Source organism: Martes martes (genome assembly GCF_963455335.1).
Source record: "Martes martes genome assembly, chromosome: 2".
In the NCBI taxonomy this organism is placed as follows: Eukaryota; Metazoa; Chordata; class Mammalia; order Carnivora; family Mustelidae; genus Martes; species Martes martes.
Genome location: NC_137889.1, coordinates 141,722,123 through 141,792,378, shown reverse-complemented (window position 1 = coordinate 141,792,378; position 70,256 = coordinate 141,722,123). Strand labels below are relative to the sequence as shown.

Genomic DNA, 70,256 nt, shown 5'->3' with positions numbered 1-70,256 from the left:
CTTTAGGAAAGAGGAGGCTCTCCTTTTGCCTCTTGCAGGAGGAGGGGTGGGATGGGAGAGCAGGGGCATCTGAGCAGGGAGCCCTGATTTTTGAGGGCTTCAGCGGGAAAAACCAGGCAAAGGGCTTGGTGTGGTCTGAAGGCTCTGGGGTCTCTGGACCAATGGAGGCGGCCCAGGTAGGCAGGGGAGCCAGGCCATCTCCAGGACCTCTCTGAGACTCCCCTTCCTCCAGCTCCGGGTTCCTCACTCAGGATGGGGCTCTCCTCTGCCGAGAGCTCTGGGCAGCAAGAACCCAGGCTGCACAGGCTAAGACCCCAAATGCCTCCAGGGCCACCAGACCAAAGATCCAAACAGCCCCTGCAGGGCCGGCCACAGCCCTTGGCCATTGTCCCACAGCCCTGGGGACAGACCTAGCTCACACAGTCTGCCATTGAGCTGTCCTCATACCTGTCCCCGTCACAGTCCACAGCCATGAGCTTCCCACCAACCTGTCTGTATTATCCAATTGTCTCGTAGTTGCCCCTTCTTGGCCCGAGTCTTGTCGTCCTGTCTCTGGGGAGACCCAGGCTGTGTCAGGAGCCACCTGGGGGCCCTGGGGGAGCCCTGGGCCTCCCTCTGCCACAGCTTCTGTCCACAAGGGTCATGTCTGGTTTCTGGCTTGTTCCTATCTCTGTCCTGCATGCACGGATGCCATCTCCCCAGGGCTCTGGGACCCTCTGTGCTTCACTAAGGAACTGACTGGAAAGTTTATTTATGATGATGATCGTGGTGTCAGAGGCGTGCCCATCCAGTCACCCACCACTCTGCAAGCCTGGGGAATTTTAACCCATGTTTTCCTCTGTCTGCTTCCTGCCTCCCCCTCCAGGGACAATCACGTCTACCATCGCAAAGCTGACCAACCAGTCGGTCATGGAGGGCAGAGTCTGGGCTGAGAAAGAGACAAGAGCGCGTGGAGAACAGAGGATTTCAACGGGACCTTTCTTCCTGAGTGATTTCCTATTGTCACGCAGCTCCTGTTCCTAAAGCAAATGCGGGAGTTATAGGAAAGTATGAGGAAGCAGAACAAACCCCAGGTGATCATAATCCCGCCATGTCTCTGACCGCCCTGGTGGGCGGGCACATCGCATCCTGGCTTTCCCAGGCATTGCTTAGGGCTAAGAAGGCCACGTGTTTCCCGAGGTTTCCACCAAACAGCACACACTAGTCCGAGCCCTGCAGACGCCTGTGAGCCGCTGCAGCCCGCTCTGCCCTGGGGGGACCTAGTAACGATTTGCTGGCTTCCTGCTGCGCACTGATTCCTCCACTTCTCTTTCTTTCCCGCCTTCCATTCCTCCCACTTTTCCTGATATTTTGGATTATTCCTTGGGGATGCTTGCCTGGAAGGCCGAGTACCGGAGGGACCATGCTGGTGGATCGAGGTCCATATTTGCGTTTTGCACTCCCCCCAGTCCCCAGAGCCTCAGAGCTCAGATCTCACTGCCTGGGCAGCCCCCTCCCTCTGGGTTTGAGCCCTGTGGTCTTATCAACAGAGTACCAGTTACTGCAGGAATACCCATCCCCGGGGGGCTGCGGTGGAACTGAATATGGTTAAAGGAGATAAGCGCAATCACGAAATACGCTTAAAATTAAGTAATTTAATACACTCCGTTAGTACTTATTCTTTTCTCTCCTTACACATGTTTTTCCCCCTCCCTGAGTGCACAGAACAAACTTCCAATGCACATTTGTGGAAATGAGTTGGCTCACAAGTGACAGTATTTCATTATAATCGATACAATTCATTTGTCTTAAAAAAACAAGATCAGGGGCGCCTGGGTGGCTCAGTGGGTTAAAGCCTCTGCCTTCGGCTCAGGTCATGGTCCCAGGGTCCTGGGATTGAGCCCCGCATCTGGCTCTCTGCTCAGCAGGGAGCCTGCTTCCCTTCCTCTCTCTCTCTGCCTACTTGTGATCTCTGTCAAATAAATAAATAAAATCTTAAAAAAAAACCAACCAAACAAACAAACAAAAAAACAAGATCATTGGGCACCTGGCTGGCTCAGTGGGCTAAGCACCTGACTCTTGATTTCAGCTCAGGCCATGCATGATCAGTTTGCTTGTCTCTCTCTCCCTCTGCCCTCACTGACTTTCTCTCTCAAATAAATAAGTAAAATCTTAAAAAAATAAGATCATCATTTCTCTCTCTCTCTTTTTTTTTGAAGATTTTATTTATTTATTTGACAGAGAGAGCGCACAAGTAGGCAGAGCGGCAGGCAGAGGGAGAGGGAGAAGTGGGCTCCCTGCTGAGCAGAGAGCCCAACATGGGGCTCAATCCCAGGACCTGGGATCATGACCTGAGTCAAAGGCAGACGCTTAACCGACTGAGCCACCCAGGCACCCTAAAATCGTTATTTCTTATAGGAGGTCAGTGAGCTTGTGTTTCAGATCTTATGTTGTCCAATCTCCTCTCTGCTCATCAAAGTGTGAGGATCAAATCTTATTAGTCTCCCCAGTCTGTGTCCTGTCTGACATAGTCCGTTATGCACGTGGGGCACCCAGAAATCCTTGTGGGTGAACAGATGGCTTGCCTTTATGTAACACCAATGGGCAAAGCTTTCCTGCGCTCATGTCTCGGAATGATGCTCTTGGCCCCCCAAGCGACGTGCCTGGAATCTGTCTCTCCTTGGAGATATTCAAAGGGCACAGGAGCTGCTGTCACTGGCTGGATTGAAGTCTCCCCATGGAGCGTCTGATGTCTCGATCTGACCCACCGATCTACAGATGGCCACTCAGGAGCCTTGGAGGGACTGGGGGAGCCCCTGCGGCCATGTTGTCATGGCCACCTTCACTGCCCCAGGTGACATCTGGGGTTGTAGAGCTGCCTGCTCTTCCCAGGAAAGTCAGGAGGGACGCTTTGTTGTTACAGCTCTGGTGTCAGACAAGGTCTGATCTGATGAGAATTTCTCTTGGATTTGAAAGCATTTAGTGGGAGAGAGAGTGAGAGAAGAAGCCACTGCCTTTGGAGGATGGAGACTGGGCTTGGAATTGGTGTGATGTCCTCTCTGTAGGAGGTCACGTGGAGGGGTGATGGGACGTTGGGTCAGAGCCAGAAGGACTGAGTTTGATTCTCAGAGACCCTGGTTTCTAGTTATTTGAGGTTGGAAGAGACACTTGACTCATCTAAGTTTCCCTGTTCCCAACTATAAAATGGAATCATGCTAAAGGCTGACATTTCTCTGACTACTCTCTGCATGCCGGGCACTATTTGAAGCCCTCTCTATATATTTATTAGTTGAATCCTAATTGCAACCACATAAGTCAGGTGTGATTAATAGTTATTAATATCCCTGTTATACATATTAGAAAAGGAGACCCAAGAAGTGACTTGTCCAAGGCCATGTGGCTGGGGTGAGGGGACCAGTGCAGGTTGTCCACCCTATTCCCCCAGCCAACTGTGTTCTCTCCAGCCCTTATAGCAATGGCACCAGGGAGACCCCCATGAAGGTGAGCCCCCTCCCCACTAGCCACACTCTGTCCCTGGGAGAGGAGAGGGCTAGGCTTGCAGAACCTTTGAGTGAGAGTGGGTGAGGGGGGCCAGGGAAAGACAGAGCCACTGCCTCTTGGCTCCTTTCATGTCAGGGCTGCCAAAAAGAGAAGGTGCCAAAGAGCTTCCCAGAACTTGGCAGTTTCCAAGTGTCTTCCCTCTATTCTTGTCCTGCCAACTGGCCACTGAAGGGATTGGAAGATTCCTACAGGTTCAGGAGCCCAAAGGCAGCAGCAGAGGGGGAGAGAGAGACAGACCCTCTCTCCCAGGGCCTCCAAGAGCTACCTGGAGAGGCAGAGCTCAGCTCCAGAGGGGGTTCCATACTGCACCAAGCAGGGAGTCATGCCTCCCAGGCTGTCCCGCTTTCCTTCTCTCCTCCTCTTTGCTCTTCTCTCCCTTACCTCTCCTTCCCTTTCTTCTTCCTTTCCTCTTTACTTTTCCTTCTTCATCTCCTTCCTTCCCTCATTTCTCTTCCCATGCCATTTCCATTTCTTGCTGCCCTTCTTGTTCAGCAAACAGAGATACAATCCCTGGCCCTGAACTGGGGCTGGGAAAGGGCACCACCTCCCAGGCGCACCTGGGCTTTCTTCCTGTAGCTCTGTCTGCCCATCCAGCACAGCTCCCTGCCCCTCAGCCGCTAGCTTCCCTGCTTCCCCTTGCCCAGAGACTGCTGGATCACTCCAGTTTGGTGCCAGCGCAGGGCAGGGGGAGGTGCGCTGAAAAAGGCAACACAACCAGGGAGAAGCGGACAGCTTTTTAGCATCCCAGCTGGGCCAGGACGCTCCGGATTAGGAGGAGGTGTGACCCTTGTAAGGACCATTCTGGTCTGGGACAGAAGGGCGTGGAGCTCCCTCCAGCCGCAGCATGTGGCGACTGCAGAGACCTCCGTGACCCCAGGACCCCTCCCCCTCCCCCCTAGATTCGCTGCGGGATGGTGCTGCGGGCAGCTTGGCTCTGGGCAGGGGGACGGCGAGCGCGTTCAGCACCCTGGACAGCGCCGCAGGAGGTGACCGGTGCTTTGCGCTCCGCCCGCCCGCCGGGACCCTCCCAGCTCCACAGCGCAGCCCCTTTGGCTGCGTACTTGCCCGGGACCCCGTGCTTGCCACCGCTTTTCGCGCGGCGCTCCGAACCATGATCGTGGGCTGTGGATCTCCGGGACTCCAAGAGCGCGCCCGTCCGCCGCTCAACTTTCCCCTCCTGCGCCCGGAGTGGAATCATGAGCGCAGGCACCTGCCGCCGCTGTTCCCCGGGAGCCTGGCCAGCCGCTAGCCCCAGGGGCCTGGGAAAGGCGCCGCTGACTGTGTCGCTGGGGCTGCTCCGCGGCACTTAGAGAGAGGGCTGCACGTGCGCCCGAGCGTCTTGGGCGCTTTCCTGGTGAACCTGTCCCTGGGCCACCATCTGCTGGTGGCGTCTGACAGGCCCTTCATGCTGCTGAGCACTCTGAGCTGGGGGCTGTCTTCTGGGCCCAGCGGAACCAGGCTGTGGGCTTCCTGGACACCTTCCTGGAGTCCAACTCTGTACCAAGCACAGAGGCGCTGAGTGCAGAACAGTGGCTGGTGGTGGCCTAGGTGTGCGGACAGTCATTGGCCTTCCTGTTTGCAGTGCTCTCCTGCTCATGGCTCCTCTACAGGGGAGCCTTCGTGTCCTGCTTGCTTCTCCCACTGGTGGCCTGCCAGCTCCACGCTGCCGGCTTTGCGCTGCTGCTCCCGGTGCTCGGCCTCCCCAGGCTCAGGATGCTGCCAGTGGCACAGGGCCGCTGCCGGCGCCTTGACATCGTCTCCATGCAGGTGCTTGTGCTGCTCCTGCACCTGCATCCCACCCAGCCCAGAGGGCTGCACCCGGCTCCTGCGCTCCCCACCGGCGGCCAGCTCCCAGAAGCCTGCAAGCAAGGCACCTGCCCCAGGGCTTCCGTCACTGTGTGGCTTCCCCTGCACGCTGCTACCAGGTTTCTGCACCTGCTTCTTTGGATTCTCAGTGCGTCCACACACTGGAAGGACCAGGCGCTTCTTAGTTTCTGTGTTTGCCTGTGGAGTCTGTGTCCGCAGTGAGCTTCTGTACCAGCTGTGAGGTCTGAGCCACCGGAGAAACAAGCGTTGTCCCCCTACCGTGGGAGGAGTCAGTCACTCCTCTTCTGGGGCAGGTGGGTGTGGATCTGAACACTCCTTCCAGTTTCTGCCCTGTTTACCCACTGCCCTTCCCTGCTGTGGGGTCTGCCAGTTTCTGTCTTCTCACGGCTTGCCATGCATTTGCCCATGGACTCTCCAGCTGGATTTACTGCTAGTGGTTGTCCCTTCTCCCACCTTCCCTCCCCTGACTTGCCCCCTCCCCCAGCTCCCCACCAGTCTACTGCCTTAGGGCGCAGGTCCTCTCCCTCTGCGAGGATCCAGCTGTGCTCCTCCCTCTGCAGGACTGACTTAGACCCTCTGTCCCAGGGAAAGAGAGAGCTAGTGGGGAGGGGAGGGCAACAGCTTATGGAGGAGGTGGGCATCGTCCCCTCCTTCCAGGTCTCCAGCCCTCCGTTATGTCACCTTTACGAACAAAACAGCTCTTTCCATTGTCTTTCCTCTCTCTCGTCCCTGGGCCCTTTGGCCTAGACGTCCCCCTGGAAGCTGCCCACGCTGGCTCTCGGATCTGTGCTAGCTCTAACCCCCAACCTCGGGTGCCCTAACTTCTGTCCTCTGTTCTGTGCCCCCAGCGCTGCCTCAGTGAGCACAAGCACCCCCGCACGAGGCTGCCATGCAGATAGGCTTCTTCAGCGGGTCTCTCATCATCAGCTTTGCCTCATGAGTTGTGACCCAGTGGGTCTGGGCCCTCAGGCCCCTGTCCTGGGAGCTGCTGGGAGTGGGCTCAACCTCAGGCAGGCAGGCAGGCAGGCCTCTGAGGTCTCCCCACTGGGGACCTGGAGGGAAGCTGCCCTTCCTCTGCACCTGAGGCAGCCAGGGCCTCACCTGAGCTCTTGTCAAAGGCCCCGGGATGGAGACAGCAGCAGCCCCACACCCTTGCTGTAAATGAGAAATCTGCCCCTCTCCAGGAGGCTGAGGCTGGGCCAGACAAGTGTGGGGTCTCTGAGCTAGGGCCTGACTCTTTCCGGTTGTAGGAAGCTTTTAGAGCCAGTTAGGTGGTCTGGGGTCAACCCAGGCCTCAGACTCAGCATCCCCTGGGCATGGATTCAGGAATGCTTGGGGAAGGGCCAGGCCAAGGCCACTGTCACACTGGGTCAGTGTTTTCTTTGCTCTTCCTCCCATCCCTTTCCCTGGAGATCCTGACCTAGAGCTGGTAGGAGACTGGGGGAGACCACATGTAAGGGGCCCAGTGTGATGGGTCTGTGTTCCTGCCTCTGGGGTTCGTGGCACTCTCTTTCCTTGGCCAGATCCCTGCTGCAGTCAACCTCCCTGGGCGGTCCCCACACCCCATTTTGGGCTGAAGCAGAAGGACACCCTGAGGGAAGTGGCTCCTGGGAGGAGCTGAAGGTCCTCAGCCTCTGGCCCAGGCCGCCCACCCAAGGGGCAGGGGGGCACTGGGCATGGTGCCAGGCTCCTGGGTTTGTTCCAGCAAGCATCCGCTGGCAACTCTAGGATGCCCTGGGCAGTCGACTTGTCTGTTCAGGCTGTCTGCCCCCTCGGGTCATTTGGGTTGTTAGGCATGACTGGGAGGGCACCCAGGCTTCCTACGGGTGGGGGAGGCTTCTGGATTGTCCATGCCAAGTGAGGCGGGCTCCGTCCTCCTGGTCAAGCCCCCGCTGAGAGCTCCTTGGAATCAGTGCTCAGAGTGTGGAGTCACGCGGCTCCTGGCACCCCACCCCCACCCATTTGGCCCCGGCACAGCGTGGATCTCTCACGGACCATAGACGTCATCATGCTTCATCTCATGAAGCCTAGCCAGTAGTCTCATGTTCTTTATGTTGTCTCATGTGCCGTTGTGGACAGAGCCAACAGTGCTGTTCTCCCGGGAGACGGCAAAGTGATCTGGTACAGTATCTGTGTGCACACATGCGTATACATGCACGCGCCTGTGTGTATGCACGTGCAGGGGCGGGTGCTGGAGTTTCAAGAGCTCCTTCCCATGACCCAGCTTCAGTGTTTGCTTTGAGATTGTGAATGAGTAACAAGGGAGCCCGGATTTCCCAGCCACTCTATGTCGATGGCTAGCTTTCACTTTCATGTCATATCGGTGGCAAGGCCCCTCGTGTGTATATGGGAGCGTGCGTGTGCATGGGCACACATGTGTGCAGCAAGAAGAGCTGCAGAGGCAGAGCCTCAGTGCACACACTGGAAGCCCGATTTCTGCTGTGTGCACCTGGGGGACGTGGGCAGCTCACACCCTCTTGTCTGTGATGCACGTCCCCAAGCCCTTTGTGGGAACCGTGCATAAGATAAGAGAACCTCTTTGGATTGCCAGGAGTGCTCACGAAGGGGTGCCTCTCGTTCACTCACTCAGTGTTTGCTGAGCACCTCCTGTGGGCCGGGCTTTGGGCCAGTTCGGTCCCGCCTCACTGGGCTCTTTGTTCTGATGGCAGGCGCTGCAGGTCAACAGGGACAGGCGGGTGTCTCCAGGGAGGGGGAGTAGGAAGGGACTGAGTTTGGGGGAGCAGCACCTTGGGTCTGTGTCCATCTGCATCCCCATCCCCACCCCCTACTGCGGACTCCTGGAGGTGAGTATGCTGAACACCTGGGACCTTAATCCACTCCGGCGTTTGACTCAATACATCCCAAGGGCAATGACCAAGAACCAGAAGAGGAAAGTCCCCGAGTCCCCAGCTCCTTTACCCTCCACTCCACCACGGCGGGGCTCAGGGGGACTCTGTGCTATTTCGAACCGGCTTAAATCCACCTTCAAGGTGTCCACGGAAGAATCTAAGAATGGGTCACAGTTCTGAAAACAGCTCCCGAGAGAAGATTTCGAAAACAGTTGCAGCAATTACAAAAAGACCAGAACAAAAGCACCGCCTTGCAGGGGGAGAGAGACTCTTTCAGGAGCAACAGCATAGCCCTTGTGTAGGAACGCTCGCGGGTTAAATCGCCAGCCACGCGAGGGGCCCTGAGGCTCTGATTTGGTTGTCTGACGTGGCAGGTGCCCACCAGGCAAGACTTTCCGCACGCTGACCCGGCTGTGCTGGCCCCAAGCTCCGTCCCCGACGCCCGTCACTGGAGACACGTGCCTAAGGCTCAGAGAGCGTGCACAGAGCCACTTAGCTGGTAAGGGTTGTCGTCTGTACTCTCTGCGGTTCTAGAACCTTCCAAACCTCTAGCGCCCAGGTATGTATGTGGGGGTGGTCACTGCTGCTAAAATACCTGCTCATCCGCTGGGCAGGCTAGTGGAGCACGTGCCTTTTGTCACCGTTAGCCCTTCCTGGGGGGTCCTGAGCGAGTACCCAAGTTCCAGCAGGGCCACGGCCAACCCCTGCATGGACCCCCAGCTCCACCAGCGGTTCCCGTGGGTCCTGGCTGGCATCCCAGCTGGCTGCTGAGAATGGGGCTTGCTTCCCATGGCAGCCACTCTGCTCCACCGGGGGGCGGGGGAGGAGCCGAGAGAGGCTGGGGTTTCCCTCAGGCTGGCGCTGGTGGGGGGGACATCCCAATCCCTGTCCTTAGATGGGCCCACAGGACAGCGTCCGGGACCTGCGTGTGCATCTGTTACAGTTCATGGCTCAAAACTAGAATGGCGCACAGCGTGTTGTAGGTCCTCTGTTGGGGCGTGTTGTATGAGGGGTGAATGGGCACCGTTCCCTCTCCATGGCCGTTTGCTCTCCTCGTCGGGCCCCAGCCGTCCCCTGCAGAACTGGGGCTGGGCTGCAGGATGGGGCCCAGCACATGGTAGGATGGACGCTTGGGAGGAACCCGCCCATGGGTTGCCTCAGAGCCCACAGCACTGCTCCCCCAGCCCAGGTCCTGAGTCCCTTCCTTGCAGACGCACACACAGACTCCTTGGGGCCCACCAGGGCGGCAGGGACAGTCTACAGCCTGCTGGACCCAGTTTGGCAAGTTCTTCCCACCTCCCAAAGGGGTCCTTCGGCTGCTTTGGGCCGATTCACCAATGCCTCCCTGCCAGTAGGATATATTTAAGTCCTTCAGAATTATAAAGTGCAATTCAAAGGAAACAAATTATTTTTAGGGATAATAATAACTAACTATGTGGTCAGGAAGCAGTTTAAAAAAAACCCACCCCAGGCAGTTCGAGGAAAGTCACGTTCCAGCCTTGGGCTGGCCATTGCAGGTGCAGGGGGCAGGGGGTGGCTGGGCTTCACTGACCTGGTTCACAGGAGGCACGTGGGCCTGGAGCCTGGGGTCCCCCAGGCACCCCCAAGTGCTTGCTAAGAAGAAATTTGTCTCTGTTGCCTTGCATGTAACTCAGAGTCAGGCTGTGAACCCGCAGGTTGAACCCTCTCTCCTTCTGGGAACCTCTCTTGGGGGGAGAAGCACGCCAACCAGCTGGGCTGGAGCCCACCGTCACAGACTTGTGGAGGACTATATGTACCCTGTCCCCTAGAAAATGCCACAGCTGGAACAAGACAATACTCATTGAAGGGGATGAAGGCTTCTCACCTGTTCTGCCTTCCCTGAAGCCACCAGGGAATTTTCCAGAAGACCACTCAGGCACAGGTGCCTCCTGGGCAAGGGCCACTAGTTGTGTTCATGCTGGGCATTCTAGAACATTCTCTCACTCTCCATGTTATCTTTTACCTTGAGCGTGCGGGTTTTGTTTTTTTTTTTTATATTTGAAAGTTCCTTTCCATGTGCGCGTAAATGTATTGCAAAATGGTGTCATGTCCCAAGCGCCGTGTGAATCAATAAACATTTTATTCAAAGGTCTCTCATTTCTCTGCAAAGGGAAAAGTGCTGCCTTTGCAGCAGCCTGAAGCCAGCTGTCTAACTACCAGGAAAGTGGGTCCCTGCTGGGTTTCCGAGAAGAGTGGGACTAGACTCGCCCCATGGGGGTTCAGTCCTCCTGTAAACTCTCTGCTTTCCCAGGGCATGAGCCAGTGGCTAACAGCACAGCACATGCTCTTCCGTGGGACGGGGGGTTGGGGGGTCCCTAGCTCCCATCTGATTCCCAGAGGGCCTGAGACCCCACAGGGCAGGAAGCACTCCCTACCCCGCAGAGTTGCAACTCCAGGTCCCCCTGGGGCTGCGTGATGAGAGTGTCTCCCCAGTGCCCAGCAGGTTCCAGAGAGCTCTCTGGAGGAGTTAAGACCCCTAAGTTCAGGAAGATGAGTGCTGTCCCAGAAGAAGCTTGGGGAGGGGTGGGGTCTGGGTGTTGCGCCCATGGGCCTGGACCCTTCAGCTGGGCACCAAAGGAGGGGTGCCAAGGGAACCATCTCCCAGCTGCAGAGGGACTCCCCCCATCATGAACCCTGAGATGGGCAACAGCATCTTCTCCATGGAGGTCTCCAGGCTCATGGGCTCAGGGTTGAGCCACCTGGGGAAGTGACCTATTCGGGATGGCAGAGTCCATGTTCTCTCCATGACACCCCGAGGCTTCTCCCCCAGCAACTTGTGCTGCAAGCTGACCCTGTGCATTCCACCGCCCGCCCGAGCATCCGAGCTCTTGCAGGCTCAGGCTGTGTCTGCACCTGTTGGTTCTCCTGGGTCCAGCCACGTGCTGCCCCGCCCCTCTTGGCCAATTGTCCCAGAGGCAGCTGGACAGGGCAGGGATTGGGGGCTGGGGAGGACTTGCACAGCCGTTGGCCCTGGGAAAGGGTTAACCTGCCTGGGATTTGCCCTGCCAGACCACTTGGTGGGGGCGTGACCTCATCCTCCCTGGGATAAGAAGACTTGGGTGAGAGACAGTTCCTTCCAACTTAACTGGGGAGGAGAGAGGTAGGTCCCAGAGGGGATTACTGAATTCTACCCACTGGGTCTTTAAAATAACAATAGCTAACATGACCCTTTCTGTTTTCCAAATCTCAGAAACCACTGGTTTGAAACAGTATCATTATTTTATATACCACTCAGACAGAAAAACAAACCCACATCGAGGGCTGTAATAGGAGATGCCCACACAAACCTGGCCACATATGGGCTGCAGGCTCAGCGTCTGTGAGAACCTGACCTGCCCACGGGAGGGGACAGCAAGGAAATTCACATGCCTCCCGCTGGCACGTGGGGAGGAGGGCAAAAACCTCCCTGAGAATGGGCACCCACCAGCTGGCATTCAGGAAGGGTGGGGTCTGAATTTGCCCTCCCATCTTGGAGCGGAGACCCCAGACGGGAAAGTCAAAGGAACATGCCTGGGCTGCAGTAAGCCCGGAGACTTCTGGAAGGACCAGCTGCGGTCTGGGTGGACAGAGGGCAGCATGGGACATCAGATGCCGAAAAGGGCACCTTGAGTCGATAAGTGGGAGTGAGCTGCTCGTTCTTGGGACCACGGATGGATTGAAGCCCTTGTCCAATGTTTACCCCATAGCAGGCAGTGTCAAGTCCCAGACTCCAGGTTAAGGGGCTTGTCCAAAGTCTTGGGGCTGAGTGGTATCTGGCTACAGGGTCAGGCCTCCCTGCCACCCAGGACAGTTGGTAAAGGAGTCCCATGAAGGCACATGGATGCTAACGATTGTCTGGGCCGATGGCCTAGCAGGGGAGGGACAGGCCCAGGGAACCTTGCTGGGATGTGGACCCAGGTGTCTAGTGGGCAGTGTTCCCAGGGCCCAGGGTGCGAGCACACCAGGGGCTGGACTGCAGCTGTGCGTTGTGACAAGTGGCTGGCAGGCAGATGTGTGCACATCTGGACGGCAGAGTCAGCACCTGCTGAGCTCCACAGACCGGGTGCTTCAAAGGCATTGGCTGAATCCCAAAGCAGTCCTGGTCCCGGAAAGATAGGCTCTGGGCAGACAGACAGTGAGCTGGGGGCTCTGGGGCCACTCTACTGGGCTTCCCTCCTCCCAGGCCCCTCGATTTCCTGCCAGGATCGCTGTGGAGGATGCAGGCATGGGCTGGGGATAGTGGGAAGGAGTCCTCCCACACACCCAGGCTGGGGGGTCACCAAGGCAGGGCTGTCTGCACTGGACCATCTCAGCGCCCCCAACTGCCTTTGCCCCCTCATCTAGAAGGGAGGGAGGTCATCCCTTTGAGACTTTATGCCACACCTGGGTTGGTCTGTTGCCCCCTCTGATGAGCCAAATGAGACCGGCCACATTTCACTAAGGACCCTGGTGCCAGGCTCCCTGTCCTGGGCTCTGCTGGAGAGACCAGGAGGGGCTTTCTCCCCAGGGCGCAGAGAACCCCCTGGGAAGAGAGGAGCTGCCCAAGGATATCCAGAAGCCGCCTGCCCTTCCTGTCCCTAATCATCCCCCACAGGCTCTTCTGGAACCCCCAGGGCCAGGCTCTGTGGGTGGGGGTGCTGGTCACGCCTCCCTCCACTCATGGGACAGAGGAGTGACTTGGCCCGGTGCACAGCCAGCTGGGTCACCACCTGGCCCCCAGACCCTCCCTGTCCGGAAAGAGGGTTTTCAGGACAGGATCCGCAGGGGTCTTGGAGGTCTGCTCCCCCGGGGCCTCAGGTGGGCCAAGGGAGACCTAGCCCCGTGGGGGCGCCGGCCTTGGGGGCGGGCCCTGGGCCGGAAGCGGGCTGCTCGGCTTGCTCCCTCCCGCCGGCATCCCTCCGCCGCGCAGAGTGTGGGCCGCGCTGTAACCCGACTCCGCTTGCGCTCCTGGGGGGCGGGAGCCTAGCGGCCTTCGCCCCGCGGCCTGAGTGCCACATCACTGAGCTGCCGCACTCCCGCCGCCCACCATGCCGCCCCTGCCGCCGCCGCCGCCGCCGCTGCTGCTGCTGCTCCTCGCTGCGCTGGCTGCCGCCGCCCGGCCCGGATGCCCGCTCGCCCGGGGGCCCGCCGGTAACTTTCCCACCCCGCGCTGGGAACTTTATCCTGTGGCCAGCGACCCCTGGCCTGAACACATCCCGCGCACGCCCGTGACCTTGGACCTCCTGGTGGGCTGGGAAGGGGCATCAGGCTCTTGGGGGACAGGGAGGCTGGAACCCCAGGGCAGAGTGCAGCAGGCAGCTGGGACAACAGAAGGGCTCAGTGTCCTGTCCAGGGGAGTCCTCCTCTGGACAGGACACAGCGCGTGGGGTGTCCTGCGGGGGGGTCCGAGGGAGCAGGTGCCCGCACTTTGCAGGGGACAGGCCATCCAAGGTCCCCGTTCCTTCCAGGAATGGGGCAGGCTATGGGCAGCAGCAAACTCTTAACCCCTCCCTGCCACCTTGGGCCAGTGATGTGGACAACACTATCTCTGGAAATGGGCTCAGAGGGCCTGGGAAGGGGCTCAGTCCTCTGGGAGGGGGCGTGGTCCTAGGGGAGGGAGTGGGTGTGCCTGGAGGGTTCTGGGAAAGGGCTAGGGGGTGTGCCTGTCTGTGTGATCTCACCTGAGAGTGTGGGGTGGAGGCAGGGGACCTGGCGTCCTGGGCTCTGGCCCCTCCTGGAGCAGACTTCAGTTTCCCCTCGTGTTCAGAGTTGTTGGTGCATCTAGTCCCTTGTGCTCGGGGTCCTTATCAGCAGCAGACATCTCTGTCCCTGGAGGTGGGGGTCCCTTTGGGCACAGGGGTCTGGACATCTCTCAAAGGTCAGGGTTTGGGGATACCCGAGAAGATGGTGGCACAGCCAAGTGCATGAGCCAGGAGAAAATGCCCCTCTCAAATGCACTGATGCCAGTCTTTCCTTTTTCTTCCCTCTGCGTCTGGGTTTTCACCACCACCCCCTCCAGCCCTTGCCCTCACCTCTTGCCTCCTCCCTATTGCTGCAGAAAGGCCCAGGCAGAATGTGTGCATGTGCGTGTGTGTGCATGTGTGTGTGCGTGTGCATACGTATGTGCCCACGTGTGCACAGGTGCACAGGCGGGATGTGGACTGAACTCTCACTGGGTCATGGATGGACCTTCCCCTACAGGAAATGTCTAGAATCAGGCTTTTCAGGGACCATGGTCCCCTCCTCCAGGAAATCCCCCCAACCTGTCCTTTTCCGAGGGAGAAAGGCAGCCCTCTCTCCTGGAGGCTGGCACAGACCACTCCTTCCTCACCTTGAGGCAAGGGTGGGGGGAGCTCGGGCTGAGGCCCTGAGGTGGCACTGGGGACTGTTTCCAGGAGAAATCCTTGCTCCAGTCCGGTCTTCTCTCCGGACAGAGGACCACGTGCGGTCCACAGAAGCCGAATGGCTTTTTCAGACGGTAGGCTGGCACGGGTGGGGACTGGACAGTTGGTGTCCAGGCTGCTCTGTCTGAGACCTCTGTCCCTGTCCCTTTTGTACCTGTCCTAGAGCCTCAGGGCAAGCCTGGACCCTCCCCTCCACCCACGTCCCTTGCCGGATTTGAGGCCTCCACCTCGAGCCTGTGGGCCGAGGCAAGGTTCATGCTCCAAGGGCCCAGGCGGGTCTGGGTTCAAATCCTGGGCTCTCTTCTCTGCTATGTAGAGAGTAGAGAAGGCTCTGCTATGTAGCCTTGCACAGATGGGCCACACTCTCTGGCCTCATTCAGTTTTCTCATCTGTTAGGAGAGATGTTGGTCCCCTTGGCCAGGGACCAACAACCTAACCTGGGCTGAAGAGGGAAGGTGGGAGGAAGCCGGCCAGCCCAGGACAGCTGGGCCCCTCGTTGAAGACATGCTGACACCTTGTGGTCACCTGGTGGAACGGGCGTGCGCGGGCTATCAAGGAGCCCCAGCCTTTAAGCCTTTAAGCCTCTAAACCCAAGGATGCCAGCCCTGTGGTACTTTTACATTTTCCAGTGGTCACACTGCAGAGTGAATGAAGCACAGGGGATATTCATCTGAATGACCAATTTTATGTAAGCCAGTATCTTGTTTCGGTGCCCACTCGCCTGGGGGCCATATAAAAACTATGAATGAGATATTTTATGTTGTTTTTTTAGTACTAAGTCTGATGTTTGGTGAGGACATCATCCATCCAGCAGGTGTTGGCAGGGACTGGCGGCCGGGAGTGCTCAGTGAAGCACGCGGCCCCCTATGGCCATAGCAGCAATGCCCCCGTTGACCCCACCCCAGCCCTGGCCTCCCCAAAGGCGCGTGCACTGGTGCTGGTTTCTTGTCGGGGTGGAATTGTGTCCCCTTACCAAGAGATGATGGAGTCCTCATACCTGTGGCTGTGACTTTACTGGGAAGTGGGGCTTTGCAGGTAAAGTAGGAGCACGAGGATGTCAATACCAGCTCAGAGTGGGCCTTAAATCCCATGACGGGTGTCCCTAGGAGAGGAACAGATTGGGACGCAGACCCACCAGGAAGGACACGTGATGATGGGCGTGCAGCCACAAGCCCAGGGTTGTCGGGGTCCCAGAGGCTGGGAGAGGCAGGTAGGACCCTCCTTCAGATCGCATGGAAGGGCCCAGCCGGCCAGCCCCTGATTTCAGGTTGCCAGCCTCTAGTGGTATGGGATGGTCACTGTCTGTCTACCAGCTTGGGGGCTCTGTTACACTCCGGCCACACGTATGCAGGCATGGGCAGAGGAGCTGGAGTTCCCCAGGCCAGCTGTCTGTCTGGGAGGTTTAGGGCTCCAGAGCAGACCCTCTGAGTCTCGACATCTATCCCTGGGGTTGAGCAGTCAGCATCAGACACAGACACCTGTGCACAGGACCCTGCATGGATATGATGCTTTGACCCATTGTCCTCTCATTAACTCGGTGCCTTTAGCTACAGAGACGAGCACGCTGTTCCAAGCAGGGTCCTGGGTTGGTTTCCTGGGATTCCCTTTTTCCCCTCAAGTATTGGTTCAGCCTGACACCCTTCCCATGCTGCAGAGGATGATGGGCATGGGTTAGTGAACACATTAGACCATAGAGACTTCGGAGTGTCGGGCAGCATGCCCAGGAACGCCCTCCCTTGCACGCTTAGGGGAGCAGGTGGCTTTTGCTGCTTGGGGTCCCTTGAGTTCGCCCTCTGCCGCTGGGCTTATCCCAACATGCATCACCAGGGGTCCAAGGTGGGCATGGGTGGGCACACAACAGCCCTCTGTTGGCATTAGAGTCTGCAAAACTTAGGAAAATTATTCAGGAAAATTATTTTAGGATAATTACCCTCTTGCCTATTGCTTTTAGCTACATAGGACAGCCTGGAACCCCTGGCTTATGGTCTCAGGGGTGTTAGAAAACAGTAACAGTAATGGAGCTGTGCTGGGCACTGACCGTAGGTCGTCTGGTAGGACCTTCATGTTGTTCCCACGTGCATAGAGTAAAGCCCGCATGCAACAAGGAAACAGAGGCCCTCGCCGTGTTGTTCAGACGGGGAGGCAGAGCAGGTCCCCGGGCAGCAGGCCGGTCCCAATGAGCCTCAGCACCCAGCCAAGCGATTGCCTAGATCTCTCTCAGTTGCCAGTTTGGAGAGTGGAATCCAGGAGGTGGGGGGGTGCCTTGTCCCCATCCCAGGAGGACGCTGGGAGCCGGTCTGCTGCAGGATCAGGGGCTGTGGTTGCCTCGTCTGTGGAGGGCACACCGTGTGCAGAGGGTCCTTCGGGGGGAAGCTGCCTGGCTGGGCCCACAGGACCTGAGCACACCCTCCGGCTGCTTCCACTCCGGGGCTCACGTTTGTCCTCTCAGGAAAGTTCTCGCAGCACCCAGATTTCATGGCGCGTTGCCAGACGGGGCTCCCACCCTTCCCAGACTCACGGATCAGGGCTGGGTTTTGTGTGAGGGGACAGGATTAGAACACAGGCTTTTCCCTCTGTTTCAGCCTTCTTCTGGGTTCCCCCCTGCACCCCAATCCCCTTGTTTCCCACTCCTTCTGCCATTCAGCCTGCCCTGTCCTCCCCGGACTCCTGCCAGGCTGAGGCTCTCTCATGCTGATTTCCATCCGTCCTGATCTGCTCCCCACTCATGGAGCTCCGAGAGCCCTCCAAACCTTCTAAGAGGGCACCCGGCGGGTGGCGCGGAGTCAGCCTGGTGTTACTTGCCTTCCTATCATTCTCACTGTTGGGCCCACCTGCGTGGGCCTCGAGGTGGGCCGTGGGAGCCCATGGTTGCAAGGAGCACTGTCCGTGCTGGTCCTCCTCTCCCCAGTTCAGGAGACCGTGGAACACAACTCTTGCAGAGTGTTCTGGAAGGGGGTGGGGAGCTGGCGTCCATCGACTCTTGGGGGGTTTTTAATAACATGGGGTCAGAGTTACTGGTGGGGGTAGAGCCAGGTGTGGTACGGGCTCCAGGAAAGGCTGGTTAAATATTCGAAATTTTGCCAGCACTAGTTGTTCAACTGCTAGAAGCTTGGAAGGGCCCCCACGGGGGTGTTTACACCACGGTGATTGACAAACACGGCCAGGGGGGTGCCACCCACATCGCGCTCTGGGTGTCTTTCCTTAGGCAAGTCACCGCACCTCCCGGGAGCCAGGCTCCCCACCTGCAGAGCGGGGAGCAGGGCTCCATCAAACCCGGAGGGTTGGAGTGCAGTCCTGCCAGGGACCCGCCCAGGGTAGTGTGCATTCTCGCGATGACGGGATGGCGGGGTCCGCGCCCCTAACCGCCCTGTCCTTTCTCTTCCCAGGTGACTGTCACGGGCCATGGGCTGCAGACAGTGGTACGATGCACAGACTTCTCTCTCGTTTGCTTTGGCAGCCCCTCCACACTGTTAAGCCCTTGAGAGACCCGAACCCCCAGGTTCCAAGGGGCTGATTAGTAACAAGGCCCAGTACTCAAATCCAAACCCCTTCTTAATCAGCTGGAAGGGAGACAAAAGAGGAGGGAACCTCTCTTTCTGCAGCCTGGGCTTCCCACCCTGGCTTTGCCCCCGACTCCCCCAGAAATGTTCCTTCCAAGCTTCTCTGCTCCCCTCGCCCCGTGGCTGGTTGGGGCATGATGTGTCCGTAGGTTCATGGCATGTCCGCTCTTTTTCCTGGGAGCTCCCTGGGTCTTGGGTCTGTGCGGGCCCCTGCCAGGCAAGCCCCTTTCCCTCTCTGGCCCCTGGCCCTCTGCTCTGTAACAGAAGGAAGGGAAAGCTGACCTCAGTGGGTGGGCTTGAAGATCAGGTGGGCTCTGACAGTTCTGACCAGCTCAGAAGCAGATGCATCTCCTCAAGTCCCCTCCTGCCAGATTTGGGCATCCGGTGGGTTCTAAGTGGAGGGACCAGACTTCTTTGAAAGGCAGGGAATATTCTCTCAATGCAAAAGTCAATGACACATATAAAATGTTTTGAGCAGAGAAATCACCCCATCCCTTTAAACTTTGAGAAGTGGCAACATCTTGTCACATGTGCCATGAGCTGCCACGTGTGGGAGGTGCCCCTGAGGGCACGGGAAGGGGCAGCGCGGGGATGACTGTGCCCTCAGCTCCGTGCTGGGCAGGCCAGTGGGGCTGGCAAGCGCCCCCAGCCACACGGGGTTGGAGAGAGAGGAGTTACAATCACAGCTGAAAATGCCCGGGGCAGTGAAGTCCCCATACCCCAGACACCCACCTGTGAGATGCAGAGCTGGATCAGGCCGGGCTGAGCCGTGGGCATCCTGTGAACCAGCCCTGTTCTCAACACCCTGAGCCCAGCTAACGACTCCTCGGCAGTCCAAGCCGGCTGCACCTTTGGGGACTGGTTTGCCTCAGGGCTGTGAGTTTGGGAGGGTCTGCACCTGTTTCTGCCCAACCGAGAGTCTGCTGGCTTCTTCCACGTCCCTAATGCGGCGACAGCGAGGCTGGCTTTCCCGTACCCATCTTGCAGCTGTGGCTGCTGAGACCTAGAGCAGCCGGCCCCTGCTCACCCACCAGGCAGCAGAGGAGCCTGCTTCATCTCAGGAGCCTTGTTGGGTCCCCCGCGGGCTGTGGCTTCCTCCCCAGGAGCCCTGGGGGTAGCCCTGTCCCTGTGGGCTCCAGCCCCATGGGACTCTGCTGGGGCAGGGCGGGCTCTCGATGCCCGTGCCTGACGGATGCCCGTGTGGGTCCTGGAGGCAGGGAGTGACGCGATGACCTCACTGCCCCCAGCCACGTGCATGGACATGCCGCTCAGGACCTGCAGCGACGTTGCCTACAACCAGACGGCCTTCCCCACGCTGCTGGAGCACCGGTCCCGGGAGGCGGTGGAGGCCAGCTCCGAGTACATCCTGCTGAGTGTCCTGCACCACCTCCTAGAGGGCCAGTGCAACCCGGACCTGCGGCTGCTGGGCTGTGCTGTGCTGGCCCCCCGCTGCGAGGGTGGCCGGGTGCGCAGGCCCTGCCGGCACGTGTGTGAGGGGCTGCGGGAGGCCTGCCAGCCTGCCTTCGACGCCATCGACATGGCCTGGCCCTACTTCCTGGACTGTGGCCGCTACTTTGCAAGCGTGGAGGAGGGCTGCTACGACCCCCTGGAGAAGCTGCGAGGTACGTGGGCCCCCAAGGTCGGGGGGAGGGTGCTTCCCCCAGGAGGCCTGCCAGGATTGCCTGTGGCCGGCCAGAGAGGTGGCACAAAAGGTCCTGGCAGGGAGCCGGCCTCCACAGAGTGGGCTCAAGGAGGCTGTGGGAGAGGCCCTGAGAGCCGGGCTTGGGTGTCTCAGGAGGGGGAATGGGCAGCCCTGGGCAGTGGTGAGCCACTCATCTCAGCAGGCATGCAAGGACGTTCTGGGGGCAGGGCATTCCAGGGCAGGTGGGAAGGACAGGTGTCCTGAGCGCCAGCCCTCAGGGGACACAGCGCATTCCCGAGCAGGCCTGGCTCTGAGAACTTTCCCGCTCCTGAGCCATCCCAGCCAGCAGCCACCAGTCACTTGTGGCTGCTGGGTGCTTGGAATGGGTCCCGGGCTGCCCAGGATCTCACTTTTGGTTTTATTTGACTTGAAAGAATGGAAGCTGGAGTGGAAGGGGTCAGGCGTGGCTGGTGTGGGCTGCCCTGGACAGGGCAGGACTTCATGGTCCCCGGCATGGCCCGCCCTCACGTCACCACGCTAATGGTCGGCTTCACGAGCTCTGGCGCTGGGTGCCACCTCCGAATGTGGGTTCTTACCCCAACTTCACAGAGGACAAAGTGGAGTCCCTGGGAATGCACATGGCAGCAGGGGCATCAGCGTCCACCTGGTGGAGTCAGACCGCTGGTCGGTCTGTGCATTCATTGAGCACCTGCTGTGTGCATGGCTCCATGCTGGGTGCTGGGACACTGACGATGGCAGGGGAGGACGGGGGAGGACGGGGATGTGGGGATGTACGTCTGGGACCCATCTGCGCTGGATCCCCGGTTCACTGGCTGTGTGGGGGCACAGGGATGACCCCAGAGCGTGCTCTGGGCCGACGAACTCCGCTGCCCACAGTCGTGTGTGCAGGTGCAGGGGGGGGTGGGGGTGCAGGGGCCATGGGCCGTGCTCTACCGTTGGCTGATAGGAGCTGTGTGCATGCGCAGAGGCTGAGACTTGGCTTGGTTGCACTGGGAGAGGGCAAGGGTGCAGAGGAAGGGAACCAGACATCCCCACGGGGCCAGAGCCTGACTGCCCTGGGAAAGCCCATGGAGGTGGCCTGAGAGAGATTATTTTGGGCAATTCTGCCACCAAATTGCTGGTTCTGTCTGCTTTCTTCCTCCCTCGAAACTCTTTTGAGCAGAAGGAAAACCACAGGGCTAGTGAGAGGCTTGGGGCAAAGGATTAACCCTTAACCAGCCTGCAGGAGCTGCATCTTCTGTCCAGAGAAGGGGAGAGGGGCGGGCGCCTGGGCCTTAGTCAGAGGGATAGGGCCAGGCTGGGAAGACCAGGGCTCCTCCGAAGGAGACCTTTTAGAGTATAGGGTAAAGCTTCCCTCCCTCCTCTCCCCTCCCCTCCCTTTCCCTCATCTCCCTTCTCCTTCCCCACCTTCCACTCTCTCCCCTCTGTCCGTGCCTCCACCTCCCTCCTCCTTCCCCTCCCTCCACTCTCCCCTCCTTTCCCTCCCCTTCCCCTCCCCTTCCCCTCTCCTTCCCCACCTCCCACTCTCTCCCCTCCCTCCTGCTCCCCCTCCCTCCACTCTCCCTCCCCTCCCTTGCCCTGCCTCTCCCTCCACTCTCCCTGCCTCCCTCCCCTCCCCACCCTGCCCTGCACCGGCACCCTCACTGCCGGGTTAGTAATCAGTGATGACTCTTGCTGTCATCATGGTCATGGTTGGTGGACTCTAGGGAGCCCTTCTGAGCCGAAGGTGCTGGACTGACAAGGCACTGAGGCCGCCTCCACCAGGAAGCAGCGTAGACAGAGCCAACTAGGAACCTCCACCGGCACCAGGTTTAGAGCTAGGTGTCTGTGGAAAACAAAGCCTCCGGAGTCAGGGGGCCACCTGCCAGACCGTGGTCTCCCAGGGGTCGTGGTTTCTGTGGCTGTGTCTTCGCCTTTATCGTCTCCTGACTCGTATTTCATACGCTTTCCGCAGCCACTGTTTGTACTCCTCACCGTGGCAGCTTCAGATGTCCTTACAGCTGTAGATAGTAGGCAGCATAAAGGGGATTTTAACGGAAGACAGAAACAGGTTGACCCCCAAGCTTCCGAGTGTGGCAGGGGAGGGGGTATGAGGGTGCAGGGGGTAGCCAGGGTCCCAGGGATTGTGGGGGAGCCGGGCGGGGCCTGGGCGGTGAGGGAAACCGAGGGCAGCTGGCGGCTCCCCCCCAACACCCCCGTTCTTCCCCAGAAGGCCTGGACATGGAGGAGGCACTGCCCTCGGGCCTCCCGCCGACCTTCATCCACTTCACACACCACTCCTACGCACAGATGGTGCGCGTGCTGCGGCGGACGGCAGCCCGCTGCGCCCACATCGCCAAGACCTACAGCATAGGCCGGAGCTTCAACGGCAAGGAGCTGCTGGTCATCGAGTTCTCAGCCCGGCCCGGCCAGCATGAGCTGAGTAAGCCACTGCTGCTGGCGGAGGCCCAGGGGAGACGTCTGCATGTGGGCCAGCTCCCAAGAAAGGGCTCTGGGGCGCGCAAGCCCAGGTCCAGCACACGGCAGGGGTGGGGGACAGGGAGCAGGCAGGGTCTGTGCTCTTCTTGCTGCCCTGGGGCGCATGGCCACATCCCACAACGGGGAGATGGGAGCTGGGGGCCTCCATCCGGGGGAGTGTCACCCCCACAAGTCGGGGGAAGAGAAGCGAGGGGGTTCCTGGTGGCCGTGGGCATGTGGACCCTTGTCTGTCTCTGGGGAAATGTAACTGTGCTCTGTGCATTCTGTCCTTTTCACAACCTCTCCTTGGCACGCTCGGACCCAGGCAAGTATGTGCACGCTTGGTCCTGGCCATTCCACATTGGCTCCTTGGAGCGGCTTGGTGAACGTAATCTCCCAGAATGATCTGAAGGCACGTCGTCCTTTTCGAAAACCAAGTCCATTTCAACTCATCAGGCTCAGTGGTCTTGTTTTGAGATGGGGCAGAGCGATGTGGAAAATGCTAGATTTTATCCGCTTGGTGCCAACAAAGCAGGAGGTCAGACCCCACTGCAGCCCCCCCGTTCACTGCCCTCCATTGGGGGTGCTGAACAGAGCTCACCAGGAAGCTGGATCTCAGAGCAGGGGCTGGGGCTCAGGGGGCTGGCTCGAGAATCCAAGCAATTATAGCAAAGTCTCAGTCCCTGGCTGGGAGGCCTGTGTCCCAGGTAGTGAGCTGAAGACCACTGTGAACCCCTCCATGGCACTGAGGACATCGGGGCGCAGGGGCCCAGTTCTATCCTCTGCCAGGAGCCCTTCCTTGGCCCCGTCCTCAGCAGGTCTATCCCCATGACCATAGGAGGCACAGGGGTCAATCCAGAAGTAGTTCCCTTTCGACCCTTGGCTTTTTAATTGGAAAAAATATGCCATCTGAGGTTAAATGGCTCTCTCACCTTTGCTGGATTCGCTACACTTGGCCTGATTTTCATCCTCGTAGTCTGGGCAGCATGGATGTCATGAGCCCAGAGACCATGACAGAGGTCACCTGGCCCCACCCCAGCCTCCTTGTCCCACTCTGCCTCCTGCCCCTCCAGCTCGTGGGATGCTCTGGGATGAAGATAGGATTCCTCCCATCTCAGACTGGTGTGCAGCTTTGGACTGTGGTGAGGGATGCCCCCTGTGAGAAGGTCAAAGGAAATGACCATGTGGGAAGCCTCAGGGTCATTTGTACCCTCAGAAGGCAGGAAGGACACGAATGTTTGCCCCCGTGGCTATAGGTCCTTGGGCTGCGCACAGCCAGGGACAGAGATGCCATTTTCCAGATGAGCCATGTGAGACTCAGAGAAGAGAGTTGACTTGCCTGAGGTCACACAGTAGTAAGGCTGCCAGACCACTAGTCCACTCTTATTTTCTATCCACATTCCACTTACCCATCCATCCATTGAGCCATCCTTCCATCTAGATAACCAAACATCCATCTACCTATCCGTACATCACCCATCCATCTTTCTATCCCTCCATCCGTCCTTCCAACTTTTCACCCATCCATCCTTCTATCCAGATATCCAAACATCCATCCATCCATCCATCCATCCGTCTTTCTATTCTTCCATTCATCCTTCTATCCAAATATCTAAATATCCATTCATCCAATCATCCTTCCATCTTTCTGTCCATCCTTCTATCCAAATATCCAAACATCCATCTACGTATCCATCTATCTGTCCTTTTATTCCTCCGTCCATCCTTTCGTTTTTCTATCCACCCTTTCATTCATCCTTCTATCCTTCCATCCATCTTTCCATTTTTTCACCCATCCATCCTTCTATCCAAATACCCAAATATCCATCTACCTATCCATCCATCCATCCTTCCATCTTTCTACCCATCCTTCCACCCATCTTTCTATCCCACTATCCATCCTTCCATCTCTCACCCATCCATCCTTCTGTTCAAATATCCAAACATCCATCCATCCATCCTTCCACTCTTCTATTGAAATACATAACCACTCATCCACCTACCCACCTATCCAACCCTCTATCCATCCTTCCATCCTTTCACCTATTAATCCATCCTTCCATCTCTCCTTCCTTCCTAGATTCCTTCCTTCCTTCCTTCCTTCCATTTGAGGCCTGTCTTCCCATCTAAGCACCATTGTACACCTTAATTTACTACACAAATATAGAAAGTGGCCATGAATAAAATTCACACCGAGCAATGATAACCTATATTGTTATTAATACCCTTGATGTGTTTTGCTAATAATTGTGGCTAAACTTAAGGAATGGGCTTAGTAAGTCGTGACTTTGATGAGACCTCATGAGTCACTGAGATGCTGAGGTCAAAACAAGAATGACTAGGTCCCAAAGCATCCAGCCAGCCTTGCCACATGGGCCCTCAAGTCTCCAGGGACCCTAGGGTTTGAGACGACCGCTCAGGTCCCCATATCTCCCCCAAGTGGAGCCCGAGGTGAAGCTCATCGGCAACATCCATGGAAATGAGGTGGCGGGGCGGGAGATGCTCATCTACCTGGCCCAGTACCTGTGCACCGAGTACCTGTTGGGCAGTGCCCGCATCCAGCGCCTGCTCAACACCACGCGTATTCACCTGCTGCCCTCCATGAACCCCGACGGGTATGAGGTGGCGGCTGCCGAGGTGAGTGCCCTCTATGCCAGATCCCGTGGGCTACTGCCTTAGACACCCTCCCATCTGCTCCTTCACTAGCAGTGATCAGAGGTCTGTGTGCACCCGCCCTTCTGGGTGACAGGCATTCAGCAGGCATCAGCATCGGCACAATCCTACTCGGGATCGGGGGCAGACACCCATAACTCTGAAGTGTGAGAATGAGAGGATGTGCTCTAGAGAGAGATCTGATGGAAAGGCGGGGCAGGGGAGATCTCACGGTAGCTGGAGGCCCGGAAGCTCGCCCATGTGACTTGGAGCAGAGCCCCAGCAGGGGTGGGGAGCAAGCAGTATACGTAACTACTGGGGGGATTCAGTCCGGGGGAACGGCCAGGGCAAGGCCCTGAGGCTGGGGGCTCAGTCAGGAGGCTGGATGGGAGGAGCTGGATGGATGGTAGAGGAGGTAAAGGACAGCTTGGCTGGACATACTCCCAAGTTCATGACACAAGGCAGCCCTTGACTCCGACCCAGCCCGGCCCCGTGGCCTCCCTACAGAAATGGTTGGGGTGGGTTGTGCTGACCCCCAGGTGGGGGTGGCCTGTGCTTCCAGGGAGCCGGCTACAATGGGTGGACGAGCGGGAGGCAGAACGCGCAGAACTTGGATCTGAACCGCAACTTCCCTGACCTGACGTCCGAGTACTATCGCCTGGCTGAGTCCCGCAGCGTGCGCGGTGACCACATCCCCATCCCGCAGCACTACTGGTGGGGTAAGGTAGGAGCCATCCCTGAGCCCGTCCCCGAGCCCGCCCCCGAGCCCGCCCCCCCGTGCACCGTCCTGCGTTGGAGGGGTCTCTGGTTTTTCCGGGACTGCAGGCCCGGTCTCCCCAGGGCAGGGGAGTCTGAGCCTCCGAGTCTGCTTCCTACCTGGGACATGGGGTTGTTGGGGTTCAGAGAAGACATATGGAAAACACCCTGGGCCTGGCGGGTTCTCAGAGACAGCTCCCTGGGCTGACTGCCTGGAGGAAGTGATGGCCCGGGGTGGTGGGGAAGTGAGTCTCAGGCAGGGGTGTGGGCCAGTGGGAGAGGCTGGTGGCATCTGAAGGGATTCTTGAGGGCCGGGTGGGGGCCGAACCAGGGCCTTGTGGTATGGAGGGTGGGCCCAGAGGTGGCTGGAGGCAACCAGCAGGGGTGTATCTGGTCCTGACCATGGCCTTGCCCGTGCTGGGCAGGTGGCGCCCGAGACCAAGGCGATAATGAAGTGGATGCGGACCACCCCGTTTGTGCTCTCAGCCAGCCTCCACGGGGGCGACCTGGTGGTGTCCTACCCCTTTGACTTCTCCAAGCATCCCCAGGAAGAAAAGATGTTTTCTCCCACGCCTGATGAGAAGGTGAGAGGGGGTGGGCCTGCTGTGTGTGCAGGGGAGGCTCCAGGGGGAGTGGGGCCCAGGCGGCCTAGGTGCTGGCCTGACCTTGTCCCTTTTCTGAGCTCAGTGAGACCCACGCAGTCACAGGAGCGGTAGGAGCCTTCCAGGCCCAGCTCTAAAGGTTCTTCCTCCAGGAAGCCTTCCAGGCATCTGGGAGCAGCTCATCCTTCCTCGGGCCACGCCCCACCTTCCATCTGTGTCCCCAGCTGGGAGCCCCTGGGGTGAGAACCTTAGCCCAGTACCCTCCCTGCCAGCGCAGGGAGAGGGTGGGGTTCCAGGCGAGGCCGGCAGAGGGCAGTGCTGCAGCATGCATGGTACCTGTCTGACCTTGGCCGCCTCTGGGCCTCTCCAGGGCCTTGCAGGTTTGCTGAGGGTCCCCAGGGCCAGGCCGGCTCCATGGGAACCCGGCTGCCACAGGATCCGAGAAGAAATTCTGACCTTGGAGTTCCCTTGGGTCTGAAGAGGCCTTTTCCCCTGTTCAGGCCTCAGTTTCCCTCACTGGTCAGACCAGGAGGGCAGGGGATGTGATCATAGCCAGATCCTTCTCCACCCTGTTTTTCCCTTAGGGACTGGCTGCCTGCGGTTCCCCCCACACCCCGCCCTGACCGGGCTCCTCCCCAGGCCTGATCCTGGAGCTCATGCACGCTGGTCTTCTGGGAGGTGGGAGTTGATCACTTTCCATCTTGGCTTGGAAAGGTCCTCGCTCTCTGCTCAGTCACCCAGCAGGCCTCCCTGTGTCCCAGGGCTGATGGGGAGCCAGGCCTGCCCTCTGCTTCAGGGCAGGGTGGGGAGCAGGGTCTGTGGGCACAAGTGCCCATTCCCCTCCCTCAGCCACGCAGGTCAGCTCAGCCTCCCCTTGCTCCCTGCACCCCGTGCTGCTGGTCTGCGTCAAGCAGGACTGGCCCTCGCACAGAGGGTCCTTGTCCAGGTCGAGATGCAGAACCAGAAGCGGGCTGGACTGGGACGGAGGGTTGCCAGGAGGCCAGGGACGGGAGTGGGTGTGTGTCTGTGTGTGCACGCGGGCATGCAAGGTGAAGCCCCAGCCCAGCCCTGGCCTTCAGGAGGGCTGCCCTGAAGGAGAAGGTGATTTCCCACAGGCACCCAGCAGGGACCAGGAGGCGGAACAGGGACAGCAGGCAGAGGGCCCTGCCTCCGGGACAGCGGGGAAGGCAACTCCTGGGTTCCCCAGGCTGCTTGCTCCTGTGCCCCTTCCTCCTTGCACTGTTTCATCCCTTCCCTCCCTCCCCACCACATGCCCCTGCAGCTAACACAGTCCATGCTCAGAGCCCAGCACGTGCCCCAGGCTGGGTGGTGTCCCCTGTGGGCCTGCCCCTGACCTCTATGCTGTCAGAGAGCAGGGCAGACAGTGGGACAAGGCCCGTGTCCCCTCAGCAGCAGGAGCCCTCGGTGCCAGGCCCAGTGTCTGAATCTGGAGGCAGATGCGTGAAGATGTCCCGGGGGTGGGGGTGGGTGGGAAGTTCGCCTCAACAAGTCCCACCAGAGTTAGAAAACCCAGAGTCCTCCCCACCAGCCATCAATCACGGATCGATCACACTCAGGCTCACAGCCAGCAGTGGTCTCTGTGGAAACCAGGGTTCCAGGAGGGGGCCTGCGGGGCAGGGTCATGGGAGGAGGGGCTGGCCAGGGTGTCCCACATCTCGTCCCCCAACCTCTCCTGGTGCCCTGTGGATGAGAGCCAGCACCTCTTGGTGGTATTCAGGCCATCTGTACCCCTATACCTGTCCCTTCTGCCAAAATCTTTCTCCCAAGCTTGGTTCAAGCTCTGTCTTCTCCCTTAAACCCTCCCTAGCCCAGCCCACCGCCAGCTAGAGGGAGTGAGAGCATCTGCAGTGTCCCAGGCAGCAGAGCTGGGCAGGGCAGTCCTCCCCGTGGCCTCTGGCCTGAGCTCCTGCAGAGGAAGCCCCCCCACCCTGGTGCCCCCTTGCTCATTTACAGCCAGCTGTCCTCCTGGCGTCCTTGTCCAGCACCTGCCCCCTGGGTCGGGCCTGTTCCCAGCGGGGTCTGTGACTTATATGTCCCTGGGACCCCACCGGAGAGACCCTTGCTCTGGCCTGACCCCACCTGCCCAGCCTTCCCCTTTTTGCAGAGGGGTCCCCGGCCAGGATAGACTTCTCCCAGGGCCATGGGGCTCTGGCAGGCATAGTCTGCTAGGCCCTGTTATCCACATGACCCCAGCTTGGGAGCTGCCACCCTGAGCAGACCTCGTGTCCTGCGCTGGGACACAGGCATGGGGGGACCTGTGCCCCTGCCTGGTGTAGGGACAGCATGGGGGGAGGGCTGTGCTGGGGGCAGGGGCCATGGATGCACTCAGATGTGTCCCTCCACCCACCACAGTGGACGCTGCATACTTGTGGTGATAGGTGGGGGCTCCCGCAGGCACAGGTTGTGCCCCAGGGAACATGGGGTGATGGTTATCATAGAGGAGTCAGTGGTGATATCAGTGAAAATGAGGCCTGCCCCAGTCTCTTGCCTATCCCAAGGCCTGCCCTCTGCAGGAAGGGCCTGGGAAGTTGCAAAGCTGACCTCGGGGAGCCCTGCCTGCATTCCTTCAGTGCACCCCTTTCCTGGGAGAAAGCCCACCCTCCCCAGCCAGGTGGGCAGGGGCTCCACAATGTGCCAGGTTCCCGCCACAGGTGCCCTGAGCTCTGGCTCTTGTGCCTCCGGGCCTTTGCACGTGCTGTGCCGTCTGCGAGGACACCACTCCCCCTTCCTATCTGTGCTGCAGACCCCTCCTCAGCCCATTGGCCCCAGTGCCGAGGGTGTCTTGCAGGGCACCCCACCTTCTGGCCTTGGCCTCATGAGAAACCTGTCCCTTGGTCTCCCTTCCAGATGTTCAAGTTGCTGGCCAGGGCCTATGCTGATGTGCACCCCATGATGATGGACCGGTCAGAGAACAGGTGTGGTGGCAACTTCCTGAAGAGGGGCAGCATCATCAACGGGGCGGACTGGTACAGCTTCACTGGAGGTGCGGACAGGGTGGGGGCTGGGCTGGGGTGGGGGTGGGGAGGGACTGGGCAGGATGAGGGAGGAGAGAGTGGAGGGAGGGAGGCGGTGAGGAGGGAGGGGGAGGTTGGGAGAGGCTGAGGTGGGATGGGGTAGGGGAGAGGTTTGGGAGGGTGGCAGGGAGATAGAGGTTGGGGAGGGGCTCGAAGTGGGGAGGCCTGCATCTCCTCTCCACAGCTCCTTCTGGGAGCTGGATTCTGGGAGTTCTGGAAGGTGGGGGAGGGGCATAGGTGCATCACAGCTCCGTGAGGGCGTGGTCTGGCTTCAGTTCTGCTGCTGTCTTGAGGTTCTAGGTAACAGGTGTGGCAGAGCTCTATGCCAGCCCCCATGCCCGTTCTGCCAGGGACTTCATGAGCTCTGACCTTGCGTGACCCCACTTGTGACCAATTTTTCCTGCCCCTTGGTGGTATAGGAGGGGTACCAGAGGGAATGAAGGACTCTAGTGAAACCTGAATTTCAAAAAAATCATGAAGCATTTTGGGTACTGTTTAAGTATGTCCCAAATACTGCATGGGATATACTTGCACTAAAACTCTATTCACTGTTTTTCTGAAGTTGCACGTTAAGCAGGTGTCTGTGGACATCACACAGAGCAAAGCGGAGTGCTTGGGACCCTGTGTGCCCTGAGAGCACCTGCTGGGCCAGGCCCACGTGCTCCTGTGCTCCGTCCCCTCCCCCCCATCCTGGTGTGACACTCAGTATTAGGGACATTTGGAAGATGAGGAAACGGCTTGGGCAAGACAAGGGCCTGTCGGTGTCCATGCCACAGGTGGCGGGGCTGTGGGCAGAGAGGACAGCCCCTTCGGCTCCTGCACTGAAGCCAGCTCACACCCCTGCTTGGCCACCTTGCCCCTGCCACCCTGAGATGGCCCCGGGCAGGCCTTTCCCAGGAGCACAGGGCACCTTCTCTCCGTCCTAGAGCCCAGGTGCTTGGGTCCCTGACTCTGAGTCTTGAGCATGACCCCACGTCCAGGGTCTGCAAGGGACCCACGGAGTGGGTCTGAGCCTAGGAGAGGCAGCCAGGCTCCTGGACACAGACCCAGGGAAAAAAGGGGGGCCAGCAGCCAAGGACAGGGGGCCTCATGATTGGAGCCTGGATGAAGGTCAAGTTGGTCGAAGCTGCTGCAGACTTCTGAAGGGCAGGGGCGCCCTCTGCTCTCAACATGGGGCTGCCCCGTCCGTGCAGGGGGCATGCCCTGGAGACTGGGTGTAGCGTCTACTGGACAAGAAACTCTGAAAACAGATGGACAGAGGAGGCAGGAGTGGGTGGTGTTGGAGAGCTTCTCTGTGCCACTGGATTGGCTGGTTGTCCAGCCTTGCGAAGCCTGTGCTCTCCCCAGAAGTGGGGGCTAGGGGACCTTCCTCCCCGGGCTGTTCTTGGATCGGTTAGGCACATGGACACTATTGTCACCGGGGTCCAGGCCAGGAGCGGGCCAGGGGCTTGGCGCAACGGACACATGTGTCTCTACCGGAAATTGGCTCATTCCTTACCCACCAAGGGGCACACAGTGCTCATAAGTCCGAGCACTTGGGTGCCAGACCGTACTTTGGGTTCAAAGTGCAACTCCAACCCTGCGCCCTTCCCCCGTGGGATCTGGTTCAGAGCTGCCAGTGTGGGTGTCGAGAGCGCAGGCACGTGGGTGTCGAAAGTGTGGGCATGTGGGTGTCAAGGGCGGGCTCGTGGGTGTGGAGCGCGGGTGAGTGTGTGTCAAGAGCATGGGCCCACGCTCAGGCCGCCCCCTGCACTGCAGGCATGTCCGACTTCAACTACCTGCACAGCAACTGCTTCGAGATCACGGTGGAGCTGGGCTGCGTCAAGTTCCCGCCGGAGGAAGCCCTCTACACGCTGTGGCAGCACAACAAGGAGCCGCTCCTGAACTTCGTGGAGATGGTGAGCCAACATCCCCAACCCCCCACCGTCTTTGCTCCGCCAGCCAGCGCGGTCTGGCCTGGGGCGAGACTGCGGGCACAGCTGCCCCTCACTTGTTTATCCGCTAGCCCTCCAGCTGTCCACTGGCCACCTCCTGTTGGCCAGCCCTGGGGGCGCTTGGGACCTCCAGGGCCATGCATTGGGGCCCCAGGATAGCGAGGCTTTCACAGACTAAAGGGGTAGCACTGGACTGGGGGGAGGCAGGGACCAAGGTGGCACAGGGATGGCACCTGACCTGGTTTCGGAGATCATAGGTGCTTCCTGGAGGAGGTGACACCCGGGCTGCATCGTGAAGAAGTAGGGGAACAAGGCGGTGGGAGAGTTCAGGCAGGGGGACGGCATGGGAGGGTCCCCAGGCCACAGCGAGAAGCGTGGACATGGGAGTGGACTGCGCATTGGGTGACGGGGAGGCCTCAGGTGCTGCTCTGGGCGGCAGGGCCTGGAGCATGTCTGCCCCTCGGGCTCAGAGGCACCGGCTGCTGGTGGAGGGGGGAGGGAGGGCTAACTGCTCTCCTGGAGGGCCACGTTCATCCAGAAGTAGGTGGTGGTGCTGAGCAGAAGCCACGGGTAGGTGGTGGTGCTGAGCAGAAGCCACGGGGAATGTGTCCAGAACAATCATCAGTGGATCCTGGGGGTGGTCCCCCAGCAGCTGGGCGACCGTGTCCTGTGCTTTCCCAGTCCTGCCTGCTGGCCTGGCTCACAGCTGAGGGACGTGGTGGGGGTCAGAGGGCGGTAACCCCATGGGTCAGGCACAAGGCAGGGTCGGGGTGGGGGGTACAGAACCCACTGTAGTTTTGCAGATGCCTCGGTGACTTTTCTCCTGAGCACTCTCAAGACTCAGGTGACTCACACGTTGGCACCATGTCCCTAGGAGAAGCAGGTCCCGAGGGAGACACAGGGTTGCCGAAGGGGACAGTGAGGGGATATACATGCATAGCATGGGACACTTGGCTCTTGTACCTATGGCATTCAGTCCTGACACCAGTCCTGGGTGTTTGAAGGGGCTGCTCCATTTTGTGAGGTGAGGGACAGGTGCCTGGGAAGGATGGCGCTGGCCTGGGGCTCCTCGGTCACACATGGACTCCCCAGCCTGGCTCTCAGTGGCCACAAGAAAACCAGAGGAGGAGACAGAGGGTCAGACAGCGACAGGGCCTGCCCAGGGTTGCCCAGAAACTGTCCAGAGCTTGTACTCCAATCTGCCTGCCCCGAACCTCAGTCATGTCAATGAATCCTTTCTAGAAAGATCAGGAACCTTCCTCTAGGCAAGAAACAAGCAGAGCCTTCCGGATCCGCGGTTGCCACCATAGAGCAGAAAGCAAAGCCCAGATAAGAGCTGGACGTTTTTAGTGTTGTTCGAGCTTCTATTTTATGGCTGAGCCCGAGACCTCTCTTGGCATGGGGCAGGTCACCCTTCAGTAATGGGTCTGGGCCAGACCCCTCGCTCATTTCATTTTACGGCTGTCTGATGGAAATTAGTTTTAAGGAGCCTTAAATGGGACTGGGATTGCTCTGTGGATATTGTATGTGAGGTCTTAGGGTATGAAGATTTAATAGCGAGCTCGGAAGGGTGGCAGGCCTGTCGTGCAGCCGGGCGTGGCCAGCCCCTGAGGACGACGCCCCAGGAAGACTGCGCTGGGGCTTCTGATAAGGATCGAGGCTGTCATGGCCCATGGAGGCCTTCCTCACAGTGATGCTGACCAGGCCTCAAATGGGTGTCTGCGTCTCCCCGGGGCGGGAGGAGAGGGGAGGGGCGTGCGTACCACGTCTCTGTCCCTGCTGGAGAGCTCCTCATGCCTGGGTTGGCTGGAAGGTGACTCCTCAGCCCAAAGGTGACTCGCTTAGCCCGCTCAAGCTGACATGAACTGACACCCTACTATGTGTCTGGTCTGTGGCCTAGGCTGGGGGAAAGGAAACAGATCATAACATTATGGTGAGATGAGGGCTGGGAGTGTGGAAGCCCAGCACTGGGGACCACGGAGGAGGGCCCTGATGTGACCGGTCGTCAAGGAGGGCTTCCTGGAGGAAGAGGAAAGTGGGGGAGAGGAAATGGCTGGTTCCAAACAAAGGAGGGACAGGACGGGGGTGGGGGTCAGAGGCCTGGAGTGGCCCTGCAGGTGCGGGGGGCAGCCTCCTGGGAGAGAAGGGAAGGGTCTCTCTGCCCTCCTACCCAGTCCCCTTGGCCTCATTTGACATGACCTGTGGGCCCCAAGTTGTTTGCAGTCCCATAGAGCAAGGGCGGGTTGGCTTGTTTATTGTCGACATTTTTAGGAGGAGTGTGAACAGGCCCAGGCGGCTCTGAGGGGGACCTGCATGGGGTGCAGCTTCCTCACCAGAAGGCATCCGCTCAAGCGTGCAGCGTGGGGACCGGTCCATACGGATGGTGGGCAGGTTCTGCATCCCGGCTCTGCCTCGGGCCTTCATGGGTATTGATGCCCGTTCCCCAGCAACACCAGAGGCTCATTTTACAGATGGGAGACAGTGCTGAGATGCAGGGTAGCTTGTCCAAGACCAAAGAGTGGTTGGTGCCTCAGCTGGGACCAACATGAGGGCCCGTGTCCTCGTGGTGCCCACACTCAGGAAGGAGTGGCCGCACCGACCTGCTCTGCATATGAAAGAGGAGCTGAGATGAGCTCCAGGTTTTTCTGCTCAGCACCCTTGACCCAGGAGAGGTGGTCAGTGGACCCTCGAGCAGAACTGCAGGGTCAGGCGTGAGCCCAGAGCGGGGCTCTGAGAGCAGACGCACAGAAGCTGGCTGGGCTGGGCTGCCCGGTCCTCTGGAGAGCACACACCATACCCACGCCCTCCCTCTCCTCCTTTTCAGGTGCACCGCGGCATCAAAGGCGTGGTGATGGACAAATTCGGCAAGCCGGTCAAAAACGCCCGGATTGTGGTCAAGGGCATCCGCCATGATATCACCACAGGTGAGTCCCTTTCCTGGGGCCTGAGTTGTGGTGGCTGGCTCCCGCAAGCTGTCCCTCGGCCTGGTGCCCCAAGAGGCTGCTCCACTCTGCCTCCATGGGCTTTGAGGGATGAATAGGAGTTTGGCTGAGGAAGCAGGTGGAAAGGGTGCTCCAGGCCAGGACAGAGGCAGGTGCAAAATCTGGGGTCCACTTGCCCTCCAGGCTGAAGCCCCTTGGACGCCCACATCTCGGCACCCCAAGCCTGAATGGGAACCTCAGTCTGAGAATTGCTTCTGTTCTGTGTGTTCGCAGCCCCAGATGGTGACTACTGGAGACTGCTGCCTCCTGGGTCCCACATCGTCATAGCTCAGGCCCCTGGCTACTCCAAGGTCATCAAGAAGGTCACCATCCCTGCCCGGATGAAGAGGGCCGGCCGCGTGGACTTCATTCTCCAGCCTCTGGGCTCTGGACCCAAGCAGCTCCTCCTCGGGCCACGGAGAAGTGGGTCTGGGCTCCGAGACCCGCCAGGAGGTGCCAGCCGGTATGGGGAGCCCAAGGAGCCTGGCCAGGAGCCCCTCGGGGGGCGGAGGCAGCCCTCTGTGGGCGGGAGCAAGCCGTGGTGGTGGTCTTATTTCACGTCCCTGAGCGAACACAAGCCTCGCTGGCTTCTCAAGTACTAGCTACCCCCCAACCCCGGCCCAGGGGCTCCAGGCTCTTGACTTTGTCTTCCAAAGACACTCTGTAAAGCTGTTTCTGTTTTATTAAAGTCACTTTATTCACTGTCGGCCGTGGTGTGAGGCTCAGGGCTTGAGGCATGCTGGCCTCGTCCACCTGGATGGTGCAGGGGCAGGTGCCCCTGCTGTCCCCCAGGCGGTCTGGAGTGGGGCTGGGGCCTGAGGCCTTGAAGCAGGAGGGGTCCTCTGCCTTACTGAGGAGGACACCGAGGCTCCTGGGGAGGTGGCCCATTGCGGGGGGCACAGGGCCAACCAGGAGCAGAGACTTTGCGAGTATGTGAAGGTGGGATGCAAAGGAGGAAGGTTGGGAGAGCCTGGCTGTGAGGAGCGGAGGGCTGGGCAGCAGATGACCTCAAGGGTGGGGGAGCTGGCGAGAGCTCTGGGACCATAGCATCACCCAAGGGTCACCCTTGGAGGCTCCCAGGCTTTGATGCAGTCCTGACTCCAGCAGGAAGCATCTCCCTTGTCTCCTTTCTCATCCTTACGATGCCACCAACTCAGGTTCCGAGACCCACCGCCTGGCCCACAGGACTGCTCCTGGCCCATCTCTCTATGGTCAGACAGGTATGGGGGTCGGAGGATCTCAGGGAGGCACACAGCCCTGGAGGCTGGACGCCCAAGGTCAAGGTGTGGACCGGGTGGTTCTCTCAAGGCTGTGAGGGAAGGATCCTTGGCTCATAGACAGCGGGCTTCTCCCAGGATCCTCGGGCCATCTTCTGTCTATGCCTGTCTGCCTTTCTGTCCCCCTTTCCCGCTCATAAGGACACCTGTCCCATCAGATCCGGGCTACCCTAATGGCCTCATCTTAGTTTGATCACTTCTAGGAAGACCCCCATCTCCACATACAATCAGGGTCACGGATACTGGAGGTGAATTTGACATATACTTTTTGGGGGAACACAGTTGAACTCATCACAGAAGGTTTGTCTGGAATGCGGCAGCTTCCTGGCTGCTCCCGGCTGTGCCACCGGGCCCCCCACGCGGGGCGGAGGGGACTCCCACGTGAGCTGTGCTACCTTGACCCCTACTGAACACCACCGTGATCCCCACCCCATATCAGCACGGTCTGATGCCTGCCCCTGGCTGGTGTCATCTCAGGAGGCTTCAAGTGCAAGCTGAGAGAAGCAGGTGTGCGCCCAGCCCCCAGGGAGGCTCTGTGGAGCCCTCTCCCAGGCTCTGCTTTGTGGAGAAGGGGTGCGGGCATCCTCACGTCCTCAGTCTGCCCAGGACACAGTGGCTCACAAAGCTGGCAAGTGGATATAGGTTCTGATCTGGAGTGTTCGTCAGACATCCTCCTGGCTCTTGACCCCACCTCCACCCCATGCTCAGTGGTCCTGAAAGTCAGCATGTATTTGGCTCCACTGTGTCCCAGGTCTACATGAAACAGACTGTTCTTCCTGCCTTACAGTTATGGGTGCAGCTCAGAGAGTTTGCAGGGCTTGCCTGGGAACTTGGAGCGTGTTGCTGGCTGTTGAGTCTCACCTGCAGGAGAGCTGTGTGAGGCTCCTGCTGTCCACAGCCGTCTGGAGAAGAGCCTAGAGTGGGCTTGAAGGCCAAGAGCTCAGCGGGCCATCCTGTTCATTCTCAGAACGGAGCCCTGGGCCCTGGTGACACAGTGGGGGTGGCCAGGATGAGGAGAGAGGTGATATGAGAGGCGTGGCGGTGGCTGTGGGCAGTGGGAGGGTCAGGTGGGGACAGGACGGGCTCCCTATTTCCGGCCAGCTGGAGACCCTTTTGGTAGCTCCTATGATCTCTTCTTTGGATGGAACTGAGGACAGATCCTCACATGGAGGAGATGAAAAGCAGGGGGCCACTTGCTGTGCTCACCGCTAGACTGAAACGGATGTCAGAATAGTGGGGGCTCTGGATTCAGTGAGAAGTGGGGGCCCCCCAGGGCCTGCCATGCAGCTCTCCTCCAGGGGGCCGGCTCTCTGCACGGTGGCGGGATGGGGTTCCAAAGGGAGCGTGCAGGCACGGGCATCATTAAGAAAGAACTGGCAGTTGAATGGGGAGGTAGGGAAAGTGAAGGTGGCCCAGCATTGCTCTCAGATACCCCCACGGAGAACAGGAGGACGAACAGCATCACGAGCTGCAGCAGAAGTAGGAAAAGGAAAAAAAAAATAAAATCTCACAGTGAGGAAAACGGAATGAAAGCACGAGAACATGGAAGGAATAAAATGCAGACCGCCAGCCACACGCGTGAGATAAACCCTCTGCTAAGAACGCAGAAACCACCACATCACACACACACACACACACACACACACACACACACACGAGGCGATGTGTACTTCAGGAAAGTATGCTTGAAAGCAAGTGACACAGGACATGAGGTGAAGCCGAGAAATGCAGGCACCGGGGTGACGAGGGCTTCACCTATAGCAGAGGACATGGGCCTGAGGCTCAAATACAGGAAATGGGAGAGAAAGACGGAGGAGCAAACAATTTACAACTAAGATAAAATAATAAGTCTGTGCTATGCACTAATCAACTTAGCGGCTAATGACGTAAAGCCATGTCATTTAAAAATACAAGCAGAATTCCGATAGGAAATGTGATGTGTCGTTTTCAGAATCAGGCTGGTCTCATGGCTCAGCCAGTTGGCCGGGTTTTGGAGAAACGGAGTCCCTGAACCAGCAAACTCAGTTTAATGAGTGTGTGCGAGGCATTGCTTACTTCAGGTAGAGAGTCCTGTCCTTCCCAAGACCTGCTGAGCATTTATAAAAATTGATGATGTGCTTCATCTCAAAGAACACCCTAAGCAGAGTTTAAAAGGTGGAGATGCTCTCTGGCCATGGCCTAGACAAACTAGAAGTAATTAAGGAAAATTTGACAGCTCCCCCCGGCCCCCCTTAAAAGCCCCCTGGACCATTTGGATTTAGCAGTATGACAGAACCAACATGGGATGGGTTAACACGGTGAAAGTGAGTTTCCAGGACAGAAGCCTGGGCTAGGCATGGCCAGACAGCAGGATGTTTTAGGAGACCCCAAGCTCCACCCACTTGCTGATCCACCATCCTGGAGTGAGCCCCCCCCATGCCCCCGCCCCGCCCCATCACTTCTGCTCCCATCTCATTGGCCAGAGCTCAGTCACATGGGCAGGCATGCCTCAAAGAATGCTGGGAGTTGTAGTTTTTGTCTTGGGTGGGAGGGCACTCCCTGAAAATGGGGGGCTCCCTAAGTTACCATTGCAAAAGGCGAGGGTAGATTTTGGAAGACAAAGAGATTCTGCATGACATTGCTGGAGTGTAAAAGAAAGGGGACTGCGGGAGAAGCTAACCAGGGAGAGGAGATGAGGATAGGTCCTCATGGTGGCTGGTACATACTGAGAAGCAGGTGAGGCAGGTACACGGCCACTGACGGGGGGAGACAGAGAAGCAAGGAACTGACCCATCACCTTTTATAAAATCCACAAGTTAAGAAGAGGAGACTGTTAGAGACAAAAATGAGAGTCAATAAATAGCAAACGGACCAAAACAAGGTATTATTAAGCCCCAAGACAAGTTCTTTATTTTGTTAACAAATTTTATTTGAGAGAGAGAGGAGACAGAGAGAGCGAGAGAGACTGAGCATGACCAGGGGGAGCAGCAGGCTCCCTCTTGAGCAGGGATCCTGACGTGGGACTCAATCTCAGGACCCTGAGATCATGAGCTGAGCTGAAGGCTGCTGCCTAACAGACTAGGCCTCCAGGCGCCCCCCAGAGCTGGTTCTTTAAAATGACCAAAGGAAGAGACAAATCTCTCACAAACCGAATTAGTAAACAAAGAAAGCACACAAAATAAATATGAGACAAGAGACTCAACTAAAAACTGGAGGAGATTTTAAAATATCTTTAAAAGAATTTTATTTTATGATTTTTTAAAAGATTTTATTTATTTATTAATTTGACAGAGAGACAGAGAGAGAGACAGTGAGAGACATTGAGAGAAGGAGCACAAGCAGGGGGAGTGAGAGAGGGAGAAGCAGGCTGCCCTCGGAGCAGGGAACTCGATGTGGGGCTCGATCTCAGGATCCTGGGATCATGACCTGAGCCGAAAGCAGACACTCAACCAGTGAGCCAACCAGGCTCCCTTTTAAAAGAATTTTAAATGAATTCTATGGCCATAAAATTGAAGGCCTAGAGGAAAAGAGGTAGCTCCCCAGAAAAACTAAATTCAATATATAAGACAGAGAAATGCAAATGTGTATGATGAAAATTAAACGTGAAGGAAACTGCTTACTTGGAGAGACCTTGTGTGCCCCAGAACGGATGTGCCTCTGTTGCCAAGGAGAGGGAGGGCGGTGGGTGCCTGCTGACAGGAGGGAAGGGGTCCTTCTGGGTGATGGGAATATTCTGAAATCAGACAGTGGTGATGGCCGTGTGGCTCTGTGAGTCTGCTGGAACCCAGTGAATTGTGTACTTTAAGATGCTTAAAATGGTGAATTTGATGTTATGTGAATTTTACCTCAATTAAAAAACAAACAAACAACAGGTCGGTAAGAAGGCTCTGTAGAAGGAGTGCCCACGGCTGAGTTGAGGGACCCTAGGTGTGGGTCTGCAGGGACCTCAGGGCTCAGAGGATTTCCAGGCTATGGGCGTGGGGTTATGAGTGCTTGGAGCCCCTCATCTCTCCTCAGTGGCGGGATGCTGTCACACTTCCCTGGGCTCAGCCTCCCTTCACCTCTGGTCCCTGTGGACACACACGTGAGCCGCACGGGGGCTGCCGTTCACCCAGCTTGCCACAACACAGCACACAGGTCCTTGTGAAGTCCTCGGTGCTCCGTGGACGAGTGAAGAAGAGTGAATGGTGAGGAAGGGGATGAGTGAAATGGGCCTCTGATCAGGGTGGTATGCAAGTGGCAGGCTTGTCAAGGACGGGAGTGCGGAGTAGCCAGTGTGGCTGGAGATGAAGGTGGCCCCGGCTGCCCCCCAAGAAGCCACAACCGACTCAATACTTCCTGTCATGATAACGTGCTTCCTTCAATGGGACCCCTCCCTTCTTTCAACTGTCCCTTGGCTGTGGCCCTCTGAGGCCACCTTGCCAGGTGGCTCCCTTCCCCACGACTCCCGTGGGCTCATGACCGTCCTCTCTGCTAAACATGCGTGACCCTTCCTCCCACGCAGTTTGCCGCACACAGGCAAACGAGAGAAGCCATTTGGGCCCGGCCTCCATGTCCCATCACACATTAAACCATAAACCACTTTCAAATCATTTTATGAGAGTCGTGTTTTTCCTTCCATTTTCGTATCCAAATCTAATCTTTTGAGAACCTAGTCCCTTCTAACTCACATCATATGGGCTTTCATCAATAATAATATACGATCAATTACTCAAATGTAATTGATTAGCCGAAAGGACCGTATTTTCTCCTGGTTATTTTGCGTCTGATTGGACATAAAGCACAGCAGTTCCTGTGTGATGGGGCCTTGCCCTTTGGCTGTGGACTATCTTTACCTTTTAGCTGAGATTAAATTTATACACCATTTTCTAATGTCGGCTTAAGAAAAATCCAAAAGGGCACTTTGTATGCCAACCCTAGAAGATGACAGCATCCCAGGGCGCGATAAGCTGCCCGGGAGGTGGATTAGTGGCCGAAATTGCCTTCTTAGTTGGCTCTGAGCCTCGTTCGTCTTTATTTGGCCACACAGATCATTTTTGTCATCAGAAAGTTGAGTCCCATAAATCCAATATCACCTGCCCAATTCAATAAAGAGACCCGGGGCCTGTTGCAGCCGGTCTGCATCTCTCTCAGCTGAGACCCAACTGCGCCATTTGACCAAGACGGCAGGACATCGATGTTTTCCTGCAGGGCAGGGGCACCGCCAGCCTTGCTGTGCGCTGGCCATCCGGGCCTCGGGTGTCCCCTGGGCTGTGCCTCTCTTCACAACAGGCAGAGCGGGTCCCTGAGAACCTGATTGCGCTGGGCCGGTGCGGGGAGCTGGGGGGCGGTCTGCAGGCTGGCCGCGTGCGCCCCCAGGGTGGGACTCCTGGAGAATATTTGGTAGGGAGAGGAGGCCTTTGAAACTTCTGCCTGTCCTTCAGGACTCCGTGCACCTTCTGTGCTGTCCCATAGCTTCACCGGCATCCAGTCAGAACCAGCCTCTCTTTCCCTGGGACCTCCGTTCTGCTCCTGTCTCAGAGGAGAGCTGGGAAGCACAGTGCCAATGCAGGCGGCATCCTCAGGCACGACCCTGCCTTCTTACCGCCTAGGGGGCAGGGTCTGGGAGTTTGCCTTATTACAAAGTAACACCTTAGCTTACTACTGTTTCGTGGGTGCTGGCACCAGACATGAGACTCCTGGGTCAGAGACAAGGAAGTCCCCAACTCAGGGCCCAGCAAGCACTAATGATGACGCTGGTGGTGGTCCTCTTGTCCCTGCGTCCTTGGGGTGACTGGGAGGGGGACACCACACCTACAGTGGGTTGGCTTCACTGACCAGGAATGCCAGGCTGGGAGCCTAGGGCTCGATGCCCCCTGGGGGACAATGTCACCGCATCCCCCAAGGCTGCTGGTTGCAAACACACGCTGAGACTTGGCCTGGGTACAGAGGCCAGTGGGTTGCAGTTCTCATGGATCAGGAGGGAGGGCAGGGCTGCTCCGGGCCTGCCCATTCCCCACCCCTGCCACCCGGTATCCCCACCTGGGCTTTCCTGCTCGTTGAGTCACAGAGCCCCTCATTGCCAGCCAGGTAGAAATGGGCCAGTCTGGTCCCTCCTGGTCTTGCATAACAGGACCTGCTTGGGTCGGCCTCCCCAGGGGCCTCTGGGCACCATCTTCCCAATGACCTCTCTGCTGCTTCTCTGTCTCCCTTATGACTTTTCTTCTTGTCATCCACTCTTCTGTGCTGGGACACAGCACACTTCCCACCTCTCTCCCTGGAGGGAGGGTCACCCCCAGGGCTACGAGTGTCACATGGAGGAGCCCTGCCAGCCATGAAGTCTTTTTCACCCTCCCTCCTGGGCTGTGGGTGTTCGGCACCCGAGTGAGCTGACCTTGTCCTGATGCAGGCTTTTGTTTTCTGCACTGGTGGCCTCTGTTGGGGGCATGGTCTTGAATCCTTTTAGGACGAACAAGGGAAACGCAACACACTGGCATGTGCACACACTCGGAGCTCTGCCTTGGCGGCACCCCTGCAGCCTCCGTGCTCCTCTGCCTGGGGCACTTAGTAGGTCTAGCGGTTAGCGGAAGTTTGAATTACTGAGTCAACTCTCAGGTTCTTACCCAACCCAGAAGCCGCTACAAGAGCCTATGAGAAGGTCTGAGGAGCCATCTGATTCTCAACAGAGACCATTCAAGAAACACAAGATGCTATCTTTAGGCCTTGTTCTGGGTCCAGAGGCTTAGGCTGTCCTTCTCCATCGGGGCTCTGGGAGACTCACCTCTAGAAAGCCAACTTCGAAGCTCCCTCTGGAGAGGACTCATTTCCTTAAAAGACATTTCTAAACACTTACCTCCCCACCCCCCTCCCCAGGCCTATAGAGAGAAAGGAGGGATGGTGAACACCTGTCCAAAGATGAGAAAATGAGGGATTCCACTGGGTCACTGGCCCCATGGTGCGGGGGTGCCTGGGGGCATCTTGGGGACAGAGGAGAACCTGCCCTGGGGGATCCTTGGTGGTGGATAGCAGCAGACCCCATACCACACCCCTGCCTTTGCCTTTCCAGGGATCCTGTGGTGACAAGCGAAGGTGAAGCTGAGGGGGTCTGTCGCCACCAGCCACAGCTCGTAGTTTCCAGGTGCAGCCGTTTTCTGCATCCAACTTACCCCATAAGCGACAGGCAGGCATGTGGGCATTTGCTGTGGGCTTGCAGGTGTCCACACTCAGATTGTCGCTGTCTGCCAGAGGACCTGGAGAGACCACTGTGGGAAATCCCAGCCTGACCCAGTACCTGCTGCCCCTGGGTCTTGGCCCCTCACCAGCTTGTGAAAGGGAACACCCCCCCCCCATTCATTAGAGCTTCCTTTAATCCAGCCTGCTTTGCCCCCTTCCTCAGGCTAGGGGGTTTCTATGGCTCCTGGTAGGGGTGGGAATAGTGTGTGAGTAGAGTTGGGGGTGGGGGAGTAGGTGGAGGAGGGAATGGGGGAGGGGGGAGTAGGTGAGGCTTCAACCCATTCTCAACACTGCAATCTCAGAATCAGGAAATATGGGATGCTGAAAAACAGAAAGTTCGGTATCACATAATGCCAAAGAGACCTGCCAGGTTGTGGGGTCTGTATTAGTTTCTCATGGCTGTCTCAAAAAAACCAACGGGGGGCTTAATGACACAGACGTCTTCTCTCGCTGTCTGGAGGCTAGAAGGCTGAGAACAAGGGCGGGCAGGGCTGCATTCCCCAAGAAGGCTCTAGGGGAGGATCCTCCCCACCTTTCCAGCTCCTGGTGGCCCCTTGTGGTCTTCCCTCTCTGTCTCTTCTTAGAAAGGCGCCAGTCCTACTGGACTCAGGGCCCACCCTGCTCCAGTGTGACCTCATTCTAACCACATCTGCAGCAACCCGACGCCCCCTACTCTGCCTGGGACTTCTGCACCTTGTTGTCTGTCTGCTGTTACCCCGAGACGGAGACTTCCCTGGGCAATTCCCAAGGATGCCGGCACACTGCAGGGAGAGAAACACCCAATGAAGCAGCCGTGCTGGGTCAGGGTGGAGGGGCTGGCAGGACTCCGGGGTCCTGCCGAATGAGAAGACCTGTGATGGACAGAGGACGTGTCTCCATCTGACTCAGACGCCTGAGTGGGAATCCAGTTTCCTCGCCTCTGACTCAAGCAGTTGGGGCAAGTTACTTAAACTCTCTCCAGCCTCCAGTTACTCATCTGGAAAATGGGACAATGAGAAAATGCTCCTTCACTGGGTTAAATGCAGGAAAGTGTGGACAGCCCCTGCAATCTTCAACAGTGAGCTGGGGCACTGGGGCCCAGCTGCCTTCTGTGAGTGTGGGCATATGGAGCATATCCTTTTCCCCAGGACCTGGGGCCTAAGCGGCACTGTGCAGCCTGAGATCTCATCCTATCGTGCTAGTAGACATCCGATCCTGGATGGAGGCAGGGTCCATCTCACTCTTGGGATGTTCCCCTCATCTATGTATGCCAGCCCCAGATCTTTGGGGACCTACATGGGACAGTGCCTGGGAGCCTGGGCAGGAGCCCATGCCCACCGAGTCCCCACAAAGGTGACTGCAGTTGGACCCTATCATGGGCTGAATTGTGCCTACCCCAAAAGCCCCCAGGATCTGTGAATGTGGCCTTATTTGGAATAGAGTCTTTGTAGATGTGGTCAAGCTTGGATGAGGTCCCACTGGAGGAGGGTGGGCCCCAACCCAATGACTGGTATCCTTCGAGGAAGAAGACAAGACATACATACATGGTTGGGAGGAAGGCCACGGGACGCTGGAGGCAAGGATTCAGTGATGTGGCCATCAGGAAGCAGAGGACCACCAGCCCGGCCAGAAGCTGCGGGACAAGTGGAAGGTTTCTCCCTAGAGCCATCAGAGGGAGTGAGGAGACCCTGTCCGTGCCTTGATTTTGGACTCCTGGCTTCCAGGACCAGGAATAAGAGACCCTTCAGTCGATGGTGGTAAATTGCAGCCATCACAGGACATGAGTGCAGACCTTGACTGAGGGCCTGTCAGGCTTCTGTCCCACTTCTGCGGCTGCAGGTTGTTTAAGGGGAAAAGAATTGGGGAGTTAGCCCTCAGGAGCTGAGGAGCATCGCGTCTCGCTGCGGGGGTGGGGTGCGCTTTGTGAGGAAAGTGAAGGAAGGAACATCCCTCCAACAGCAGCCCCCACCCTGCGTGCCCTGAGCGCGGTGGGCGTGCATAATTTGTTTGCTTTGCAATTCTCTCCCCTCAGTGGAGACAAATTGGTTTGTACATGGAAATGGGCTGTCACTGGGGGGTGGCTGTCTAGTTAGAGGACGGGATTTGCCGGGCATGGGCAGGGCTGCTGGGGCACAGCTAGCGGTGGGGCAGGGGGACATGTCCTGGTAGGCCCTTTTGGGGGCACAACATGGCTCCCAGACCTTGCTCATCCAGCATCTGGTTAGACCCTCAGGGTCCAGTTGTGCACCAGTTTGCTGGGCATCTCTGAGCGAGGGCCCCGGGGAGCCACAGGAACCAGAGCAGACCCCAAGGCGGTGGCCAAAAGGTAGCATGAGGACCACTCCATAGCTGTGGGATGGGCAAGGCATTGTTTAGCGAATAATGGAAAACAGCATAAAAACCCCTAAACTCAACATCCAGCAGAGGAGGACAACGGCAACAGTATGCAGCAGCCACGCGGGGCTGTGTGGGGAGATACCTGCCCTCGGGGCAGCCCGGACTCGGGGCCACCTCCCCTCTGCACCAGCAGGTCTGTCCCTGCAGTCAGGTGCAGTGGGACGTCCTTTCATTGGTCATGTCTGAGGGTGACACCGCAGGAATGTGTCACGCAAAAAGCCCAGATGGAGACTTAGAAGATACATGCCACGTGGCGTTGGCACTAGGCTCTGGACCCTCATGCCCGGCATTCTCAGAGACTGTGGCACAGGAGCAAGGGTTCAGGGCTGGGCGAGGTTTGAGTCGCATACCGATCCTTCCATCCTGGGTTTCTGGGTGGGGGGTGTCACCTGGAGAAGCTTCAATTCTCTGAATCTCTCACTGGGGCCAGAGAAATGGGTGAAATGGAAAGCAGGTGATTAACAACTGCGTTCAGCAAGTATTTAATGAGGACCTACTATGTGCCCAGTGTTGGGGATAAGATGCTAAGCATGATCTGCAGCAGAGGAAGGATCTGTGGTCCCAGCATGGCTCATGTCAAAGACTTCTCCCCCCTCAACAACAGTCCTACCCCTAAAGACCACCTCCCTTACAGGTGACGTGGGACCAGCTCTCCTGGCTCGACTCCGTCTCAGCCCCCATGACTCAGCGGAGAGGCTCCCGGTGCAGCTTGTCCTGTCTCCCTCAGCCCCGTGGGATCCAACTGCATCCAACCATGCTCAGAGTTTGGAAGAGGCATTCGGGATGGAGGGCACTCCGATTTGCCCCAGAATCAAACACCGCCCTGGTCTGGCCCAATTCAAGCATAAAACATTGCAGGAGGAGCAGGGAGGTTTCAGAGCCTTTGGTCCACCAGCCCGTATGTGCCAGGCTCCTGGCCCATGGCCCTGCCCCGAGCAGGCACCCCTGGATAGAAGGAAGGCAGGAAGCTCCCACCATCGGTTATGGCCTGTCTGGCTTGGCAGAGAAGCTGTCCCCAGTGAGTGATGGCAGAGAAGTCTGAACAGAGAGCGCAGCAGCCGCCGTCGCCCCAGAATCAGGGGTCAGGCGGTCTCTAGGCCAAGCCCACGTTGCCAGAATTAATATGTAAGATAAACAGCCCATGGAGGCACTGATCAAATTCTCCAGGCCCGGGTCAGAGGTCCGCTTTGGAGGTGTGAGAAAAGGTTTAGGGAGGACCGAGGTCAAATATGTGCAGCCAGACAGGCTGACCACGGGCTGGCCACTGCCCCCACCCCTGGCGGGCAGCTCAGGGGGCCCCACTCAGGGGAGGTGGCGCGGTCAGAGCGGACTCATTACTTGGAAAGACCGAGAAAGTTGTCTGCAGCTACTCTCGGCTGCCCGAGCACATCAGCGTCAGCCCGCGCCTGGGCCCCCAGGGCCCCGGGGCCCCGCTGCTTCCCGACCCACCGGCTCCAGCGCCTCTGCGATTCTGGGGAAGAAGGAGGCCCAATCACTGGTGGGTGGAGAGGCAGGGTGGGGCCACATCCTTGACAGGTGGCCCCCAGCCTATGACGGGGAGCTCACTACCTCACAGGGCATTTTAGAGAACGCCAATCCTCCGTGGCACCCTGGGTTTTCATGATTTTCCCCTTTGAGAAAGTCTTTTTTCCACATGTGGCCGGAGCCCCAGGCCTCTGCTATAACCAGACAGGGCTGGGCTGGGGGTGTCTATCCCCAGGTTACAGTGGAAGGCCTTGGTCCTGTCACCTGCGTTGGGGTTCCACTCCCTGGTCCACGATGAGGAGCGTGTGGCCCGGCTTCCCTGGCAGGGGGGCAGGAAGGGACCCCGTGAGACCTTTCCTCTTGACTCTCAATGTGTCCAGAAATGTAAATTACTCCGTTTCCTCATCTTCACCTCAGCCCTGGTAACTGCTGTTTACCATCCTCGTGGCTGGCATGGTTGCTTTTGCTCACGGGGCCCTTGAAACACTGGGGAGATGGGAGTCAGCAGCAGGCCTGTGTGCTCCGCATGAGCTGTGGACTCATTTTACCTAGAAATGGACAAGACAAAAGAAATATATTAAGTAAAGAATTCATCTCAGTGTTTTCACCAAGGAACGTACCCCCAGGGGCGATGACAGAGAAAAACCCGTCAGCTGGAGAATGTCCGCCCGGGCTCCCTCCCGGACACCTGCCCATGGGTCCCCCTCTGTGTGACTTCAGCTAGCCTTTGAGCATCCATCTGGCAGTCCTTTCCTGGCTCATTTGCAAATCTGTGGCTCCCAGTGTCATGCTGGATGCTGAGGAAAAGGTGACCATTCAGATGAGGGGACAGGGTGGTCATCAGGAAGGACAGGAGAAAGGTACTAGGACAGATGTCAGTATGAGATGCAGGTACTTGAAGAAAGAGGGAGTGAGCCCCTAGGCCTGGACTGGGGTGGGGCACTCAAGGAGGGCTTCCCAGAGGAGGAGGCACAGCGTGGTTATTGAAGGCACCACAGAGCTCCTCAGGAACGAGCGGGGAAGGGCACTGGGGAGAAGTTGCGGAGGTGTGAAATGCGGTCCCTGGGGGTCCCAGCCGAGAAGAAAAATGGCCCTGCCTGGCTCAGCCTGCATGGCCAGGCTTTCTCCTTCATTACAAAAGCATGTGCCTTGTACCATGGAGAAGTGAGCCCCTGAGGCGTCCCATGGAACAAAGGGACCCTTAGTCGAGGAAGTTTGGGAGATGATCTCAGAGATACCTGGTGCTTTTTATCCTGTTAAAAGCTCTGAGAAGTCCTGCAGTAGGGACACCAGCTCCCTCTCACCCAGTGATCTCTGCCCAATGAGCACGGAGCCCCTTCTTGCCCACTGGAGAGGGACCCCTGGGAGATGGGCCTTTGGCAGATCACTGTCCCCAGCAGCGGGGGCGGGAACGCACGGGACTTGTGGAGGGCTCACACACGGGCTTGGACGCTCCCCAACTGTGCCAACCCAGCTGAGCTCCTCTGAGTCTCAGGGCCAGGGGGAGAGGAACGGGGGCCCTGAGCTGGCACTCAGACACCCTGAGACCTGAGTGTGTCCCCAGCCCGTGTCACCGGTCTCAGAGAGGCCTGGGGTCCTGCCCAGGGCGAGAGATGGCCAGAGTCACACCCAGCGCTGACCCTCAGCAGTGCCTGGGGCCCATTGCCCTGCCTCCCGGCCCTCCCCGCACACTTCAAAGCCAGCTGCCTACTGGCCACGAGCAGCCAGGCAGGAATGCCTCCTGACCACTGACCAGAACACTCCCCAGCCTCCAGCCTGCACCGCAGCTGCCGAAATAGGAAGCAGACTTCCTCCGCACGCACATTTCTACCGGATTAAAACCCGAAAGGGCAGCTCTCGGGGAACAAAGGCTTAAATAAGACCCAGCCTCCCTGAGAACATGGAGGCAGGAAGGGGTGCCTAATTCTTTCCAGGGCACCTCCAGACTACGTGTGGGTCTGGATGGAGGCCCGTGGGAGGGGGTGCTGCTAAAGCAGGGGCTGGGCTCCGAGGCCTCCCCAGAGCTGGGCGCTGGGGGTCTTGGCCCTGCAGACCAGCACAGCCTTTCCTGGGAGGCTGGCATTCATTAGCCTGCGGTGGGCAATATTGCTCCCACCTTACAGATGGGGAAATCGAGGTCAGGGAGGCCAGCGGCCTTTCTGCAGGCCATATTTTGGGGAAAGAGACTAGATCTGGGCGTTGGACCCCGAAGTACTCTCCCCAGCTCGGCAGTCACGAAGCAGGCCTGACTCAGAGCTGGGGAGCTTCTGGAATCCTCAGGCCAGGCCTTCTGGAATCATCACTTGAGTCTGTCTTTGCTGAGAACAATCTGGATCAGGCCAGCCCACCTCTCTCTTGCTCCCATGATTTCTGAGCCTCTGTGTCCTCCTCCTTCTTCTTCTTCTTTTTTTTTTTAGAGTTTTTTTAAATTAATTAATTTATTTTAATAAACATATAATGTATTTTTATCCCCAGGTGTATAGGTCTGTGAATCTCCAGGTTTACACATTTCACAGCACTCATCATAGCACACACCCTCCCCAATGTCCATATCCCCACCACCCTTTCCCGTCCCCCCTCCCCTTAGCAACCCTCAGTCTGTTTTTTGAGATTGAGTCTTTTATGGTTTGTCTCCCTCCCAATCCCATCTTCTTTCATTTTTTCTTTTCCTACCTCCCCCCAACCCCCCCACATTGCATCTCCACTTCCTCATATCAAAGAGATCATATGATAGTTGTCTTTCTCCAATTAACTTATTTCGCTAAGCATAATACCCTCTAGTTCCACCCACGTCATCGCAAATGGCAAGATTTCATTTCTTTTGATGGCTGCATAGTATTCCATTGTGTATATATACCACATCTTCTTTATCCATTCATCTGTTGATGGACATCTAGGTTCTTTCCATAGTTTGGCTATTGTGGACATTGCTGCTATAAACATTCGGGTGCACGTGCCCCTTCGGAGCACCACGTTTGTATCTTTAGGATATATACCCAGTAGTGCAATCGCTGGGTCATAGGGTAGCTCTATTTTCAGTTTTTTGAGGAATCTCCACACTGTCTTCCAGAGTGGTTGCACCAGCTTGCATTCCCACCAACAGTGTAGGAGGGTTCCCCTCTCTCCACATCCTCGCCAGCATCTGTCATTTCTTGACTTGTTAATTTTAGCCATTCTGACTGGTGTGAGGTGGTATCTCATTGTGGTTTTGATTTGTATTTCCCTGATGCCGAGTGATGTGGAACATTTTTTCATGTGTCTGTTGGCCATCTGGATGTCTTCTTTGCAGAAATGTCTGTTCATGTCCTCTGTCCATTTCTTGATTGGATTATTTGTTCTCTGGGTGTTGAGTTTGCTAAACTCTTTATAGATTTTGGATACTAACCCTTTATCTGATAAGTCGCTTGCAAATATCTTCTCCCATTCTGTCAGTTGTCTTTTGTTTTTTTTTAACTGTTTCCTTTGCTGTGCAAAAGCTTTTGATCTTGATGAAATCCCAATAGTTCATTTTTGCCCTTGCTTCTGTTGCCTTTGGCGATGTTCCTAGGAAGAAGTTGCTGCGGTTGAGGTCAAAGAGATTGCTGCCTGCATTCTCCTCAAGGATTTTGATGGATTCCTTTCTCACATTGAGGTCCTTCATCCATTTTGAGTCTATTTTCGTGTGTGGTGTAAGGCAATAGTCCAATTTCATTTTTCTGCATGTGGCTGTCCAATTTTCCCAGCACCATTTGTTGAAGAGGCTGACTTTTTTCCATTGGACATTCCTTCCTGCTTTGTCAAAGATTAGTTGACCATAGAGTTGAGGGTCTATTTCTGGGCTCTCTATTCTGTTCCATTGATCTATATGTCTGTTTTTGTGCCAGTACGATACTGTCTTGATGATGACAGCTTTGTAATAGTGCTTGAAGTCTGGAATTGTGATGCCACCGACTTTGGCTTTCTTTTTCAATATTCCTTTCGCTATTCAAGGTCTTTTCTGGTTCCATATAAACCGGCTGACCACTGTGTCCTCCTTCTAAAGGGGACTCGGAGCTGGCTTTCGGGCTATGCAGGAGCAGGAGACCTCTGCAGGACGAGCCCCTGTCTACAGGACAAACCCCTTCTGTGGGATGAGCCCTTTGAGAACAGGAGGCGGGAACCCAGTGTGTCAGGAAGGAACTATGGTGAAGGCTCTCAGCTTCGTGCTCGGCCGTGGCCAATCTACAAGGTCAAGCACAAGTCCCTGACCCCGACCAGCCTCTGAGTGGGGATGGCCCCGAGGATTCGGGGGGACTCTCCAATCAGCTTGGGGGGGCGTGGCAAGTTGGGGTTCCCCACACACAGAGAAGGAGGGTGCTGTGATTCCACAGTGTGAGTGCGCCAGGCCTCCAGCAGCCCGGCTGCCCCCCGCCACCAGCATCCCTCGCCACCCTCTGGGCTCCTCACACCTCGTGCGCCCATCGCCCACCTCCCTCTTGGGCAGCAGGAGCCTCCTGATGCCCCAGGAGATCAGACCCCCACGCAGCGCACTCGAACCGGCAGACAGTGGTCAGCAAGGGAACATCACGGCAGACAGCCATGCAGGGCCTGTCCAGGCAGCGTTCACCAGAGGGCAGGGCCGCCACCCGCGCAGTTTGGGGTGCCAGGGCCTTGGGGTGCCCCAAACCACGGCTCCCTCTGGGGTGAGGGTCACAAAGGTCCCCAGGGTGGGCCTGCCTCACCTCCGAACTCCCGGGCACGGTGCTTTATGGTCCCAGCTGAGAGGACTGTGACAGCACGGTCCCTCTTCTCTTCCTCCCTCTCCTCCCACAGGAGTCTGCTGAGCACCTCCTGGGTGCCAGCACCCATGTGTGCAGGTTAAGAAAAGGCCAGCAGGAAGCCCAGGTCCAGGGAGGGACAAGCCGCACATATGAGCTCGTGCCTGTTCCTGCTAGGTGTCCCAGGTAAGACTGTGTGCAGGGGTCTGACTGGACAGCAGGGCTTGGCGGGAGAAGGAGTCTGAGGCCTGGGGGTGGAGAAACCCCAGAGAAGCCGGGGAGAGGCAGGTAAGGGCTGGGCCAAATCTGGCAGCTGTCTGCCTCCCTGCTGCTGGTGGAGTTTGGGGTGAAGAGGCTGAGCTTGGGGGTCCATGGGGGGAGAAAGGAAACATGGCCACCAGGCTGGGGTGGGCTGAGCCAGTGGTCAGGTGAGCATTTGCAGGTGGCTGGAGCGTCCAGGAGAGGGAGAACGACCTGGGATGGGGGGGTCCCCATTGCTGGCCAGCTGACACAGGAACTCCGACTCCCCTCATGTCACAGAGCACAATGATGATGGGAAGGTGAAGAGACAGGAGTGATTTCTCCCCAGGAGCCTCTAGAAGGAACCAGCCCTGGCGACACTTTGACTGTAGCCCCTTGAGACCCATTTCTGGCTTCTAACCTTCAGAGCTTCGAGATAATAAATCCGTGTTGTTTGAAGACTAGAGGCTTGCTGGCATTTGTTTCAGCGGATGCAGGGAGCTCATACGGGATGTGGGGCACTTTCCTGCCATTCCTCAAGTGGTTTCTTACCTTTCAGGTGCTTTGCTTGTAACGAACTCCTACACATCTGTCAAGGTCCCACCTAAACATCAGCACCTCCGGCCAGGCTCTCTGTGTGGAATTGCTGGTCATCTCCTCATCACACGTGGCTCATGTGCAACACGTTTTATGGCACTTTGGCTGGTAGCACCCTCTGTACATGCGTTCACGCACAGCAGCTGGAGTAGGGAGTGCCGAGTTCTCTGTGTTCTCACTTCCCAGGGCAGGTCCACAGCTTAGTCAGTACTGAGTGAACCCACGGAAGTGAGTGGCCAGAGGAACGCATCTTTCTGGCCGGACTCCTGAGTAGGCCTGCTCTTGGTAAGTAGTGTTTACGCGGAAGGGATCTACGGGGGTCAGAGAAAGATCGATGATCCCATGATTGGCTCAGACTCGAGTCCACCATGGAGATGCAGTGCTGGGAGACACAGCAGGGGCAAAGGCTGCTGCATGGGGAAGTGGGAGGGGGGAGCTTGGGGGGGCAGGTGCAGACCCCAGGGCCCAGGTGTGGAGCTAAACCAGAGCAGCTTCCTCTTTCTACACAAGAGTAGAGTCCCAGAGTTCCCAGGATGTTGTGATTCTAATGTGACAATTTCCTTCCAAAAGTGGACACCTGTCCTAGTAGTGGCCCATCCACCAGGGAGCACCCGTGCGGGTGTAGGGGAGAGGGTGGGTGCTGTGCGTGCTGCCATTGACATAATTCCACCTCTCTCCAGCTTCCGAGTGGAGAGGTTCCAGGGTCAAACCCTACTATAGTACCCCCCACACTCCCCCCAGTGGGATCACAGCAAGGGGGGCTTCTAGGTGAAAATCCACTGGAAAAATCCCACTGGGGACACATTCACACCCCACAGGTGGCCTCACCAGCTGGCAGGAGACCTGGGCAGGTGTTGGGGCAGCATGAGCCCCAAATAGGGAAACTGAGGCACGGATGTCAAGAGATCCAGGCAAGGTCTCTGAAGGGTGGCAGGTAGTGCCTGGGTCCATCTGCCCCAGAGAGATCTCACAGCCAGCGGTGCCGCAGGGCCTCCCCCATGTTTTTCCTGGTACCTGCCAAAAATAGCTCACGTTCAGGCCATGTGGGGAGGGATCTCAGTGCATCAGAAAGATAAATGCTCCACCTCCTAAGTCATGCGACCGCGTCCCCGAGCCTTCCTGAGCACTTCTCCCTCCCACTGCTGTGAAGAAGCCAGATACCACCACCGATCTTTACCTTGTGGTTTGCTAAAGAAAGAGACCTGGCGCAGAGGGTCCCCGGCGGGGAGGGGTGAGGGAAGAATGGTTTCATAATAGGTTTACAATAAAAAGGGCCTTAAGGCTCTCATCTTACTGCATATCAGGTCAGAATTACTTCTCCCCGAGGCCCCCCAAGCTCTGATGTCATCTGTTCTGGGGGGTCTTTGTCTGGGGGACAGCTTTTGGGGGGATGGAGGGGAGTTTCAGTAAACCCCAGAAGCCCCAGCCTCGATTGTCACTGCACAGACAGGAGGCAGTCCCACTGTACCCATCATGTCCCAGATGCTTCCCAAGGGTGACCTACACAGCTGCTGGTATTGGCTCCAACCCTCCCACCCTGGGTCCCCTCACCATCCAGCCTCGAGTCCAGCACCTCTGACATCATCGTGGATGAGGTTTTTGCCATCACGGTCTTTCCAGACCTGCCTCCTTCGCCTTCTCCCTCACCTCCTCCAGCTCTTACGCTTTCCTCCCTCCTCGGCGGGTCTGAAGGGAGTGGGCTTGAGATGCCAGAGTGATGAAAAGTCAAACCCCAACCTCTCTACTTACCTACCGCCTGGATGACCAACAGCAGACACTGAACAACTCTGGCCTTTCTCCTTCATTCATTTATACAGGCATACACACATGCATTCATTCAACAAACATCTGTTGCCTGTCTGCCTGTGCCAGAGAGTGTGCTCACACCTGGGCCTGGTGAGTGAGTCCTCCAAGGACCTGCCTTCCAAAACCTGGTCTGGTCCATTTGCCTAATTCTGTACCAATAGGCCATTTTCCAAATAATGCAGATATAACTCACATACCATAAGATTCTCCCATTTAAGATGTGCAATGCAATGGCTTTTAGTATACACACAGGGTAAGCTGGTCATCACCATGATCAATTTTAGAATATTTTCAACATCCCTAAAAGAAACCCCAAACCCATTAGCACTCACTCCCCATTCCTGCCCCACCCCCAACCCTTGGCAGACCAAACTTACTTTCTGTATCCGTGCGTTGGCCTGTTGTGGACATTTCCCATCAGTGCAGTTGTGCAGCAGGTGGCCTCTGTGAATGGCTTCCCTCCTTCAGCATCCCATTTGCAGGGTTGGTCCAAATGGTAGCAGGTGTCAGAGCTCCCTCCTTTTTACGACCAAGTAAGATTCTGTCCGTTGTGCATATGGACACATCTTTTTCACCCAACCCTGTTGAGGCACATTTGGCCAACATGAAGAATGTTGCAAAGACCATTCACATGCAACTTTCTGCACACAATGTTTCTTTTCAGTTCTCTGGGGCACTTGACTCAGAAGGTTTGAACTACTATAACTTTGTAACATTTTCTGATGTTTGGCAGGGCAAGTCTCTCCCTGATGTTCTTCAGGAGAGCACCTTGGCTATTCTCTGATGGACACTGCTTTCCCACAAACACTTTAGAATCAGTTTATTAAATCACAGAAACACAAAGAAATGTGGTTAGAATCACAATCCATCCATCAGTTTAGGGAGAACTGACATCTTGAGGTTCGCAAGTCTTTGTCTCCATGAATGTGGTACACGTCCCCATTTACTTAGGTCTTCCCAAGTTCTGTCAATAATGTTTAATGACTTTCTCTTCAGGGATCTTTCCTTGGATTGATTGCTAGGTGCTCTGTATTTGCTATTCTACTGTAAAAATGAGATTTTTGTTCGGTCCTGCCTTAAAGTAATGCATTTAAAAATAGATTAATCTCATATTCAGAAACCTTGCTAATATCTTATTTATTCTAATAATGTATCTACAGTTTATTTGGGGCTTTCTGTAGAGAAGAGTCGTGTCGGATGACCATAGTGACAACTTGGATTTCTACCCTCCTCACCACTTGTATCTTCTATATTTTGTCTTGCCTTCCTGAGCTACTAGGACCTCCTCATCGGCTGACTTGAGCCTTGCCTTGTTCCTGATGTAGAACATTTACAACAGCTCACAACCAGGTGTGCTGTTTGTGTGCATTTGGTAGATTGAATCAGTGTTGGTTAAGGAAACCCTCTAGTCTTAATTTGCAGAGGTTTTTAAATGTTGAAAGATTATTTACAGCTCTCTACACATATACTTCATTTATTTTTTCATAACAACGTGTGAAGTGGGCGCTGTTTTCCTCACTCTACAGATGAAGCACAGAGAGGTGCAGTAACCTGATGAAGGTCACACAGTGGCAGAAGTAGCAGAGCCACCTTCAATCCAGAACTCAGGTCCCTGACCATGACACTGCCCTTCTAACAGCAAGAAAAAAAGCAATTAAAAATCAAGGGTAAATAGCATCAAAATCTAAAATATTCTTTGAAATAGTAAACCAATCTTTACCAAGCTTGCTTATGAGAAAAAGGAGAGAGGACCAAGTAAGCATTGCAGAAAGGAGAAGACATAACCATGTGTGCAAGGGCTACTGAGAAATCCTAAGAAAATGTTGGTAACAACTTTATACAAATATATTTGAAAAATCTGTAGGAACAGCTTTTTCCAGAAAAACATGCTGCCAAATTTTATTTTAGGGGAAACAGAAAACCTTCACTGAGGAAAAACCAAGTAGCCTCCAGCCCTTTAAAGGTGAGCTTTAACACAACTTTAAGGAACAGAAAGCCCCTGTCGGGGCACCTGGGTGGCTCAGTGGGTTAAAGCTGCTGCCTTCGGCTCAGGTCATGATCCCAGCGTCCTGGGATCGAGCCCCGCATCGGGCTCTCTGCTCAGCAGGGAGCCTGCTTCCTCCCTTCTCTCTCTGCCTGCCTCTCTGCCTGCTTGTGATCTGTCTGTCAAATAAATAAATAAAATCTTTAAAAAAAAAAAAGAAAAAAAAAAAAAAGAAAGCCCCTGTCTTGGGCAGCCTTGTTAGCAGGCTAATACCCCCTGACCCCACACCTGCCCACAGTTTGTAAAAAACGGATAACGATGGGCCAAATTTATATATCCATGCACAAAACCTCACATAGAGAATTAGCAAAGTAAATCCAGCAAGACTTGTCTTTAGAAATGTAAAATGGTTTCAGCAAAAATTAGAGCCATGCCTGGCACACAACCTCTTGCTGGATCAAAAGTCTTAGTGTGGGAAATGCAGGTACTCAAGGAAGGCAGATGAGGCTCAGGACCCCAGGGCAGGCAAATCCTGAGTCAGAGATGAGTAGAATTGCTGGTAAAGGCAACAGTGGTAAGTTGGCTTACATCAAGATTTAAATTAACTGCCGGCCAAAGACACAGGAACAAAGATAAAAATCAGGCAGCAGACAGAAGAAGACATCTGTAGCGTATCCATCAGATGGAAGACTAATATCCTGGACATATAAATTACTGCCTAACTCAGAGAAGAGAAAGGCAAATGGCCAGAAAAAAATGGGCAAAAGATACACAGCAAAGAGGAAATTCGTGTTTTCAGTGACAGACAGATGGACAGGCCTCTGTTGGATCTGCTCTCCTGGGGACCTAAGGAAGAGTGGGGACCAAGCCTCCCTTTAGGAGCTCGCCCCGAGAGGCTGGGACCCACACACCAGGGGTGCAGGCTCGGACCCACACACTTTGAAGTGGCCTCACTTGGAGCAGCCTATATGCCCATACTATGGAAAGGACAAATAAAACAGAGATACATTCATATGATGAAATGCTACAGAATGGTAAAAACATGTTCAATATTTTACACGCATTTTTAAACACACAAAGCAACATGATAAACTACTTACAAATGCCTGTAACATAGAAGATGAAGGTGAACTTGGGGGACAGAGGCCATGAGAACAGCAGTGCCCTTGGGGGAGCAGGGTGCACAATGGGCAAGAGAGAGGCAAGTGTCGTCTATGGCTCTTATCCCCTTGATTTCAATTAATCTAAATCAAAATGATAAAATGGGAACATTTGTGGATTCTGGGAGTTAGGGACATGGCTGGAATTTTTTTCTCTGTGCCTTTTGGGTTTTAAGAGTTGCTCTTTTCTAAAGAGTTACAGCAGGAATGAGGACATCAGGGATGTGGGCAGAGGTGGGGAAGAGGGGAAGGGACAAGGGGCGGCCCGCCGAGGTACTGGGGCTTCCCTTACCCTCCTGGAGCCATGACTCACCCAGGCCGCCTGGCTGGTGGCTCCGTGCGGTTCCTGGGTATTGATCGGAGACTCACTCTCTGGCCACAAGCTCCCCGGGTGGTGTCTGCTGCAGGAGCTTTGGATATTGAGGATTTCCACACCTGGTGTAAGCCGGCAGGGTGTACAGAGAACACATTAGAGGAGCGGTTGGGCCAGGAAGGAGCTGGAGACACTCCTCTCAGGTCCAACTGTACCCCAGAATTCCCGAGTGGCCCTTCTCACCCACATGTTGGCCAGCAGGGTCTGGCTGACCCCTAAGGACACTTCTGAGGCCCCGGGTGTCTCTACCAGGGTATCACCACATGCATCATTGGGAAGCCTAGCCAAGAAGGGAGCATCTTCTCTGGGTCTTGAGGGATGAGTAGGAGTTCACAAGATGGAAGAAAGAAAGGCACTCTAGTCCAAGGGTACAGCACAGACAAAGGTGTCGGGGCATGAAAGGGGCCTGGCAAGCTCAGGAGGTTGCAGACAAACTAAGCCGGTTTCATCCCCCTTTGAGGTCCCCGCCGCCGTCCCACCTGTGATTCTGGTACCTGCAGCCTCCAGAGAAAACAGCTTGACAGCTGCCAGGATGCACCCCCGAGAGCTGCCCCTTCAGGTCTGGTGCTTAGCCAGCTCCCCCGTCCTGAAGATGTGGGGAGCCCTTTGGGAGCCAGTGCCCCTTCTGTACCCTACAGGGGCCTCACCTCGGGGTCCAGCACAGGGAAAATAAAGAAGCAATCTGCCTCACGGAGATATACGGCTGCTGCCAAAGACGGCCTTTATCCTCCATTATCGTTCTGGACCAAATCAATATCCAAACAACCAAAGTCTAGACGCATAAATGTCAAACTATTTAACAAGAAGCAGTTAGTGCAGAAAAAACACTTAAATGGCAATTGAAGGCCTGATGAGCCTTAAAGTCGCTTACGAGGATTTATGGGAGATAAAAACAGGTTAACTAAGCCTGGAGCCGGCCCCGGCGGCCCAGCACGAGGCCATCGGGGCTTTATCTTCCCGACAGGCTGCTGAGCGGGGCTGTCGAGGCCAAGGGGAGGCAGCAGCCCTTCTTCCTCTGGCTCGTTTCTGCCTCATCTGGGCTGCAGCTCGTGTTTGCGTTAATGATAGTAATGGGATGTGCGGGGTATGATGTCTTCCGCAGGACTGGAACCGCGGCTGTGCTTTGCAGACACCCCAAGCCCCCATCCATTATCTGTGTCACCATAACCCAAGATACAGCCTGTTGAGCACCCGGCACCTTCCAGGCTCATGCATCTCTCCCAGGGTCTTCCTGGCCACCTTGGAGGAGATGGAGGCTCTGGGCCTGGCCCAGGGCTGCTGGGGGGTGTGCACCCAAATCCCATACCCGGGAGCCCGGGGCCACTTGCCCACCCTGCTGCCACTCCTGCTCTTGCCCAGTGCTGCCAGCCTGCCAGTGGGGGGCCCAGGGTCCCCAAAGACAGAGGGCAATGACCCCCCACATCCCATCTCATGCACCCTGTAAGGGCCCACTTGCTGTTTTGTGGGATCGGTGGTGGTCTCTTAAAGTGTCGGCCATGACTTAGGCCCTTCTGGTTACTGTCACACTCAACGAGGATCCGTTAATCACCTGCAGTTCTCAGAGGGTAATTTGAAGAAGACTGGAATTTGAAAACTGCTCAAGTTTGCATGGACCGCACCACTGCCTCTCCTTCTGTCCACTTCTATGGCAGAGCAGGGCTCTCCTGCAGGGAGACCTCCCCGTGAGTAATGACTGTAACTTTCAGGATGCACCAGCGAATGCTGTGAGCATGTCCCAGAGTCCTCTGAGCTGGGGCACAGGCCAGCACCCAGCTCAGCTGCAGGCCTCCTTCTGCAACCAGCTGACTTGACCACGAAAGGGGCTTGACCACAACCCACCTGTACCTGCTGTCACAGCTCTGGATGGGAAAGAAAGTTGTGGCCCAGGGACTCATGGCTACCTGTGAGAGCTTGTCCTGGTTCTGCCTGTCCTTTCACTGCACCAGGCACAGCACCTGTCCCTGTGCCCAGTATACAGGATGTGCTCAATGAATGCTTTCTGTTCAATGCATCAGTGAATGTTTCTTTGTTTGAAATTGAAGGACCTAACAATCTAGATGTCTGGAGAAAGCATCCCAGTGCAGAACAATCAGGAGGCTGGATGAAAGAAATATGTGTCATAGACATTTTTAAGGTGTTTCATCTTTTATGATGGTTCACTGAGCTGGTAAGAAAAAGAGTGAAAAGCTGCATGGCCAGATATGGTGAGATATGGTGAGTCTGGGACAGTGAGCAGCATGGAAGGTGGGGCTTCACCCAGAAGACCTCTGCCCATCTCGGGCATCCAGAGATGAACTTAGAGGAGCCCCATGTAACTGGCAGACAAGAAGCAAAGTCAGGGCCCATGCAGGGTCACAGATTGGGACAGACCCCCCTATGTGAGCTAGCACTTGTGAAATGGGACAAGGAGACAGAAGCCACCTGGCAGAGGGGAGAGCAAGTCTGCACACCCAGGCCTCAGAAATGTTCTGCCAAGTAAGTTACAATTAATATAAGATTACAGTGGAAACATAACACCCAAGGGGAAGCTGCTACATTTAAAATCTGCAGAACCTGATCCCCAAAGACTACAAGAGTCAAGGCATCAGGCCAAGAACAAATAAGTTTTATACAAAGAACTAAAAGATGGTGTGGGAAGTGTGACCAGGGAGAAGAAGGGATCCATGCCAACGAATCTGATTGGCAAAGACCAAAACGAAATTCTGAGAATGGGAGACGTGAGACCTGGTATTGGAAAAACAGGACAGTCCACGTCAACAGAGCTCAGGAGGGAATTGGTGAAAGGCAAAAGGGACACAGACACATTGCCCAGAGCGCAGCGCACGGAGGCAGTGACAGAGGAAACAGGAGGAAGAAGTCAGGAACCAGGCGAAGAAAAGGTAAGAGGCTCCAACGGGCGCTGGAACTCCAGGTGAGAGGAGAGGGACTGGGCGGGCAGACACTGGCACATAGAGGCCAGGTACAGATGTGGATACACAGTGACCACGAGGTAGGGCAAGAATGCTCCGTGTTGTCTGCGACAGACACGCCACAGAATGACAGAGACAAGCTAAGGGAAATATTGGGAGATTTCCCTGGAAACTCTTCTTCATCACAAAAACTGGTCTCGCTATCATAATATCAGCCAAATAAAATGGATAAATAAATAAATAAATAGGGACTGTGCTACCTGCAAAAAATAAAAAAATAAAAAAAATAATATCAGCCAAATGGATTCACAATAAAAACACTGCCAGAGGTAGAGAGACACCTGAGGGACACCTGAGATATACCTTGTAGTAACTGATAAAGGATGTCACACAGGATGCTTTTAACAGCACGGCTAATAAGCTAAATCTAATAAACATGTACAGAAAACTGCACCCACCACTGGAGGATTCACACTCGTTTCAAATGCCTGTGGATCATCTATTAAAAACTAAACCATAAGCAAAACAAGCCTCAACACATTTCAGACAAGAGGTACCAAAGAGACCACATTCTCTGACCACAGTGCAATTAAGTTAACATCAATATCAAGCACGTGCAGACTTTAAAATGCACCCACAACTAGCTCTGGAGTCAAACAAGATATCATCGTGAAGATGAGAGAATGCCAGAAAAGCGTAATAACAGATACTACATGTCCAAACTCATGGGGAACCACTGAAGCAATAGTTATAAAAGGATTTGTAGGCTTAGGTTCTTATATCAGAAAAGAATGAAGCTTAAAATTAAATATCTAAACATGAGAAGTAGAATAAGGAATACCCAGTAAGCTCACAGGAAATATATCATGAACAGAATATAAGTAAATAGAGGCTATCATGAGCAACTCTATAGCACTAAATAAGAAAATGTAGGTGAACCGGCCAGATTTCCAAAAAGATACAAAATGCCAAACCTGACTCGGGAAGAAATAGAAAACCCAAGTGGTCTTATAGGCATTAAAGAAATGGAATCAAGAGTTTAAAAATCTTTCCAGAAAACAAGCAGAACAAAACACAGGTCCCAGGTAAGTACAAGTAAGTACAACTAAACATTCAAGGAACAAATAATTCCAGTCTCTCACAAATCCTTTGAGAGTACAGAAAACTAGAAAAGATATTCCAACTCATTTCAAAAAGAAATAGGCTTTAGTTTTCAGGGCGGTTTTAGAGGCAGAGCATAATTGAGAGGAAGGTATAAAGATTTCCCAGGTACTCCTTGGCCCTACACCTGCAGAGCCTCCCCCATTAGCAGTATCTCCCAGCAGTGGGACATTGGTTACCAAGCACAATGAAAGTCCACTGACACATTGTCACCACCTAGATAGTCCATGGTTTCCATTAGGGCTCACTCTTGGTGTTGTGAATCCTGTGGGTTCTGATAAATGTCTAATGACAAGTATCTACCATACAGTGTAGTTTCTTCTGTGATCCTCCTGTTCAGCACCCCTCCTTCATCCCACATGCCCCACCTCCAAGCCCTGGAAACCACTGATCTCCTTTCTGTGTCCATATTGCCTTTTCCAGAATGTCATATATTTGAAATAAAACAATGTGTAACTTTTCATGTGTGCTACTTTCACTTACTAATATGAATTTGAGGTTCCTTCCTGTCTTTTCATGCTTTGATAGTTTGTTTCTTTTTAGTGCTAAACAAAAATTCATTGTCTGGATGGACCACAGCTTATTTATCCTTCCACCTACTATAGGACATCTTAGTTGTTTCCAAGTTTGGGTGATTATGAATAAACATTTATGAACAGGTTTTGGGGTGGACATAAGTTTTCCACTCATTTGGGTAAATACCATGGAGTAAAGTTGCTAGATCATAGGGTAAGTGTATGTTTAGCTTTGGAGTCTCCCATCAAACTGACTTCCTCAGCGATTGCATGATCTTGCATTCCTACCAGCAGTGAGCAAGTGTTCCGGCTGCCCCATATCCTCACCAGCATTTGGTGTTGCCAGCATTTTGGATTTTGGCCATTCTAATAAGTTTGTAGGGTTATCTCATCGCTGTTTTAATTTGCAATTTCTTAATGACATGTGATGTTGAGCATTTTTTCCAGCTTATTTTGACATAAAAAAATAGAGCAATTGAGGAAAACTTACTCATAAACATAGGTGTAAAAATCCAACAACAAAAAAAACTAACAAACCAAATTCTGCACTACAGAAAGGGTAATAAGTCATGATTAATTGAAGTTCATTATAAGAAGACAATATTGTTACATTAGTAACATTAGTAATTCATTACTTTAATAGATAAAAGAAAAATATATGATCATCTTAAAAGATATTGAAAATATCGTACAAAATTGATGATTAAAATCCATTTGTGTTCTTTAAAAACTTTCAATATTAGATTTGACATGAAACTTTTGTTGCCTCCTAAAGAGGAACTATAAAACAAAACAAAACTAAACAAAGAATCTTACGCGAAATAACTACCAACAACAAACAAAAAAAATACCGATTCCTTTAAAATCTGATTTAAATCAGATAAAATACATTTCTCTCACTCTTATTCACCTTTTCTTGGCAACACCAGCCAATGCAGTAAGACAAGAAAAAGAAACAAGTAATATAAAAATTGCAAAGGAAGATGCAAAATACCTACAGTATTTTCTATATAGAAAATCAAAAATAATCTGCACAGAGTCTATTAGAATTAATAAAAGATTTAGCAAAATTTCTAGATAGAACCACAATAAATTAAAGTCAGTTGCATTTATATGACACCATTTAGAAAATATAGGTTTAGAAAATACAGATATCATCTATAATAGTGACACCAAGTGAGGTATTAAGAGATGTATATGAGGGGCACCTGGGTGGCTCAGTGGGTTAAAGCCTCTGCCTTCGGCTCAGGTCATGATCCCAGAGTCCTGGGATCAAGCCCCGCATCGGGCTCTCTGCTCCTCGGGGAGCCTGCTTCCTCCTCTCTCTCTGCCTGCCTCTCTGCCTCCTTGTGATCTCTGTCTGTCAAATAAATAAATAAAATCTTTAAAAAAAAAAAGATGCATATGAAGAAAGGTGTATGAGGTCAGTAAGTAATAAGTTATAAAACACTTAGTGGAAGACAGTACGTAAGCCCTAGTGAAGAGCTGTATTATGTTATGGATATGAAAGCTTAAAATCATAAAGACATCAATTATGCCCTAGTTATTTTATAGATGCAAGACAATGCTAATAAAATACCCAACAGATTTCATTTTAATAAACTTGGCAAGCCAATTCTAAAATTTAAATGGAATAGCAAAAAGCCATGATTAGCCAGAGACTCAAGAAGAAGAAGCAGAATGTGGGAGGGGTTCACCACACTAGATATCGAGGACTTTTGAAAAGCTCTCATGACAACAGTGGTGTGGTATTGGTGCACGGACAAAAGATGGGCAATTGAAGGGAACATTTAGGCACATACCTCTGCGTGGAAACTTATAATGATGGCATGTGATGATTGGTAGGATGTAAGGAGATAGAACTACTTTGAAAAGCAATTTCTGGTACAGTTGAAGATACATAGGCCATGTGGCCTAGGAATTCTACTGGTGTGTGTATATATATATATATATATATATATATATATATATATATAAAATTCTACTGAATGTATAAAATCTTATCAGATTCAACCAGAAGGAGTAAGAAATGCAAATTCTCAGTCCTACCCCAGCCCTACTGCATCAGAAACTGGCGGTACGGCTTAGCAGCCTGTGTTCTCACAAGACCAAGGTCAGCCTCTGTTGCATCAAGGTCATTCTGAGGCATACTCAAGTTTAGCACAACTTTAGAGAAACCTGTACCCCCATTCGTCAGAGGCAGTGTGAATCATGAGAAGCCATGGAAGACAGAGCTGCTGAGTGTGAACGTGCGCTTGGTATAGGGTGGGAGGAACACCCTCCCCCTGTTTCCACCCACCTCCCTATGCTTCCTCTCAGACATATTTGCCAACTACTCCTCCTCTTTGCAATGTCCAGATGTCTCTTGGGGGTGCTGGGGATGTATCCATGAGAAGCAACACAGACAAAAATCCTTGTCCTCAGTGGAGCTTACCGTTCAAGGGGGAGAGCCACTTAAAATGCATACCAGAAGATTTTAACTGTTACAGGAGGAAGGCTATAGCAGAGTAAGGAAGCCTGGGGGAGTGGAGGCGGGCTTTGTGATTTTAAACATGACAGCCAGGGCATGCCTCACTGAGAAGGGATATTTGAGCACAGACTTGAGGGAATGAGCTAGGCAGGTACTTTGAGAAGGGTGTTCTGAGTCAAGAGGATAAATAGCAAAAAGTCCCTGGATGTGGGATGGGAAGATGCTGCAAACATTGAGGAAGACACTGGGGTCCATGTCCCTTCTAACTGTGAGGCTGCAGGTGCAGTAGGACTGGGGAAGCAGGAGCTCAGGTCTAGACCCGGAGGTTGACCATGTCTACTGGCACTTAGGTTGGCAGTGTAAGGAGGCAACTGGCCTGCTGGGTCTAGAGTTCAGGATGAGGTTGGAGAAGTGGCCTTGGGGGTCTTTGGCTGAGATGGACCACACGACCTGGGCTGCTCATGGCCAGAGAATAGATGGACGGAGCATGGATGGAGCTCTGGGACCCTCCAGGGCTTGGAGGGTGTGGAGAAGAGCCAGCAAGGGGAGAGAGACAGGAGGGAGACTGGAGCCCTGGGCCTCAAGGAGGGATCTCCTGACTGTCAGTGCCATGGAGGCCATGTCATGTGAACACAGAACAGCCCCTGGGCCGTGACACTGAGGATGGCAGGGACCTTGTCTAGGGTGGTGTTGGGGAATGGCTGGCCAGTGGAGCTTCCTGGGAAGGGTCCAGAGGGTCTGGAGGAGACATGTGAGAGACCGTGCCTCTCCTCCCACAGCTGCTGAGGAGGAGCAGGGAAACAGGGCAGGGGGTGGGAGTGGCTCAGCGACACGTGATGGGAGAGCTCCACAGACCATTGGGACAACCTGGGGAGGACAGGGCACCACCCCGGGGCAGGGAGGGGCAGTCTTTGACGAGCTTTCTGGGTGGCTCTGAAGTTCCCCAAGTCTGAGCACTCAGCCCCACCTGCAGGACAGGGTGGGACTCCTGTTACCCCTCTGCCTCTGTCACTTTACGGATGAGGGACAGAGGCCCCAGGGCTCCTCCTTGCAGGACCATGGTGAGCTGTTCGTCCTCCAGGAACTGCTGGCTCCGTGCACTCCTGTCCCAGCAGATGAGGCCCCCAGGGCAGCTGTAACCAATGACCACAAACTGGGGGCTGCCTCTTTCAGCTCACGGGGGCTCCAGCTGCTCCTGGGCTTATGGTCACTTCACTCCAACCTCTACCTTCATGTGACCTCTCCCCTCTGAGTCTATGTGTCCTCTCTTCTTCCTGTGAGGACACTTGTCATTGGATTTAAGGCCCACTCTAACCCAGGACGATCTCATGTCACAATCCTTACCCTAATTAAATCTGCAAAGAAATTTCCAAAGAAAGCCACATTCTGAAGATCCAGGGGGACCTGGCTTTGGAGGTCATTACCCCAACTCTCTCCTTTCTGAGATATTGATCTTGTTAATGGAGTCCGTCTGTCCCTCTGTTCCATAAGCCCCTTGAGACAGGGCCATTTCTGATTCTTCACCGTGTACCCGGTCCTATAGTGGGGACTATTGCCTGGTAGGGACTTACAAAGAGGGTAGGGGAGGGGTCAGGGAAAAAGCAGACTTTTGGTGTCAAACAGGCTTGGGTTTGACCCCAGCTCTAGCCTGTCCCCTGTGACCCAGGCACACTGGTTGACCCACGAGCCTCATCTGTGCAATGGCAGGGACAACATCTACTCTCAGGATTTGTCATAAATCACCAGGCACAGGCCTCCTACCCCGAATGACAGCTGTTCTTGAAATCACACATGTTTCTGGATTGACCCCCCCACCCCACCCCACCAGGGAGGAGGAGAATCCTAGGATTCAGGAGACCAGAGCAAGAAGGGACCCCAGACAAAGTCCAGGCCACACTCCAAGGGACAGATGGGCCACCAGGGGTCCCCTGAATACCAGGTGCAAGGCTCTCCCACCAAACTCCCAGGTGGAAGGGGAGCTTCCTGCATGGGAGGGGCCAGCTGTCCCTCCTGCGGATGACACTCTCAGAAGAGAGAGACAGTGACCTTGCTTAAAACAACCCGTTCCAGGAACAACCTGTCAGCGATTGATCGCGCGGGCGATGCGGAGGAATTAGCAGCTCCCTGTTCTGCTCACTCCCACCTGGGCTGCTCCTGTCCTGCTCTGAAATGTTCTGGTTACCAGCATTGCCTTTCTCATCAGAAACAGAAGATGCTAGCCTAAATTTAGAAGGTTTTCTGGGAAGAGAAGGCATTGTGACAGTCAGGGGACGATGAAGGGAACACACCCCAAAGCCACCCTCTGGTCTCCCGGCACCAGCACTCAGACACTGACCATGGCCAGCCCAAGGGTGGTTGGGGGGGGGGGTGTTAGTCTCTGTGCCAGGTCCTCCCCGTGAGGGGGCAGGTAGGTGTGGTTATGCCCTTTCCGTGACTGAATCAGAATTGGGGACCCAATACTAGTCCCCAAGCTAGTAAGGGGCAGAGCCCAGGTCCCAGCCCCCTCCTTGCTCCGGCCTGTCTGCAGCCCCTCCTCACTCCCCAAGACAGAAACCTTATTTCCCCTGGTGACCTTCTCCTTCAAGGCTCAAGGTCCTCTGGTCCACACCTGGCTTCAAGCCTCGGCCCACCTGCAGGAGGTTGATCAGAGGGAAAGAAATGGTAAGCCCACCATGCCACAGCTTGGGAGGGCACAGGAGGCCCACCTCCCAGGTTCCCTGATGGCAGTTAGAGCCACAGACCTGATGCGGCCTTCATACCATTGGTCTGAGATCAAGTCTCCTGCCTCCAGACCAGTGTTCTCTTCGTGCTGGCGGAGCCCCTGTCAGGGGAGGAGTATGGTGCTTAGCTACCACTGGAGTAAAATGTCCTCACTGTCCCCTCTCTGGTCTCCCTATTGCAGAGTATTAACCATCCCCCATTCTGTGTGCCCACCCCATTAACCTGAGGTGTCAGAACTTGCCAGCTTGAATCCACACCCTTTCAGGAAAAAGTGTGCACTGTCGTACACATCCTGGGGCCCCAGCAAAAGGAAAGAGAACCAGAAGGGCCCCCATCTGAGCTGGAGGGGCATCTTGTGGGAGGTGGCCTGGGACGGGCATCGATGGACAAAGCCAAGGGGTGCTGGGAGCTGTCCCTGGTGCTGACTCCGCCTGGGCTGCTCCTCAGTCAGCAACTCCTCTCCAAGGGCCCACCTGTTTCTGTCCTAACCTGCCCTTGGGGCCTTCCCAGGCCTCCTGCCCCCTTCAGCTCCTACTCTAACCGCTCCCTTCACTTGCCCCACACTCCTTCACCAACACGCACTGTTTCCAGGCACCACACTACGTGGTGTGGGCAATGAAGGAATAGACGAGCCTTGTCCCTGCCTTCAGGAGCTGGTGATGTGAGTGGTGTTGGGGAGACCAGCGGGTATAGAAGGCAGAAGGCTCAACGCTCCAAGCAGCTACGGGGACATGACATAGCCAATATCCCGGGCCTGGTCAGGTTTCCACTGATGAATATTGCCAAGCACCTACTGCATGCCAGGCTATTTCCCCCCACAGAAGCCACAGAACTGTAGGTTGGTTGTACTCACTTCAGTGTACACTCCCAGGCCCAAGGCCCATTTCCACCACAGGGGACCTGGAGTGAGGTTTTAAAGAGAAAGGGTCTCTTGAGCCTCAGTTTCCTTATCTGTATAGCAGTGATAAATAGAACTGGCCTTGGTTGCTTTGGGGGATTGTAGGAAGATCAAATAAGATCATGCTTTGGAGGCATTTGGGAAACTAAAAAGCCCCATTGTGGATTAATAGTCGTTTTGAGTTACAACTAAAATCCCTTTTTTTTTATTTATTTTTTATTTTTTGTTAACTTAGAATGTATAACTTGTTTCAGGGGTACAGGTCTGTGATTCACCAGTTTTACACAATTCACAACTAAAATCCTAAGCAACCAATAATTTCAACAAAATATGTTGAGTATGTTCCATAGCATAGGGTTCTTCCACATCCTTGTTCAGGCCCTCAGATCTGGTCCCTCTTGTCCAGTCGTGTCCTTCATAAACTTCAGGCCTCCATCTGTGAACCCTCACAGAGGCACTGTGGGGTCCCATGGGGGAAAGAATTGCATCTTTCTGAGAACACCTGCTCTTACCCGCCCTGCTAGGGATCCCCACTTGACCACTGCTGGAGCCTCCTAGCTCACCTGCTGGCTTCTGTTCTTGCTCCCCTAGAACACTTTCTTCATAGAGCAGCCAAGGAAACCTCCTGCAACACAAGCCAGACCATATCTCTGGTGTTAAACAATCGATGGCTCCCATCCTCCCAGAGCAAGATGTAAAGTCCTTGCCTGGCTCACCCTCAAGCCCCTGGTGCTCTGGCAGCCCCTTCCCTCTGAAGGCACCTCCCATCATTCTCCTCCTTGCCCTGGATACTATACCCACAATTCATTTGCCCTTACTTCGGGGAGCTGGCACCTCCTGTAACCTTGGTCTGGAACTTTCTTTCCCAGGCCATTAGCTACTTCTCAGCCTAAATGCCCTGTTCTTGTTGAGACCTTCCCTAGCTTCCTACCTTCCCACCAGGATGCTTTTATTTCATTCCTAACAGCTACTCTACTTGAAACTCCCACTTAGCTGTGACCTGTCTTCCCTTCTGGGCCAAGTCTGTCTGAAAGAAGCCTGGCATGGTGCTCAACCAGTATTTATGAGATGGTTTGATTGTTGGAAAATATTTTGCTTGATATAATAAATATCACTACAGGGGCACCTGTGTGGCTCAGTTGGCTAAGCGTCCACTCATGGTTTTGGCTCAGGTCATGATATCAGTGTTGTGAGATCAAGCCCCATGTTGGGCTCTGTGCTCAGTGGGGAGTCTGTTTAAGGATCTCTTTCCCTCGAAAGGAGAATCCTCCCACACTATAGGTGGGAATGCAAGCTGGTGTGGCCACTCTGGAGAACGGTATAGAGGTTCCTCAGAAAGTTGAAAATAGAGCTACCCTAGGACCCAGCAATTACACTACTAGGTAAACACCCCAAGAATACAGACGTAGTGATCTGAAGGGGCATGTGCACCCCAATGTTTATAGCAACAATGTTCACAATAGCCCAACTATGGAAAGAGCCTAGATGTCCATCAACAGATGAATGGATAAAGAGGATATGGTATAGATATGTATCACATATATATGGTATATATATGGTGCATATATATACACACACAGAGTGGAATATGACTCAGCTATCAGAAAGAACGAAATCTTGTCATTTACAATGATGAGGATGGAACTAGAGGGTATTATGCTAAATGAAATACATCAGTCAGAGAAAGACAATGACCATATGATCTCACTCATATGTGGAATATGAGAAACAAAACAGAGGATCATAGGGGAAGGGAGGGATAAATAGAACAAGACAAAATCAGAGATGGAGACAAACCATGAGAAACTCTGAACTCTAGGAAACAAACAGGAATGCTGGAGGGGAGGGGCGTGGGGGATGGGCAGTAAGGAGGGCATGATGTAATGAGCACTGGATGACATATGTAACTAACTATAAGTCAATCACTGACTTCTACCTCTGAAAGTAATAATACACCTATGTTAACTAAACTGAATTTAAATAAAAAATTTTTAAAAGATCCTCCTCCCTCTGCACCTCCTCCCTATGCTCTTGCTCTATCTACAATAAATAAATCTTTTTTAGAAATAAAATAAATATTACTATAGTAAAAATTTCTCTTTTTTTTAAGCTCAAAGA

General features: G+C 55.1%; 1 protein-coding gene across 1 annotated transcript; it reads left to right on the top strand.

Moving 5' to 3' along the window:
• Positions 1-19,412: 19,412 nt before the first annotated feature.
• CPZ (carboxypeptidase Z) lies at positions 19,413-34,946 on the top strand. Its single transcript, XM_080830909.1, has 9 exons — positions 19,413-19,781; positions 22,032-22,244; positions 24,720-24,916; positions 25,494-25,655; positions 26,113-26,271; positions 29,158-29,293; positions 31,083-31,222; positions 34,083-34,182; positions 34,474-34,946. Exons 1-9 carry the CDS (start codon positions 19,415-19,417, stop codon positions 34,839-34,841), a joined length of 1,842 nt encoding a protein of 613 aa, XP_080687035.1. The 5' UTR covers positions 19,413-19,414; the 3' UTR covers positions 34,842-34,946.
• Positions 34,947-70,256: the final 35,310 nt, after the last annotated feature.

Coding starts and splice junctions, on each gene's coding strand:
- CPZ (XM_080830909.1), top strand. CDS start 19,415: ATGGACATGCCGCTCAGGACCTGCAGCGACGTTGCCTACAACCAGACG. Junction 26,272..29,157: donor CTCCCACGCCTGATGAGAAG/GTGAGAGGGGGT, acceptor TCTCCCTTCCAG/ATGTTCAAGTTGCTGGCCAG. Junction 31,223..34,082: donor TCCTGAACTTCGTGGAGATG/GTGAGCCAACAT, acceptor CCTCCTTTTCAG/GTGCACCGCGGCATCAAAGG.